The 52,383-nt window shown below is 46.1% G+C and overlaps 2 protein-coding genes across 5 annotated transcripts; one reads left to right on the plus strand and one right to left on the minus strand.

The window, feature by feature from the left end:
- Window positions 1-1,087: 1,087 nt before the first annotated feature.
- On the minus strand, window positions 1,088-40,083 carry PTGES3L (prostaglandin E synthase 3 like). Of its 4 annotated transcripts, XM_079949878.1 has the most exons (17): window positions 37,555-37,584; window positions 37,282-37,395; window positions 36,648-36,714; window positions 35,209-35,307; window positions 34,202-34,291; window positions 30,960-31,013; window positions 18,267-18,395; window positions 17,204-17,363; window positions 17,023-17,080; window positions 12,285-12,441; window positions 11,513-11,629; window positions 8,558-8,688; window positions 6,009-6,075; window positions 4,578-4,669; window positions 3,777-3,831; window positions 2,520-2,614; window positions 1,088-1,319 (listed from the first exon to the last, which is right to left on the minus strand). In XM_079949878.1, exons 1-17 carry the CDS (start codon window positions 37,578-37,580, stop codon window positions 1,184-1,186), a joined length of 1,647 nt encoding a protein of 548 aa, XP_079806004.1. In that variant the 5' UTR covers window positions 37,581-37,584; the 3' UTR covers window positions 1,088-1,183. The 4 variants fall into 4 exon arrangements, with proteins under 4 accessions (XP_079806004.1, XP_079806001.1, XP_079806003.1 ...); XM_079949875.1 differs by lacking the exons at window positions 30,960-31,013; window positions 34,202-34,291; window positions 35,209-35,307; ... (1 more) ...; window positions 37,282-37,395; window positions 37,555-37,584 and adding an exon at window positions 22,947-23,106; XM_079949877.1 differs by lacking the exons at window positions 1,088-1,319; window positions 2,520-2,614; window positions 3,777-3,831; ... (7 more) ...; window positions 18,267-18,395; window positions 37,555-37,584 and adding exons at window positions 28,638-29,000; window positions 30,731-30,760; window positions 39,959-40,083.
- Window positions 40,084-41,507: 1,424 nt separating this feature from the next.
- On the plus strand, window positions 41,508-51,816 carry RUNDC1 (RUN domain containing 1). The gene is made up of 5 exons (XM_079949662.1): window positions 41,508-41,858; window positions 46,168-46,326; window positions 46,452-46,650; window positions 48,360-48,473; window positions 49,220-51,816. Exons 1-5 carry the CDS (start codon window positions 41,523-41,525, stop codon window positions 50,089-50,091), a joined length of 1,680 nt encoding a protein of 559 aa, XP_079805788.1. The 5' UTR covers window positions 41,508-41,522; the 3' UTR covers window positions 50,092-51,816.
- The last annotated feature ends 567 nt before the right edge of the window (window positions 51,817-52,383 follow it).

Consider the following 52,383-nt stretch of genomic DNA (forward strand, 5'->3'; position numbering starts at 1 on the left):
GATGTATTTTACTAGCACCACAACCCTAAGCAAACTTTCTGGGAAATGAATCAGTGCACTGTCATATTGCTCAAGAAACAAAGTCACGTACAGTGGTACCTCGGATTACAGACGCTTCAGGTTACAGACGCTTCAGGTTACAGACTCGGCTAACCCAGAAATAGTACCTTGGGTTAAAAACTTTGCTTCAGGATGAGAACAGAAATTGCGCAGCGGTGGCGGGAGGCCCCATTAGCTAAAGTGGTACCTCAGGTTCAGAACAGTTTCAGGTTAAGAACGGACCTCCGGAACGAATTAAGTACTTAACCCGAGGTACCACTGTATTCAACAACTTCTAGGTTAGCAAGAAAACTCTGGCGGACAGTAGTAAAGGTAAAGGGATCCCTGACCATTAGGTCCAGTCGTGACCGACTCTGGGGTTGCGGTGCTCATCTCGCTTTATTGGCCGAGGGAGCCGGCATACAGCTTCCGGGTCATGTGGCCAGCATGACTAAGCCATTTCTGGCAAACCAGAGCAGCACACGGAAACGCCATTTACCTTCCCGCCGGAGCGGTACCTATTTATCTACTTGCACTCTGACGTGCTTTCAAATTGCTAGGTTGGCAGGAGCAGGGACCGAGCTGTGCATAATGCCCAAACATATCTGACTCCCTCCTGACAGTGGGGCAGTCCTTGGTGAGGCTTACTCCTCCATAAGCACATTTTAAGATACAAACATTTAGCAATATCTGCCTTTGGCGCACCTTGGCTGTAGCGTGTAGGGAGTCTCCAGAGGCCCAGCTTAAGTGGTCAAAAAGAGAGAGAAAAGAAGCAGCAAACACCTGCGGGGCTTGATTTGGGATCGAGACCGATTTGGGGACGTGCAAAAATCAGTGCAAGGGCTCAGAGGGACTCTCTGTGTCTTGCTCCAGCATTAACAGGGGGGAAGTTCCTTCTAGGAAAGACAACATTGGCTTCCAGGAATGCTTTCCCTATCCATCCCTCACTTTTAAGCCCCCCTTGAAATCTCTCAGTTCACTGCTGTTTCCAAATCAGACCACCGGTCTCCTTTGTTGACACTGCCACACTGAAAGGAAGAACCTAAAGGGAGAGGAATCCTTAGTTTATTACTTTACAGTCCTTAAGAACGGTGGCTCAGTTGTCATATTTACAGTGCGCCATTTATTCCCGTTGTCCATCCCATCACTGCTCTGTGCTCCGTTCACTGACAAATGTCCGGAGGAGCGCTTCCACCTCTGGCCGCCGGCTCATCCGCGTGGCTTTGCCCTGGAAGCGCCCCCGCTTCCCAGCCCCTTTTCCTTCCAGCAGTTCAGCCACCCTTGGGGGAAGAACAGCAACAAGGTCAGACTAGCTTCTCCATTTGCTTTGTTGGTCAATGGGCTCTCATAGAGTACAGTGGTACCTCAGGTTACAGACGCTTCAGGTTACATACACTTCAGGTTACAGACTCTGCTAACCCAGAAATAGTGCTTCAGGTTAAGAACTTTGCTTCAGGATGAGAACAGAAATCGTGCAGCAGCAGCATGGCGGCAGTGGGAGGCCCCATTAGCTAAAGCGGTGCTTCAGGTTAAGAATAGTTTCAGGTTAAGAACGGACCTCCAGAACGAATTAAGTTCTTAACCAGAGGTACCACTGTACAGTTGTACCTTGGCTGCCAAAAACGCCTTGGTACTCGTGCATTTTGGCTCCCGAACGCCGCAAACCCAGAAGTGAGTGTTCCGGTTTGCGAACGTTCTTTGGAATCCAAACATCCAACGCGGCTGCCGACTGAGTGCAGGAAGCTCCTGCAGCCAACTGGAAGCCGCACCTTGGTTTTCGAACGTTTTTGGAAGTCAAACAAACTTCTGGAATATACAACTGTATATTCCAAGAGCCACGCCTAAGGCTGGGCGATCTCTGGTTTTCAACACTGCACTATATCACAAGCTCAACATTGCGATATATGAAAAGAACACAATGTTTGAAATAGGGATGGAACTATGTAGAGCAGGCATAGGCAAACTCGGCCCTCCAGATGTTTTGGGACTACAACTCCCATCATCCCTAGCTAACAGGACCAGTGGTCAGGGATGATGGGAAGTGTAGTCTCAAAACATCTAGAGGGCCGAGTTTGCCTATGCCTGATGTGGAGGCATTGGCTAGCTTCATGGTTTTCCCCACACTGTGAATTTTGCATAGCAAACACACACACACACAAAAACACACACACGTGTGATTCATGATATATTGACAGGTCAACAATTATGAAGCCAATATCATGATATGGACTTCAAATTGGTTTTGGATTATATACTGCTATATCGCCCTGCCCTAGCCATGTCCTAGCCTGGCTGATTTGTTTCAGCCCTGCAACTGCTACATGAATTTGCTTCTCTCTCTCTCTCTCTCTTTCAAAGACCCCCCAGAAACCTGTGATTCTTTTCTTCCTGACCGGCCAAAATGAACATCCAACATGCTCCCTCCCCAACACACACACCAATCCAGGCCTGAATTTATCCAGCTGGCTTGAGTGACTCACCTGGGGCCCAGTTTCTCCACAGCGTCTGGGGGTCCCGCGAGCAGAAAAAGCCCAGCTGCTTTTTCATCTCCCACAGATAGGAAAAGGAGGGTTTCCTGCTGGAAGAAGGTTGTTTACAACAACAAAATATTCAACGAAGAACACACACACTTTATAATAATCTGATGCAGAGAGTCAGAATAAAACATAACATATGGAGGTCCACAGGTAAACAGACCGTGCCATAAATGGAAATGTCACCAACCTTTTAATCTTTCGGGGTATAAGCAGTACTCATGGATGCAAGAATCAAACCAAATTTAGCTTATCTGGGGCAGTCAGAATCATGGGAACTGTAGGTCTGTGGAGGTACACTATGGTTCTCAGGATTCTTTGTGAAAAGTCATCAGCTCTAAATGTATGGTGTGGATTCAGTAATATTTTATAAATTTTGCTATGATCTCTTTATTCTTAATTGGTATTTGGTAGCGTCACATTAAATAGCAGTATTTTAACCACAGAAGTTAGAACAAAATTGTTTCTGTTTTCTAATAGCAGGTGCTCATTGAATCAATTCTATCTCCTCTATATCACATTAGATTTTATAGCTACGCTGCACACTGTGAGCTGCTACTTCTGTAACCAGACGTCTTAATTTTAATTCCCTTTTGATTTGTCAGCTGCATAATCTGTAAAAACAATTACCGTATTTTTCGCTCTATAGGACGCACTTTTTCCCCTCCAAAAATGAAGGGCGAATACAGGCTTTCGCTGAAGCTTGGAGAGTGAGAGGGGTCGGTGCGCACCAACCCCTATCGCTCTCCAGGCTTCAGGAAGCTATCAGCAAGCCTGGGGAGCCCGCGGGAGTTCCCGCAGGGCTCCCTAGGCTGTGCATAGCAGCCTGCTGCACGGAGCGTGGGGCGCGCTGAAGCAGAGCGCCCCACGCTTCAGGCAGACATCGGCCAGCCCCACAAGCTCGGGGGACAGCGGGGAGGCGCAGCGCCACCATCCCGCTGTTCCCCGACCTGGTTTTGGGGGGGAAATAAAGGGGGGAAAATTTCCTTTATTTCCCCCCCAAAAAAACTAGGTGTGTTCTATGGGACGGAGCGTCCTATGGGACGAAAAATACGGTAAGTTTTTAAAGGCCTGATTGGATCTGATTTGTGTTGATACGCTGGAGGTGGGAACCTTTCCAGCTCAAAGTGGGGAGCCTTCAACACCTCTCAAAACCCCACTATATCTGGTGCCAAAGCTCAGAGAAACGAGAGAGATACTCACCCCAGCGCCAATCTCATTCGCAATGATGTTCATGAACTCAGAATCACCGTCTTTCCTGCAAGAGAGGGAAAATGAGAACAATCCAGATTGAGGGAGTGAGCCAAGAGGAAGACATCCGTCTCGTGCCTCCATTTAAATGGGTCCCGGCCATGCCCCCACCAGCCAGCTGAAGTGGAGTAGAATTCCCCATCCCCACCCCAAGACCTGAGAAAGCAGGATAGAAAATTTCACCTCTGCCACACCTTTCCCTACAATAGGTCCACCAGCCCCGCGAGAAAGAAAGCAGTAATGACTAGACTGACTTAAGCAAAAAAAAAAAGTATTAATAATTCATTTGGGTTGCATTGATCCACATTGTGTGTGCTTTTTTTTTTTTTAATTAAGAAATATATAACACACAATTTTGCTTTGACGGGCCTCAAAAACCTGTACAGTGGTACCTCGGGTTACATACGCTTCAGGTTACAGACGCTTCAGGTTTCAGACTCCCCTAACCCAGAAACAGTACCTCGGGTTAAGAACTTTGCTTCAGGATGAGAACAGAAATCGTGCTCCAGCAGCAGTGGTGCTTCAGGTTAAGAACAGTTTCAGGTTAAGAATGGACCTCTGGAACGAATTAAGTACTTAACCCGAGGTACCGCTGTAGAGGTAAGGTGAGTGGGAACAGCAGTTTCTAAATGGGGGTTTAAAAATCACCAGTACCTTTCAAGTGGGAAGTAGATAGCATCCAGAATTTTCCTCTTTTTTCTGGGTATTTAAAACAGTCACCCCGTGCAAACCCAACACGACCTTTCCCCTCACCTGTGCAACACCAGAACAGGTTCCTGATCCAGGTTTTTTTTTAAGCTCTGAGCTGTGAGGACGGCTAAATCCCTCAGTAGGTTCAAGTTGCTCTGAAAGAGAAGTAGAGATCGGAAAGGGGACATAGCAGTGGAGCGTGTTTACATGGTGCCGTGGGGAGGGGGAGCTCGTTTGTGCTGGGGTGCGGGGGTGAACAGAGCCTGCCGCATGCTGGCCCGGCCATCGCCGCTGGCAAAACTGGAGCAACACCAGCCCTGAGCCACTTTACAAGGTGGGATCTGTTCAGATCCCAGCCTCACAAAGATTGGGATTATTACAAAAGACGCAGGAGGAAATGATTAACAATAGGAACCCACAAAGGGGAGGAGGGAAGTCCATGAGATTCCTTGGAATCTTGTTTTTATGTTGTATGTTGGACATGTGACTGAAAAATTTTAATCTGAAAAGCCAAATAAATAAATTTATTTTTAAAAAATTAAAAAAATAAAACACAGTAGTATAAAAAACAGAAAACACATAATAAAAATACTGAGCGATCTCCCATTAAAAGCTTGTTGACGGCTCTCTCTGCTCCCACTGAAATAGGAAAAAAAAAAATTCTAACCAATGTCTGCCAAAGTCCCCATGGCCAACCTCCCGGCAGTCACACGCCAATGCTGAGCCTGGACAGAGGCAAAATTGGGTAGGGCAACAGCTGTGGCTGCACAGGCAGGCTGCATTTCAACTACATGAAAGTCAAGACGTTTTGACATACGCCCACCCACGTCTCCCTACTCCAAGCAAGCAAGAGGCTTTCTCACAGTTCGAGGGCACATTCCAGCCAGGCAGAAACTGTCTGAAGGAGAGGGCAGAGAAGGACCATAGCTTGGGGATACTGGGTGTGGCGTCGGAAGACTCCTGATGTTCAGTTAGAAAGATGCCTGTTATGCCTACCGGCGTGGGTTGTTCGACAGCAAACAGGCAAGATCCCCACTGGTCTTTTCAAAGGCTTTATTATTGGTGCAAAAACATTTACAGTGCAGAACGCCTCAATTCCATGCCTTGCTCAGTCACTAGCAGAATCTGAGAGCGGGCGGTCCTTAAACTTTCCGCAGCAGAGCAGTCTCTTGACCCCCAGCCGACGCCTCCCCTCTCTGCGCATAAAGGGGGACCTCCCCCCCCCGCTTTGCTCATGCACGGTGTCTTGGCTCTTTCTTGCATTCTCCGAGCCCTGCATCTCTTCCCCACCAGAGGCGGGGCTTCCCTCCTCCGCGGAGGAAGTGCTGCTTCCCACGATCTTCGGAGGCTCCCTGTAATCCAGCTGCCCTTCCACCTCTCGCCTCTGAGCTGATGGCAGTTCCCTGACACCGCCTTTGACCTTTCGGGACCTGGGATTCCCCGCCACGGCTCCAGAAATGGTCAAGGAGGAAGGTGGCCATTGCTCAACTGTACCTTCTGCAGCAGCTTCAGAGAGTTCTGTAGCCTCTTTACAGCTTCCACATGCTCTTCGGGGCCAGTCCTAAAACGGCAAGGGTAACAAGAGGCCTTCAGGGAGGGTTGGTACATCATCTAATAAGAGTACAAGCTTGAGGATGAGGGAGGAAAAGGTGGGGGGGGGGAGTGAAACAGCTTATGTTCAGTGGAGATGCACAACTGAACTGAGGGCCAATACAACAGCTGTATTGTTTAGAATAGGTAAAGGGACCCCTGACCATTAGGTCCAGTTGTGGCCAACTCTGGGGTTGCGGCGCTCATCTTGCTTTATTGGCCGAGGGAGCCGGCGTACAGCTTCCGGGTCATGTGGCCAGCATGACTAAGCTGTTTCTGGCAAACCAGAGCAGCGCATAGAAATGCCGTTTACCTTCCCGCCAGAACGGTACCTATTTATCTACTTGCACTTTGATGTGCTTTCGAACTGCTAGGTTGGCAGGAGCAGGGACCGAGCAACGGGAGCTCACCCCGTCACGGGGATTCGAACCGCTGACCTTCTGATCGGCAAGGCCTAGCCTCTGTGGTTTAACTCACAGCACCACCCGCATCCCTATAATTGTTTAGAATAGGCATTCCCAAACTCGGCCCTCCAGATGTTTTGGGACTACAGTTCCCACCATCCCTGACCACTGTGTCAGGAACTTGTCCTACACTCGAGTAGGACCCATGCCCGACTGGCATGTGTCTCTCCCTCCTCGTCGATCATTCGGGAGCTTCAAAAGCTTTCTTCAGCCCGAATATCACAGCGACCGATGCCAACAGACATCGGCACACTTAGGGATCTGCAGAGTGTTCACAGTTTGCTTGACAGACCTCCTCAGCAACTCAGTATTTTGGCTAATTACTTTATTTACATATAAACGCGCACGGAGCACTGCAACATGGCTCCCTCTCTCTCTAGCATCAGACAGCAAAGAGAAAGAACAAAGGACAATAGTCCCACTTCATGGAACACAAACATCCAGTCTCCGTCACTTCCCACTCTGTGGAGTCAAAACATACACCGTCAAGTGATAGACAACAATCCTATGATTGCAATCACGGAGCAGGAATTCTAACACACTGGTCCTGTTAGCTAGGGATGATGGGAGTTGTAGTCCTGAAACATCTGGAGGGCCGAGTTTAGGGATGCCTGGTTTAGAACATAAGATAGGCCCACTGGATCTCCTCACAGCGGCCACCCAGATGCCTGTGGGAAGCTCTCATGCAGTAGGTTTCCGAGCACAGTTCAAAGTGTTGGGGCTGACCTTTAAAGCCCTAAACGGCCTCGGTCCTGTATACCTGAAGGAGCGTCTCCACCCTCATCATTCAGCCCGGACACTGAGGTCCAGCTCCGAGGGCCTTTTGGCGGCTCCCTCACTGTGGGACATGAAGCTACAGAGAATGAGGCAGAGGACTTTCTATTATTATTATTATTATTATTATTATTATTACTACAGTGGAACCTCGGTTGTCAAACGCCTTGGAAGCCGAATGTTTTGGCTTTCAAACGCCGACAACCCGGAAGCGAATGCTTCCGTTTTTGAACGCGCCCCCGAGGGCGAACGGCTTTGGAGGTACATTTCTCCATTTTTCCAATGGATTTTGCTGACTGGCCACTGCGCCTCGGTTGTCGAACGTTTCGTAAGTCGAACGGTCTTCCGGAACGGATTACGATCGACAACCAAGGTTCCACTGTAGTATTATTATTATTATTATTATTATTATTATTATTATTATTTGTATACTGCCCTTCATCTGTAGATCTCAGGGCAGTTCCCAACATAAAAACACAATATAAAAAAACAGAAAATGCATAATAAAAATACTGAGTGGTCTCCCGCTCTGTGGAACGTCCTCCCATCAGATGTCAAGGACATAAAAAACTATCTGACTTTTAGAAGACATCTGTAGGCAGCCCTGTATAGAGAGGTTTTAAATTTTTTAAAACATTTAATGTTTTAATGTTTAATGTGTTCTAATGGAAGCTTCCCAGAGCGGCTGGGGCAACCCCGTCAGGTGGGTAGCATATAAATATATTATTATTATTATTATTATTATTATTATTATTATTATTATTGTTATTATGGCCCAAGCATAAGAACATTTTCTCCTCCTGTGGTTTCCAGCAACTGGTATTCAGACACAGTGCTGACTTCAGAATGTGCAGGCAGAGCACAGCCCTTGTGGCTTGTAGCCACTGAAAAACTTATCTTCCATGAACTTGTCCCATCCCCTTTTAAAACCATTGTTTGGGAACAGTTATCTTTAAATCCATTTACGGTATGGCTGTTGAAACCCTTCCGCTACTCATCCCGAGCCCTAAGATCAGACCAGAAATAACTGGCCCAACTTCTATAAACAACCGATTTGCCTATACAACTCACTATTTCTTGCCTTGAGGGAAAATTCCCACCTTTGTGTGCTTTTCCTTTTGAGAGTTCAAATGAAATTTGAAGGCCAGTGGGTTTCCAATTACCCTTCTGGGACTTTTGTTTCATTCCCTGGGACAGGGAAATACAAATACTTGCTTAAGCAGTGATGTGAAGGACTTCTCGGTTGCATGGCTTCGCTCCAAAGTTTTCAGCACTCGGTTCCCAGCGAGGAAAACTAAGTTGGTCTTGTTCTTCTTCCCTTTTTCTGTGCCCAAGAGCTTAACCATCTTCAGAAGACAAACACATTTGTCTTGAGTGGTAAAATACTACATCTGCACGCACCTATTCTGTCCCTTACATTGAAAGTGGGAAAAGGTCCAAGCTCAGTGGTAGAACATCTGCCTTGCAAGGTCCCAGATCCATACCCTGGAATCTACCGTATTTTTCGCTCTATAGGACGCCCTTTTTCCCCTCCAAGAATGAAGGGGAAATGTGTGTGCGTCCTATGGAGTGAATGCAGGGGGGAGGCAGGCAGGAAAAGCCCCCAAAAGCTGTACACAAGCTCCGCGTGGCTCTTGCGGGCTTTTCCTCAGGAGGGAGAAGGGACTGACGCGGCCAGTCAGTCCCTTCTCCCTCCTCGTAGAAAAGCCCACAGGAGCCGTGCGCTCCTTAAAGCCCACAGGCCATAGCCGCGCGCCACCTCTCCCTGCCGGAGAGGTGGCGCGCGGCTATGGCAGCAGCCTCTTTAGCCGCATGCCACTTCTCCAGCCGGGAGAGGGTGCGCGGGGCTAAAGAAGCCATAGCTCCAGGCTTCCCCGGCAGCCTCGAGAAGCTTGCGGAGCAGCGGGAAGGCTTTGTGCCTTTCCGCTGCTCCCCGACCTGCTCTTTGGGGCTGGTGGTGGGCTTCACCCCGGCAGCCCCAAAGAGCAAGTAGAAAGGAACCCAAAGCCTGGAGGCTTCCAAGGTAGCCGCCTGAAGGCGACTGAACGCACCTTGAACGGCACCTTGTTTTAGAGGGGGAGAACAAGGGGGGGGGAAATTCTCCCCCTCTGCGCAGCGCCTCCTGCCGTTTCGCTGAAGGGGAGCTGGGCAGAGAGTGGGAGAAATTTTTTTTCTTGTTCTCCCCCTCTAAAACAAGGTGTGTCCTATGGTCCGGTGCGTCCTATAGAGCGAAAAATACGGTATCTCCAGGTGAAGATTTCCACCAGAAACCCTGCAGAGCCTGTGCTGGGCAGTGAAAATAACCCACTGTTTACACATTGGTCTGATTTGGTGAAGGAAACTTCCTATAGTTCTACGTGTCCAGGCATTCGTTGGAAAAGTATAGGCAGGTAATTTAAAATAAGGTTGGCTCCCCAATTATGTAATTCACTATCCGAAGGAAGGAATCACTTGTAAAATTTCTGGCTGACTACTGACAAGCAGCAGAGAAGCCTTGTCAGAAAAAAATGGTGTCCAAATTAAGAAGGAGATCTGCTTTGCAATCCCTGGTATCGCTGGGTAGGGCCAGGAGAGAGATCCCTGCCTGAAATCCTGAACACTGAGCTAGCTAGACCAATGGCATAGATCACATAGAGAGAATCTTTATTTGCATCAGCCACTAGCCATAGCAATAAAATAGAATGTACTAAAGATAGAGGTAAAAACATAACTGTAATGGTTGTAAGGGGTTACTTGTGCGTAAGTGGCCTTCAGTTTTGGTTAGATTGCCTGGCCAACCATGCTTTGGCTGACAGCCCACACTCCGTGGCCGGTCAGTCACTTGCAGAATCCGTCAGTGGGCGTTTCTTGAACCTCTTCCAGCATAAGAGCTGTTTGACGCCAAGTCTCCTCCTACTCTCCCTGCGCAGAACTCGTCTGCGCAAGTAAGGGGAAGGCAGAAGCGTGTCCGAGCTCTCCCCACTAGTCTTGGGTGAAGGGTCTTGAAGACCTCTCTCCGAATCCTCCATTTCCCTCCCTTCTCTACCGGTGTTACGCTGAATTCCTTCCCCCCTGCTGGTCCCCTCTCCTGCATCGCTGTGGAGCCTTGCCTCCACCTCTCGTTCTGATGTCAGTTCCCTGACAATAACTATACAAAATACATTTTGGGGGGTTTACATCAATAATCAAATAAAAGATCTTATTCTAATTGCCCCCGCTAAAAACCTTGCAGTTTTTGCTGTCACCTGATCATCTTGATCTACTAAAAGGACTCTGTAGCAATGTTTGAGCAACCCGGCATGGACAATATTGGAGGGGTAATAACCTCACTCCTCAAATCTTTATAAAGAGTGCAAGCCAGAAGCACATGAGCCGCTGACTCAATACTATCATCTCCACAGGGACATAACCATTTTTCCAGTGGAATGTTTTGAAATCAACCCTCAAGTACAGCTGAAGGCAGTATAGCCAGTCTTGCAAAAGTGAAGGCGCGTCTGCATTTTGGAATTGTTAATTTTTTCAAATAGGGTGCCAAAGTGTCAAAACGATTAGGTGGAAAATAATCGTACCATGGACAAAATTTCCTTACTGTGGCCAGACTATCCTGTCGCTCAATATCATATAGTAAAGGTAAAGGGACCCCTGACCATTAGGTCCAGTCGTGACCGACTCTGGGGTTGCAGCGCTCATCGCGCTTTATTGGCCGAGGGAGCCGGCGTACAGCTTCCAGGTCATGTGGCCAGCATGACTAAGCCGCTTCTGGCAAGCCAGAGCAGCGCACGGAAATGCCGTTTACCTTCCCGCTGGAGCGGTCCCTATTTATCTACTTGCACTTTGACGTGCTTTCGAACTGCTAGGTTGGCAGGATCAGGGACCAAACAACGGGAGCTCACCCCATCACGGAGATTCGAACCGCCGACCTTCTGATCGGCAAGTCCTAGGCTCTGTGGTTTAACCCACAGCACCACCCGCGTCCCCAATATCATATAAGGCGCTAATTAAATTATTTGCTTTACTGAAGCTCAGAGTTACACCAATGGCAGCTTCTCATGTGTCATGAAGGGGCAGCATGTGTTCCCACAACAGATGTGAGTGGCAAGGCACTCCTGTGTTCATTTGTGAGGGGGTCCAACCTGGCAAAGACCTTGATCCTGGTGCTGCAAGCCACCCCCCCGCCCCCATGACTCTCACCTGCAGGTCACCGAGGTTGGAGATGTGTGTGCCACAACACATATTGGCATCGACACCCTCAATGCTTATAATCCGCACGGGCCCCGTGTGGTCATCCGGCAAGCCACGGCTCCTCACCTGCAATGCAGTACAAGGTTAAGAAAACCGCATGTAGCAGAAACCAGAGGCATTTCTCTTGGGTATGGTCGGCCAGTTGGTGCCGAAGAAGGATAAGAATTTCTTTTTGTACGCTACTACGGCAGCAAGGATTCTTCTAGCAAAGTATTGGAAGACACAAGAGCTACCCACGCTGGAGGAATGGCAGGCGAAAGTGATCGACTTTATGGGACTGGCAGAAATGACCGGCAGAATCCGCGACCAAGAGAAAGAGACTGTGGAAGAAGATTGGAAGAAGTTTAAATTATATCTTAAGAGCTACTATAAAATTGAGGAATGCTAAAATGCTGAGGGAGAGGAAGACGTAGAATTGCAGCGGTAAATTGTGTTTGGTTTAGGGTGAAATTGAAAAGGAGAATGAATTTATATTTAATTGGCTAAAAAGGGTTGCTGAACAATTGTTAAAATAAAGGATGCAAAAAGGGGAAGGCATGGGGAAGTCCGGGAAAAGAGGTTTATGGAAATAAGGTAAAGAAATTATGATTTTTTGTGGTTGTTTTTATGTTATTTTTGTGTTTGTTAAAAATTGGAAATTAATAAAAAATTTATTAAAAAAAGGAAAAAAAAGAAAACCGCATGTAGCAGACCTCTCTCCCTCTTCTTGCCTCTTGCTTACCAGCTCAACTTCAGGGTCGCCCACTGCCACCTCTCGCACCACCACCGGGATCCTGGCTCGGATTCTGTCATTCACGCTCTGCTCAAGGGCTGCCACCTGATCTGCTGTCATCGAGGGGGTGTCCAGCTCTATAGTGCTTCGCTGGCGACCCAGTTCCCTGCCGAGGGTGGGAGAGAACAAACAGCATGTTCCCCAAGTCACACGGGAGACAGCTCTGGGTGCACAAGAGAGCTCCCTATGTCCCCAGCCCTCCAGCATCATCCTCTGAGGAAGGGTTACTGCACAGAAACTAGGCTAAGCCTGCCATCCTCTGTGCGTTTTCCCTGGGAACAAAGCCCTATTCAAGCTATAATAATAATAATAATAATAATAATAATAATAATAATAATAATAATTTATACCCCGCCCTCCCCAGCCAAGGCTGGGCTCAGGGTGGCTAACAAGCAATAATAAAAGCAAGTTGAATGAATACAACTTAAAAACAAGATTAAATACAACATTAAAATATTGAAACATTAAAATGCAGCCTCATCACAGGAGGAGAAAGGAAAAAAGAAAGGGGGGGGAGGGAATCAAATTGGCTGCAAGCCAAAGGCCAGGCGAACAACTCTGTCTTACAAGGCCCTGCGGAAAGAAATCAGATCCTGCAGGGGAGCGTTCCACCAGGCCGGAGCCAGTGTTGAAAAGGCCCTGGCTCTGGTTGAAGCTAATCTAACTTCCTTAGGGCCGGGACCACTAAGGTGTTGCTATTTATGGACCTTGAGGCTCTCCGTGGGGCATACCGGGAGAGGCGGACCCGTAGGTACGAGGGTCCTAGGCTGTGAAGGGCTTTAAAGGTCAAAAGCAGCACCTTAAATCTGACCCTGTACTCCACCGGGAGCCAGTGCAGCTGGAAAAGCACTGGGTGAATATGCTCCCGTGTCAGAGACCCTGTGAGGAGCCTCGCTGCGGCATTCTGCACCCACTGGAGTTTCTGGGACAGCTTCCCAGATGACACATCTTCATGACTACACAATGATTTCATTTCAACCTTTGCTTCTGGGTTAAAGCGACAACATATTCCTTGTCAGTTAACAATACAGCTGTACCTCTGGTTGCGAACAGGATCCATTCCGGAGCCCTGTTCGCAACATGAAAGGAACGCAACCCGCGTCTGCACGTGTCACGATTCGCCACTTCTGCGCATGCACGTGACGTCATTTTGCGCGTCTGCGCATGCGGCGAAACCCGGAAGTAACCCTTTCCGGTACTTCCGGGTCATGGCGGGACGCAACCTGAAAATGTACAACCTGACCTGAAGCAAACATAATGAGAGGTATGACTATATTAAGTCTGTAGGAGATTTTCTGGTGTAGGAAATTGTGGAAATAACTTCTCAATAGGACTCTGTGGGGAAAGGAACAACTTATAATAATAATATAATACAGTGGTGCCTCGCAAGACGAAATTAATCCGTTCCGTGAGTCTCTTCCTCTTGCGGTTTTTTCGTCTTGCGAAGCACAGCTATTAGTGGCTTAGCGGCTATTAGCGGCTTAGCGGCTATTAACGGCTTAGCAGCTATTAACGGCTTAGCGGCTTTAAGAAAAAGGAAACAAACTCGCAAGAACTCGCAAGACGTTTCGTCTTGCGAAGCAAGCCCATAGGGAAATTCGTCTTGCGGAACAACTCAAAAAACGGAAAACTCTTTCGTCTTGCGCGTTTTTCATCTTGCGAGGCATTCGTCTTGCGAGGTACCACTGTAATTTATTATTTATACCCCGCCCATCTGGCTGAGTTTCCCCAGCCACTCTGGGCTGCTCCCAATCAAGTGTTAAAAACAATACAGCATTAAATATTAAAAACTTCCCTAAACAGGGCTGCCTTCAGATGTCTTTTAAAGATAAGATAGCTACTTATTTCCATCACATCTGAAGGGAGGGCGTTCCACAGGGCGGGCGCCACTACCGAGAAGGCCCTCTGTCTGGTTCCCTGTAACCTCACTTCTCGCAATGAGGGAACCGCCAGAAGGCCCTCAGCGCTGGATCTCAGTGTCCGGGCTGAACGATGGGGGTGGAGACGCTCCTTCAGGTATCTCTCCATGCAACCTACAAACTCCACCCAGGAAATGTTAAGCTACAGAAACATGCATGGTGCCCATTCATATTCCAATGGCTACTGCTATTGCTGTGTGGAGTAGTAGTGATTCGTCTGTATCAGTTTCATTACCGATTAATAACCTATTGTTGTCGGCATCAGCCTGTCTCGAGAGACAATGGAGTGCGTCTCTGGGGGGTGAAGTCAAACTGCTACGTTAGCAGCACCAAGTGACCACCCTGGAGCGCAAGCCTGGGAAGTGTGTATGCAGGTCCTTGGCTGCCCAAACGACAAGACCCCCCTCTCGGCCTTGCTGATATGGTCCAAAGGAAAGCAAAGCAAGACATTTGGCGCCAGTTTGGTTGCCGGAGTTGCCAGGAGACAGCCTTCCAACCATCTTAGGAACTTCACTCTGGATTTGAGTAGGGTTTACAGTGGTACCTCGGGTTACATACGCTTAAGGTTACATACGCTTCAGGTTACACACTCCGCTAACCCAGAAATAGTGCTTCAGGTTAAGAACTTTGCTTCAGGATAAGAACAGAAATTGTGCTCTGGCGGCGCGGCAGCAGGAGGAAGCCCCATTAGCTAAAGTGGTGCTTCAGGTTAAGAACAGTCTCTTTTTTTTTTTTCCTGCATAATTTTTATTGTTTTTTAAATCATAACAAACAAGAAAGTAAAACAATTTACGCTTTGTTATCACAGATTTCTTTCTATAAGACTTCCTTCAGCTTCCCCTGAAATCATCCATACGCTAATTTAACAAATTCACACAAATCCTAGCTTATATTGACATTATTTTCTCTTTCCTTCTTTTTCTCTTTAGACAATATTCCAACCTTTTCACAGAGCTTTTTTAAACCCAACTAGCGTTATCTGACCTTCACTTATATTTTCCAGATATTCCACAAATTTCCCCCAATCCTCAATGAACCTTTGGTCTTTTAAATATCTAATTTTCCCCGTCAATCTGTCCATCTCCGCGTATTCTAGTAGTTTTGCTCTCCATTCCTCAAGCGTCGGTATGTTCTGTTGTTTCCAATTTTGGGCCAATAGGACCCTTGCGGCCGTTGTTGCATATTGAAAGAATTTACTATCATTGTTCTTTATATCACTTCCTGCTAGGCCTAGCAGAAAAGCCTCCGGCTTTTTCCCAAAGTTATATCTTAATATACTTTTCATTTCATTATATACACTTTCCCAAAAGCCTTTGACCTTTCTGCAGTCCCACCACATGTGGAAGAAGGATCCCTCTTTTTCCCTGCATTTCCAGCATTTATTACAAGTTTTATATATTTTTGCTAATTTTGCAGGTGTTATATACCAACGGTAAAACATCTTCATGAGGTTCTCTTTTAACGTTATGCAAGCTGTAAATTTAAGATTTTTTTTCCAGAGTTTCTCCCATTCTTCATAGTATATATTATGGCCGATGTCCCTTGCCCAATGAATCATCACAGACTTCACTTCCTCATCTATCAAGTTATACTCTAATAGCATATTATACGTTTTAGAAAGAATTTTGTAATCATTGTTTATTATTTCAGCCTGGAATTTAGATTCTTTATCCGCGAATCCTCTCTCTTTAACGTCTTGTCTAAACATTTCGTTTATTTGGAAATAGTGTAACCAATCATAGACTTTTTCTTTAACCTGGTCATATGGTTTCAGTTTCCATGTCCCCCCTACTTTTGTTAACAATTGTTCATAAGTTATCCAATCACCTCTCATGTTTACTTTTTTCACGCTCATAACTTCCAATGGGGATAGCCAGTGTGGTACTTTAGGTTCTAGTAAAAATCTATTCCTCTCCCAAACTTCCATTAGAGGGCCTTTAAAAATATGCGTTGCGAAACCCTTGTGCTTCCTCTTCCCCTGCCATAAGTACGCATGCCATCCTGCTCTATTGTCGAACCCCTCCAGGTCTAATAGTTCCTTATTTTCCAATTTTATCCACGTAGGTTAAGAACAGTCTCAGGTTAAGTACGGACCTCCGGAACAAATTAAGTACTTAACCCAAGGTACCACTGTACTCCTTAGCCCTTACTTCTTGCCAAGACATCCCGCAAGGCAGTGGAAGTTAAGGATCAGTTTTCCTTTTCCTAGATGGCCAGGTTTACAAGCCCCACGTGCCCCTCACTTCCCTCTGCAGAAACCGCCTTCTTGACCGTTGGACTCACTACTGGCCTTGTAAGTCCACCAGAGCCTGTCTTCACATGCAGGGGGAATCCCTAACTCACCAAGTTAATTCTCACATTAAGTATTAGCAAATAGGAAAGGAACTCTGGTCCAAGGTTGTTTACAAATCTGTCCTCCTTCCAAGCAGTTCATGAAGTTATTACTACCGTATTTTTCCGTCTATAAGACGCCCCCATGTATAAGACGCCCCCTATTTTTAGGGACTCCAATTTAAGAAAATAGGGGGGAGATTGCCCCGTGTATGAGATGACCCACAGTTTTCCACATAATTTTAAAGTAAAAAAAAAAAGTAGTCTTACACACAGAAAAGTACGGTAAATACTCCAATGGTGATCTATGCAGATTCTTGCCACTCTGGATGCCCCAATTTCTCGTGAGGTTTTGTAGCCTCTCTCACTCACTCACTCACTCACACAAATGCTCAAGCAGGGAGAAAAGGAATTAGGCAAAGGTGTGCCTTGCTCACCATGATGTCGTCTTGAATCCAAACATCAGATCCGCAATAGCTGTGATGAGATGCTGCCCTAAAAGAGACGATTATAAGCGACAGTTTCTCACCAGGAGATTTAAATATATATATATTAAAAATGTGTCTTTTTTGATGATCAGTCTGAATCTGTGGGTATCTCGTTCCATCAGTTTCTTACCTGAATGTTGCTGCATGTGGTCAAAGCGCCGGTCCCAATCCAGTACCAGATGCACCTCGCTCCCTGGCTCAATGGGTGTCTGGACGAAGTGTAGAGCATCTGGACCTAGTCGGGTGACCCTTAATACTGGGATGTCATTAATGAGCCCCCGGTCATCGGGCTGGAAAATAGAAGTTAAAGTCACCAGCCCAGCTTTGGGGGAATATTCTCCTGCTGTAGCAGACAAAAGCATGTGTAAAATAGCAATGGCTATGGGTTGTGAAGCTGAGCAAATGCTATACCACCCTCTTTAAAAAAACACACACACACAAATTTGATTAATGAAGCAATTGCTGTGCAGAGGTTCTCTGAATTATCTTCACAATATTAATTAGCCCAAGTAAAAGTTTTGATTGTTATTATAGATTTTTTTTGCATTTTAAATTGCTTTATTGAAATTGTGTACAAAAAACAAGAAAATAAGAAAACAACATGTAACGAAATTATAAAGAATAAAAAATAAAAAATATATATACTTATTACATTGTATCACATTCTTCTCAAAGGTTCGATGACTTCCCATCAACCCCTCGTGCTTCTAAACATTATTTAACCTATCGCTCATTTTACTCATTATGTTCATATATATTCTCTTTCCTGATACTCATTGATACGTTAATTGATTGTTATTATAGAGATTATAGGTATAAGGTAACAATCATACACTGAATAAACCCATTGCAATCAATGCACTTCAGTTACCCAAGTCCACTGATTTCAACTACTCTGAACTTTGACTGAAATAAAAGCCCTGGTAATAAGATTTTATTTGGAAGTAAACTGGCGTTTATTCTCCCAGTGTGTTTAGGATTGCAGGCTTAAACATATAAAAGAAGCACAGACAAGATCTGGATTTAAGAGCAAACAGGAGATCACACATTTCTAGTAATTCCGTGGAACAATTCAAGTCTTAGTTTCAAGAAATAGGACAACAGTAAATCCCTAGTAGCATATTAAGATGTATACAATATGCTAGAACCCCCAAAACAGGTTCCACTTTCTGACCAAGAACCAAGATTCGTACCTGCCCTCCACCCTCTGGGAAAAGAATAGTGTCTTCCAAGATGACATGGAATCCCTGAAGTGTCTCCTTCTTTCCACCATTTTCTGTGGACAGTTTTGCAGGGCAGCAGGAGACCACCTGCGTGGTGAACTGGGGAGGGAAAAGAAAGAGGGGATATGCGTGACTATAGCTTCACTAAAGATCTGGAGGTCTTTAGGTTCAGAGGTAATAAAAGGTATGCACTAAACTTAAGAGATGGAATCTAAAGATGCTGACCAGATGCTTCAGCATATCTAAAGCCAACGATTTCTAGCAACAGTTTTCTTCAGGGCAAATTCCCTTATGTACTGTGAAGCAGAGCATAGTTTACTATCTTCTAACTGGCTTTTGCATGAATTTTGTCACGACAATAGGTGATAACCAAAGTTAGTCACATTCAGAACAGACTCACTGAAATTAGTATATATGACTGACTTAGGTCCACTAATTTCAAGTGTAACGTACAATGAGTACCGGTATTTTCAGTATCTTTAGATTATCTCTTTATTGTATTTATTATTTCTATCTCACCTTATAACATAAATGCTTCCAAATCAACTTAAGCAAAATGAAGTAATTCTTCACTTTTAATACATATCATAAAACATTTTACTAAAGCAATTCAAAAGCGAAACAACTGTAGAAGCATACTTTCAGTTCAATCCCAAAATGCCTCACAGAATACTTTCACTTATCTTCAAAATTAGACAAGGAACAAGAGACAGTCCCTGCAAGGTTTCTGTTGTAGATACCAGAGTCACAACTACAAGGCTGTGTTCTTAGCAGAAGTGGGGTTTTTTTGCAATTCATAATCCCCCTTTGCTGGAGCTTCCTTCCTCTCCTGTTGATTTAAGATATGCTGTACCTGTTTTTTTGTATGATGACTTTATTGCACTCTGCAAGCAGCTTTGAGCATCCATTGTACTGCATCAGATTCTGTGAAGCCACATTGAATGACAGCCAATTGCTTGGTCCACTGATGTGCTATGCGCTAGGCAAAACACAGAAATGCAGCCATTCCAGCCCCAGTGCCATGCACCTAGGCTTAAAACTGCAAAATCATCGGGTTGGAAGGAACAACCACCACAAAAGGTCATCAACTCATGGCTGATGCAGAAAAACCCGGTGCTACACCATCTCTTACTGGCAGGCATTCAGCCTCATAAGTATTTGTCCATGGAAGAACTCTGTGTGGCATGATCAGGGCCGGATTTAGGTTTGATGAGGCCCTAAGCTACTGAAGGTACAGATAGGTAGCCGTGTTGGTCTGCCATAGTCAAAACAAAAAATTCCTTCCAGTAGCACCTTAAAGACCAACTAAGTTAGTTCTAGGTATGAGCTTTCGTGTGCATGCACACTTCTTCAGATACACTGAAACAGAAGTCACCAGACCCTTCTATATAGTGAGAAGGTGGGGAGGGGTATTTCTCAGAAAGGTGGTGGGAATGGGTGATTGGCAGGTAGCTGTGATGAGCCTGTTGACGACTCTTAACGACTGCAATAGGTCTTACAGGAAAAAGCAAGGGGTGAGAAGGTGAAAAATGGCTTTGTCATGTATAATGAGATAAGAATCCAATGTCTTTGTTCAGACAAGGTCTCTCCATGGTTTTAAGTTTGGTAATAAGTTGCAATTCAGCAGCTTCTCTTTCCAGTCTATTTCTGAAATTCCTTTGTAATAGAACAGCTACTTTGAGATCTTGTATAGAATGTCCTGGGAGATTGAAGTGTTCTCCTACTGGTTTCTCTGTCTTGTGATTCAGTGTATCTGAAGAAGTGTGCATGCACACGAAAGCTCATACCTAGAACTAACTTAGTTGGTCTTTAAGGTGCTACTGGAAGGAATTTTTTGTTTCTACTGAAGGTAATGAGGCCCTTTATATGTCCAGCTGTCCTTTGTCAACAAGAAATTGTCACAGGTTTTTTGTGTTGAATATATGCTATATGGTAATTTATGGACCTAATAGATATCTAAAGCCATTTGCACATAACAAAATATGTACTTTATCAGAGTAATTGTTGAACTCAAATACAATTAAGAAGAAGTATATTAATAGTGAAATACAATTAAGAAGAAGTATGTTAATAGTGAAATACAATTAAGAAGAAGTATATTAATAGTGAAATAATTATTAAGCTCTAACTTAAAATGATTTTTTTATTCATTACAAACTTAATAATGCAAACACATTTGCATTTGGCAATAGCAAAAGTTCCTTTAGAAACACAATTTACAAAGACTCATAATCTAGTCTCTAGAAACTTGCTATAACATGAAATAATAATATGTGTACATATATGATGCAAACTACTAATAATTATAAACAGCAGAATATAGGTACCCTATATATAGAAATGAGCAAACTAGTGATATTTTAGGGAGCAGAAGGGCTCCATTACTTACATCATAGGAGGCTACACAACACAAAACACGGTTGCTGTATGTATGTTATTTATCTTATATTTTGGAAATGTACATCCAGTTTTTTTCTTTAATTTTTTTTTTTAGGGGGGCAAGAGAGTGGGGCCCTAAGCTACAGCTTGGTTAGCTTATAACCTGGGAGTCTGGGGTTCAAATCCCCTACTTGGACATGGAGTTCACTGGTCACTCACTGCTTCTCTGTCTAACCTACCTCACAAGGCTGCTGGGGGGGGGGATTAAATGAGTAAGGAGAGAACCATGTACCCCACCATCAGCTCCTTGGAGAAAAAGTGGGGTTATATAAAGATAGTAAATGATAAATAATAATAAACCTCCACCAATGCATGCCTGTTGTTTGTGTATCACAGACTAAAGCCAGTGAGAAGAAGAATGGCTATAATTCTGGACCAGCAGAGTGTTCAGATTTTCATTCAGCCATGAACTTCACTTAGTGATCTTGGGACAGTAACTGCCTCTCAGCCCAACCTAAGGTTACCAGATTTTTTTCAATGAATCTGGGGAAACTTTTCAACTTCAATGGATTTTGTATCGGGACTGATTTGTAAATCCGGGGACTGTCCGCGGGAAATGTGGACATCTGGTAACCTTAGCCCAGGGGTCTGCAACCTTTAAGACAAAAAGAGCCACTTGGACCCGTTTCCGAAGGGGGGGGGGGGGAACTGGGAGCCGCAAAACTCGTCATTATAAAAATAACTTTTTTGTCACTTTTTTATTATTTCTTTGTTTGACCCCTCAGAATTACTCCTCCTGATAGAAATAAACGTTAAATTAACAAGTTACCTTTTTGTGTGTGTGTGTTCTTCACTCCCCTTCAAAACAGTGACCAGCGTACATGCCCCCTTTCAATGCAGTGACCAGCGTACATGCCCCTTACAATGTGGCGGGCGGGCGGGCGGGAAGGTGACGTCGGGACGGTGCGCGACTAACGCACGCACCGCCCCCATGCGACGTCACAGCCAGTACAGCGCCCGCCACAGTGGGGAGTGTCGGGGCGCACAATGCGCCTCCTCCCCTCGCTAGTATCCGCCCCGGAGCCGCAGCAAAGGTGTAAAAGAGCCACATGCGGCTCCGGAGCCGTGGGTTGCAGACCCCTGCCTTAGCCTAACCTACCCCACAGGGTTGCTGCTGAAGAGAAAACAGAGGAAGCGTATGTATGCCCCCTTGGAGCTCCTTGCAGGAAAGGTGGGATATAAATATAATAATAAAAAATAACAATGCTAGGATCTGTAAATAGGGCTACAGAAGAGGAGCGAGAGAGAATCAATTTGATTTGGGCTGGAGGAAAGCACCTTATATGAAGCAAATTTTCTCTTATTATTATTATTAGCAATAGTAGTAGTATTATGGGACGCGGGTGGTGCTGTGGGTTAAACCACAGAGCCTAGGACTTGCCGATCAGAAAGTCGGCGGTTCAAATCCCCGCGACGGGGTGAGCTTCTGTTGCTCGGTCCCTGCTCCTGCCAACCTAGCAGTTCGAAAGCACATCAAAGTGCAAGTAGATAAATAGGTACCGCTCTGGCGGGAAGGTAAATGGTGTTTCTGTGCGCTGCTCTGGTTCGCCAGAAGCGGCTTAGTCATGCTGGCCACGTGACACGGAAGCTGTACGCCGGCTCCCTCGGCCAATAAGGCGAGATGAGCGCCGCAACACCAGAGTCGTCTGCGACTGGACCTAATGGTCAGGGGTCCCTTTACCTAGTACAGTGCTACCTCTGGTTACATAATTCGTTCTGGAGGTCCGTTCTTAACCTGGAACTGTTCTTAATCTGAGGCACCACTTTAGCTAATGGGGCCTCCCGCTGCTGCCGCAGCGCCGCTGTGCAATTTCCGTTCTCATCCTGAAGCAAAGCTCTTAACCCAAGGTACTATTTCTGGGTTAGCGGAGTTTGTAACCTGAAGCGTATGTAACCTGAAGTGTATGTAACCCGAGGCACCACTGTAGTATTATAGATCTCGGGGCGATTCACAACATAAACATGCAATATAAAAAACACAAAATAAAAATACGGATTGATCTCCCATTAAAAGATTGTTGGTGGTTTTCTCTGCTGCCAAAGGCGTAAGGAACCATTTTTTCCAACCAATGTCTGCAAGTCTTCATGGGCAATTTGCGAATTTGCTCTCATCCGCAATGATGCAAATTGGCACGAACTGTAACGGTATATATGCCGTTAACGGAAACGAGCGCCACCCCAAATCCCAAATTCCCTCGGTTCCTTTCACACCTGCCGGACCCAGCTGTCCCGCTGGCACTTGAACGCCATGGAGCCACCAGCAGCGTCGGACCCCAGCGACCCCGGAACACGTTGGTCGTCACTTTTAGGCTTCAGGCGCAGCGAAACAGCAGTGCGACGGATCACTTCCGCCCGGCCTAAGGCGAGCGGTGAAGGACATAACTAGCCCCGAGTTTCCCTTGCGCTTAGCTGACGTAGAGAAAGGGGCGTGGCCTCAGTCTCCTCAGTCTGCCGTTTGCGCTCTTCCGTGAGGGAAAGCGGAGCTCGGGGCGGGGCCTTTGCTGGTGCAGCAGAAAAAGAAGCCCGCCCCCCAATTGGTTCAAATGGGATTGGTTTATATTTCCGTGTCAAACGAGTCCCGAAGCGCCTTACTGGACAATAAAAGAAACAATAGACATAACAAGAGCATAACCAAGTACAGCATAAATCCTGCAATCACAAGCAAAAGCCATTCTTTGTTTATTTCTCAAAATTTAGACACCACTTGCTCATAGCTGTCAACTTTTCCCTTTTTTAAAGGGAAATTCCCTTATTCCGAATAGGATTCCTCGCAAGAAAAGTTGACAGCTACGCATTTGCTTCCTAAAAAAAGAAAAGAACCCTCAAAGCGGTTTACAAAAATATAAAACTGAGAAAAATGCACAAAGCCTACTCTACAAAACATGCAAAAGTTTAAAACCCCCCAAAAGTGGGATAAAATGACCTCAGCTTTCTAAGCATTTGAGCAGGCTGCTTGTCCAAACAATAATGTTTTACGATCTATAAAAACTATTAGCAAAACAGCAACTGTCGGCTTTTTGGCAGCCGTAGAATAACAGAAAATGTGTATTTTCCAAGCCAATGTAGGAGAGTGTTTGGTAGTTGTTAAAATGTTCCATCTGGAGGTACAGAGCAGGGAAGGCCCTTACATGTTTGTGAAAAGGGATTTTCCTCAGCTGATGCTTTTCAAGATGTTCAAACCTTTTCTCTCGGAGCCGGCCCACCCATGGGGGAAGATGATGTGATTGCCTCAGGCAACAGGATCTACAGAAGCAGCAGATCCCAATGTAGGATCTTTATTCCCCTTCCCCCTTGTTCCTGCTGTAGATCTTCATTCGCCCCTATTTCCCTGGCTGGGCGCCATTTTGTTGTTGTTCGCCTCAGGTGCCAAAATATCTTGGGCCGGCCCTGCTCTCTCACCATCACCACACAATACGCACACATAAACATCCCTTGGGCAAACCTTTGATTGACTGGGGAGGGGGGGATTATTACAGTTGCCGCTGCTCCTTGCAATGGGAAGGCGTGGGGAGGGGGAGCGCCAGTGCTAATTTGCACATGCTAATTAACAATGTGGCAGAATTAAAGAACCTTTTAATGAGGGTGAAAGAGGAGAGCGCAAAATATGGTCTGAAGCTCAAGATCAAAAAAATGAAGATTATGGCCACTGGTCCCATCACCTCCTGGCAAACAGAAGGGGAAGAAATGGAGGCAGTGAGAGATTTTACTTTCTTGGGCTCCATGATCACTGCAGATGGTGACAGCAGCCACAAAATTAAAAGACGCCTGCTTCTTGGGAGAAAAGCAATGACAAACCTAGACAGCATCTTAAAAAGCAGAGACATCACCTTGCCAACAAAAGTCCGTATAGTTCAAGCTATGGTTTTCCCAGTAGTGATATATGGAAGTGAGAGCTGAACCATAAAGAAGGCTGATCGCCGAAGAATTGATGCTTTTGAATTATGGTGCTGGTGGAGACTCTTGAGAGTCCCATGGACTGCAAGAAGATCAAACTGATCCATTCTGAAGGAAATCAGCCCTGAGTGCTCACTGGAAGGACAGATCCACTGAGGCTCCAATACTTTGGCCACCTCATGAGAAGAGAAGACTCCCTGGAAAAGACCCTGATGTTGGGAAAGATGGAGGGCACAAGGAGAGGGGACGACAGAGGATGAGATGGCTGGACAGTGTTCTTGAAGCTACCAGCATGAGTTTGACTAAACTGCAGGAGGCAGTGGAAGACAGGAGTGTCTGGTGTGCTCTGGTCCATGGAGTCACAAAGAGTCGGACATGACTAAACGACTCAACAACAACTACAACAACAATTAACAGTGTGACTAAAATTGCTGTTCTTTTGGAAGGAAGCAGGTCTGGAAAAAAGGGGGTAATTGCTGTACAAAGCAGTGTGATCTGAAATTGTTCAGCTGCTGCTGCGAATGAGTGGAGGGATTTGGCGCAAGCAGGACTGCAAAGCGTTTTGTAATGTGAAAAAGCAGCAGTGTTGGACCGTAGGAAAAAAAACCCCATATTTGGGCCGTACTTTTATCAGGCCAACCAAATTAGCGTGCAAGCATGGAAGCCATCAGGCTACAATGGTAAACAAAGCAAGGGAACGGAAGTGAGTTGGAAGAATATATTTGTGTGTGTGTGTATTTGGCTGATAGTAAAGCCATTTAGGTCTACATCTGGCAGGAGTCTGAAGCTGGTTTGGAGGGGAAGTTAGCAGATGTTGAAAGAAGGCTCTGCAGGTTTCAGGTTGCACCAGGGCTTACTGGGGAGTTAGAAGCTGATTGGGAAGAAGAAACATAATGCATTTGTAACAGCTGGTTTTTGTACATTCATTGCTAGGCGTTGCAAGTTCCTTTTTCCTGATAAGCCTTGACTTTAGCACTAGCCAAATATTGCCGTATTTTTCTGTCCCTCCCCCTTGCTTTTATTTTTAACCTCTAGCCTGATGAAGAGAACTCAAAAGCTCTGTGCACTATTTTGTAATATTTTGGTGAGCCTAATCAAGATACAGATTTTGGAGATTTTGTAATATGGAAGATGCCTTAACAATAATATTTCTGTTCGTGATGAAAAACATGATTTTCCTGATGTGTAGCTATTGTTTAAATTAAAGGGAAGGCAGCAAGGTAGGATAGACTTGATTTTTCCAAACCCAACCCAGGACAGCATACTGCCGATCTGTTGAGGCATAGCCCACCTGGCAAGATCTCTCTCTCTCTCTCTCTCTCTCTCTCTCTCTCTCTCTTTATTCTTGATCTGTGTGATCACATTTAGAAACCCCTTTTGAATCAAAAGACTCACCTTAAGATGATGATCAGCTATTCAGTTCAGTGACTAAACTGTTGCTTGGAGAACTTCCGGATTTATTTTTTTTCTTTTTTATGTCTTTCAGTATGTTTTTTTGATGATTTTTTGTTGACTCTTCTGTGTATCTTTTTTGCATTTTTGGTTACGTTTTGGCTATGTTTGTTCTTTCTTTCTTTCTTTGTTGAATGTATGTATGTTTCTATTTGTAAAACCTTAATAAATATTTTATAAAAATAAAAAATAAACTGTTGCTTGGAGACTCTGCACTGTGAGTGGCTCATGGTTTCCTCAAGGAATAAATATTACCAGCTAGCAGGAAGGATACCTAGTGCTGGTAGCTACAGTGGCTTCAGGTTTCTAAAGCTTTGGGTTAACCACACAATGGACCTCCTATGAAATTCTGGACAGAATATAAAGTACCAGTACTTCTTTGACCATTCTCATCGTTAAAACTATGGAACTTGTTTCTGCAGGAGACAATGATGGCCACCAACTTGAGCAACTTTAAAAGAGGGTAAGAAGTTCATCCATTGCGTCTACCAATGGTGGAAGCTATATTCTGCCTTCATGGTCAGAGGCAGTCATGCTTCTGAACACCAGTTGCTGGAAACTGCGTGAGGGGAGACTGCTGTTGAGCTCAAGACAGATTTCCCAAAGGCACCTGGTTGTGGTTGCTGAACTAGATGAGCCATTGGCCTGGTTCTTACATTCTCAGATGAGGTGTTCCATTTTTGCCAGCTTCAGGGTGGTTATGACTCTTACTGAAGCAGATACCAACATATGAAGCAAGAAGCCCATCCTGATTGTTGACATTCTATTTGGCTCATGATGGTCTTTTGAAACAGATTGCCAGTGCAATCCTGCATAGAACTACAGTGGTACCTTGGGTTACAGACGCTTCAGGTTACAGACTCTGCTAACCCAGAAATAGTACCTCGGGTTAAGAACTTTGCTTCACGATGAAAACAGAAATCGTGCGGCAGCAGCGGGAGGCCCCTCAGCTTAAGAGGGAGGTACCTCAGCTTAAGAACAGTTTCAGGTTAAGAACGAACCTCTGGAACGAATTAAGTTCTTAACTTGAGGTACCACTGTACTTACAATTAAGCCCCATTATAGTTCGAATAGGGACGCAGGTGGCGCTGTGGGTTAAAGCCACAGCGCCTAGGGCTTGCCGATCGAAAGGTCGGCGGTTCGAATCCCTGCGGCGGGGTGCGCTCCCGCTGCTCGGTCCCAGCGCATGCCAACCTAGCAGTTCGAAAGCACCTCCGGGTGCAAGTAGATTAATAGGGACCGCTTACCAGCGGGAAGGTAAACGGCGTTTCCGTGTGCGGCTCTGGCTCTGGCTCTGGCCAGAGCAGCGATGTCACGCTGGCCACGTGACCCGGAAGTGTCTCCGGACAGCGCTGGCCCCTGGCCTCTTAAGTGAGATGGGCGCACAACCCCAGAGTCTGTCAAGACTGGCCCATACGGGCAGGGGTACCTTTACCTTTACCTATAGTTCGAATGGGACTTACCTCCAGGTCAGTTGGCATATACACACACACCTTGTTAAGTTATTAGCTGCTTCATTTCCCCAAGGCCATGTTTAGTGAACTCTTGCAAACTTTGGGCGTGTCATGCTAACTGCATACCTCATTAACTTTCAAATATTACAGTCCTTGCATTTAATAAACAGGTACTTTTGAGCTAGTCGGTGTCATTCTACCTGATTAGGCACCTGATCCCTCCTTTTTAGACTGTATAGTATATTTTATTATTGTTTTTCATAGTGGATCATGCTTTGCTTCTCGGTACTTATGGAACAACATGCTTCCAGCTTTCATATGGTGCATAAGAAGTAACCTGGTGGGAGGGGCAAGAGCATGGGAAAACAATCTGACCTGAAACCCAATTCTTCCATAGTGAACTTGCAATCCTAACCCCATTCAAGCCCTAACTGAATTCAATTACACTTACTTCTTAATAGACATGGTTAGGCTTGTGTTGTAGGTTCCAAGTTTTTTGTATGTATGCCTACCCCATTTTGCCCACATTTACCAAATTGACAACATGAAATAAGCCTTGGAAATTTGAAAGCATGACGGGAATTCTTTCTTTACCTCCCTCTCTTGGCCTTTCACTGCAGACTGTCAGCTTGGTAGACCTACTGTGAGTTTAGCAGTGCTTGGTTTATGCTTGTTTCTGGTGGCTGAGATTGGAAGGATCTAGACTCAAATGTTGGGAGACTTTGGTCCTCCAGGCATCCTTGGACTCCAAAACCCATCACCCCTGTCCTCTGGCCACATTTGCTGGGGTTGATGGGAGTTGTAGTTCAGCAACATCTGGCAGACTAAAGGTTCCCCACATTCCATCTAACTTATATTTTTAATCCTTATCTGCAGTCAGGAATTCTGCAGCCACAGTAACCTAGATTTACAGGGAGGAAGAACAAATCAAAAGTAGCCTTCCTATCTGAGGGTGCCAGTGCAGCAACTGGCATCTTTTGAGCTTCTTTGCTGGTGTACCTAGTCAAGCATGTTGGATCTCTCCTTCGCAGCCCGGCAACACTCAAGACTAAACAAAAACCATTCTCTCCGCTGCAGCAATGGGTGACGGCCAACAAAAAGCTCAGAACTGTTACCAGTGTTTATTGGCAGAGATTTGAATAGCTTCGAACCTTTATATACAACATCCTTAAGGAACAATAAACTCTACAGAGAGAAGCTGAGGACATGAGAAAGGGATGGAGGGAGCTGTAGGTCAGAGAGGCTGGAGAGAAAAGCAGAAACAAGGAGGTGTGGTATTGCCCATCTATTAATGAGAGACTTGGAGGAGAGAGTCCCAGTCTACGATTCGCAGCCGTCATGCAATCTCTTGGAGCAAAAGTGAAAAGAATGAAAATCCGGGGGAATGAGAGTCCATCAGTGCAGAGTTGCTCCACAACATTGTCTCTCGCCTACCTCTTGATCAATCCCAGCACTGCTTTTGTACCTGTTGGTGGTGGGGAGAATAATCACAGAATTCATAACGTCTCACAAATGGGATGAAGGCGAAGAAGGGATGAGGAATTGTGCATCACAGCAAACAGCAGGCTCTTCAGAGCCATCTCCACTTCCAGATGTTTGGGGCTCAAGGCCAGTGTGTCAAGGGCTGGCACATTCTCGGGCACCTGCCCAGGCCCACTGCCAGCCTGCAGCTGTGTTCCTCTTCCTCCCTGACCTGTCAGCATGCTCCCTTGCCCTCCCCCAAGGTATAGCTTGAGAAAGGAGCAGGAGGCTATACTTGTCTTGTTCTCTCCTTCTGGGCTGTGGAGTGTGGACACTGACAGGTAGGAGGGAGTCCAACTCAGGGTGGAGGGGCCATCAAAGGTCTTTAGGTCAAGGGCTCCATAAAGCTTGGGAACAGATACTATCAGAGCTGGGTGGAGATTCTTTTGACTGCAAAATGGTAAAGGTAAGGTAAAGGTAAAGGACCCCTGGACAGTTAAGTCCAGTCAAAGGCGACTATGGGGTTGCGGCGCTCATCTCGCTTTCAGGTTGAGGTAGCCAGCGTTTGTCTACAGCTTTCTGGGTCATGTGGCCAGCAGGACTAAACCACTTCTGGCGCAACGGAACACTGTGACGGAAACCAGAGTGCACAGAAACATCGTTTACGTTCCCACCGCAGTGGGACCTATTTATCTACTTGCACTGGTGTGCTTTCGAACTGCTAGGTTGGCAGGAGCTGGGACAGAGCAACGGGAGCTCACCCCATCAAGGGGATTCCCACGGCAGAGCAAAGGATTCTTTGTTAGGATTCTGGCTTAAGATTTCGAATCTAGTACACATTTAAAGCAGTATCATACCGCTTTTAACAGTCACGGCTTCCACCAAAGAATCATGGGAAGTGTAGTTGGTTAGGGCCGCTGAGAGTTGTTAGGAGACCCCTGTTCACCTCACAGAGTGACAATTCCCAGAGTTCCCTGGGAAGAGGGTTGTAACCACTCTTGAGAATTGCAACCCTGCAAGAATCAAGGTCTCCTAGCAACTCCCAACACCCTTTAAAGATAAAAAGGTAAAGGACCCCTGACAGTTAAGTCCAGTTGCAGACGACTCTGGGGTTGCAGCGCTCATCTCGCTTTACTGGCTGCGGGAGCCGGGGTTTGTCCGCAGACAGTTTCCGGGTCATGTGGGCAGCATGACTAAGCTGCTCCTGGCGAACCAGAGCAGCGCACAGAAACATCGTTTACCTTCCCGCCGGAGGGGTACCTATTTATCTACTTGCACTTTGACGTGCTTTCAAACTGCTAGGTTGGCAGGAGCAGGGACCGAGCAACGGGAGCTCACCCCGTCACGGGGATTCAAACTGCCAACCTTCGATCGGCAAGCCCTAGGCTCTGTGGTTTAGACACTGTGTGCCACCTGTGTAATTATAGTTACAAAACTACAATTCCCAGGATTCTTTGGGGGAAGCTGTATGATACTGATTTAAATTATAGAGCAGAAGGGGCCTGCCACTGAGACACTGTCTTGACAGTTTAAGATTGGCCTGGAAGCTCAGAGAAAACTGCAGCAGTCTGACATTCTTTTGTGATAGCTATTTCAAAGTCGCCAAGGCTAGTTTGCTTGTCTGCTTCCATGCCCAACCCCTTAGGCAACACCCCCCTCTCCCCTTTTTTAGGTCCCGCCAGGTGCTTGTCTGCCCACCCCTTCAGACATGGAGAGGGATGCCTTGATGATTACCTTCGTTTCTTGCACTTTTCAGATGTCATCCTAGGAAAGATCAGGACAGACAGGGAAAGATCAGTATCTTTGGTGCCCAAAGCATATCCCCTCCCAAGCTTGTAGAGGTGGCACAGTCTGGCAAGGACGGCCAGTCTGGCATGGACCTGACAGAGCTGAAAGGGGTTATAGAGATGAGATCCGAACTGCATGGCTCTCACTTGCCTGTCATTCCCCCCCAAATACTTACATCAAGGTCATCCATGGCAGGAGGAGGGCCTTTCTTGGTGACCTTCTGCATGAGCTGGACGGAGGGAGAAAAGGAAACATGAAGATTTCAGCACTGATTTCTGAGAACAAGAAGATTTGCATCTTCTCCTCCTTCCCCCACAGTGATGCACCTCAGCCGGGATACAAATAAAAGTTTGTTATTTTTATTATTTATTTTTAAATTTCTATACAGTGGTACCTCGGTGTAATGGTTATAAGGGGTTGCTCGTGCGTAAGTTGCCGCCACTCCTGGCTAGGTAGCCTGGTTAAACCTGTTCTGGCTGGACAGCCCTTCACTCCGTGGCTGTTCAGTCGCTAGCAGAATCCGTCAGTGGGTGTTTCTTGAACTTCTTCCAGCAAAGAAGTTCTTTGACACCAAGTCTACGCCTACTTTCCCTGCACGGAAGTCTTCTGCGCAGGGTGGGTGTGGGTAGCGGAGGACCCGTGCTCTCCCCGCTGGTCTCCAGCGAAGAGTCCTGGAGCCCCCTCGCCGATTCTCCCATCTGCCCCCCTTTATCCCTGGTGTTATGCTGATTTCCTTCCCCAGCCGATGTGCTCCCTCTCTCCCTGCTGGGCCCCTCTCCAGCATCGCTTGAGAGCCTTGCCTCCACCTCTGGCTCCGATGTCAGTTCCCTGACACTCGGGTTAAGTACTTAATTCATTCTGGAGGTCCGTTCTTAACCTGAAACAGTTCTTAACCTGAGGTACCACTTTAGCTAATGGGGCCTCCTGCTGCCGCCGTGCAATTTCTGTTCTCATCCTGAAATAAAGTTCTTAACCCGAGGTACTATTTCTGGGTTAGCGGAGTCTGTAACCTGAAGCATATGTAACCTGAGGTACCACAGTACTGCTTTATATTTTTAATAACACTCTCAAAGTGGTTTACAGCATATTCAGTCAATAAATCAATAAAACAATAGCCGGGCAATGTTCCTCCGGCCTCAGGAGGAGCCTCTTTTGTAGGGCTGGGTGAGTGTGGGCCCAGCCCCCAAGGCCAGGTGGTAAGGGCCTTGCGGAGAGCAGCCTCCATGCCTCACAGCTGGGCAATGTTCCTCTGGCCTCATGAGGAGTCTCTTCAGTAGAGCTGTTGAGCAATGGGGAATGGCTTGGCTTTGTGCTCTGGGCTATTCACCTCTCTGTTGGCATGTTGTATTGAAATATACCTGGAGTGTGGATTTCATGCTCTTTATTCAGCTCATAGTAGTGAGGAATGAAAGTTTCCCCAAAATATCTGCTTTATATACATTATTTACACAATGGGTCGCATGTGATTGGCTAATTCTGGGATTCTCCTGTAGGCCAATCAGCTGCGGATTCACTTCTACCTGGAGCTGGACTGGGTGCCTCCTGCGGACCAATCAGACTGCTGCATTGTTCTAGGACCAATCAGACTGCTGCATTCTGGAACCTATTGTTCTAGGACCAATCAGACTGCTGCTTTTTGGATCCTATTCAACTCAGTAAATAACATGTATCATCATCATCATCATCATCATCATTATGTTTTAACCATTGAAGAGGCAAAATGAAAGGTTGAAAGTACTTGCCCAATGGCTGATTACATCTTGGAAACCAAGAGTTGGTTGGTATGGTTTCTGCTGGTTTGAAAGTGGAGCTTAAGGGCATAAGAAAAGCCTTGCCAAAGCTCCATCTAATTCGGCATCTTACAATGGACAACTAGGTGTCTGTGGAAAGCCCACAAGCATAGTTCAATGCCTTTAATAGCTCCTTGCCTCTTTCTGTAACAGATAATTTCTGCAGACCGTCAAACTGTATGTACATGATAAGCCAGGTGATAGAAAACATTTTGTGCCATGGAATTTTTTTAATGCAACTTATCCAGCATTTGTTCCCCTCCCTCAGCCTGCCTCTTAGCAATTAATCTGAGGATAAATAAGCATTGCGAAAGTCCAAAGATGAATATGAAATGTGAATTTTGGAAAAGATTGTGTTATTACCTATGTATTTTATTGTTAAACTAAAATTTAATAAATATTATAAAAAAAAAAAGCATTGCGAAACATTTCACTCCCTGAGAAGGAACGGCTATATGTGATGCCTAATAATAATAATAATAATACTTTATTATTTATACGCCAGCCATCTGGCTGGGTTTCCTCAGCCACTCTGGGCGGCTTCCAACAAAATATTAAAATACAATAGTCTGTTAAACATTAAAAGCATCCCTAAACAGGGCTGCCTTCAGATGGCTTCTAAAAGCCTACGTAATTGTAGCATGATTGTAATGGCAGGAGGTGCATTGGCTATAAAATTGCCAGCCACATTAACTGCGCTTTGCAGTCCACATCATGGGCTGCCTGGGTGAAAGGGTCTTGTTGTTCCTGCTTTCGTTGCTGGTCAAGGAATCCAAACTTGCCACTGCCCTGCTGCTTGCCCCCTGGGGAAACCCAATCTTTACCACTAAATTGGACAAACCAGGTTTTCTCTGGATTGACATTTGCCCTGCATTGCAGGGGTTGGACTAGATGACCCTGGGGTCCCTTCCAATTCTACAGTTCCATGAATCTAATTTTATCACGAAAGATCAAGTTTTCCTGGGGAAAGCAGTGGGGCAAGGACAAAACTGCTCAGACCCGTGCTTTTGAGGCATGTGACAAAAGTGGAAGTGTGAGAGAGCCCTAAAATCATGGGGAACACAGCCAGCCACTATTGTCTCCTCGGGCTATAGGACGGTATATAAAATCAATAAATAATACAGTGGTGCCTTGCAAGACGAAAAGAATCCGTTCCGCGAGTCTCTTCGTCTTGCGGTTTTTTCATCTTGTGAAGCAAGCCCATTGATGGCTTAGCAGATTAGCGCTATTAGCGGCTTAGGGGCTTAGTGGATCAGCTGATAAGCGGCTTAGCGGATCAGCTGATAAGCGGCTTAGCGGATCAGCTGATAAGCGGCTTAGCGGATCAGCTGATAAGCGGCTTAGCGGCTTAGTGGATCAGCTGATAAGCGGCTTAGAAAAAGGGGGGAGGGGGAAAAAACCGCAGGAACTCACAAGACATTTTCGTCTTGCGAAGCAAGCCCATAGGAAATTCGTTTTGCGAAGCACCTCCAAAAGGGAAACCCTTTCGTCTAGCGGGTTTTCCGTCTTGCGAGACATTCGTCTTGCGGGGCACCACTGTAATAATAATCCTTTAAGCCGCACCACTGCTGATCTGATTTGAAGACAGATCAAGACTCTGCCTTGGTCCATAGCTGGACAGACTCACCTCCGCATAGTGCTCAACCATGGCCGCCTCCACTTCCTCGTCCCCTTCCCAGTCACGCCAGTTATCGAAGTCCACTGAGAGCCATGCTGGCTGCAAGTAAGATGAAGATTCACAGATTAACCCAGACTCCCTGCTTCTGCTTTTTCGCCTGGCTGGAGGAGAAGCTTTTGGGGGAACAGCTGGTCACTGAGCCAATCTGACTTCTGGATTTTATCCCTTTTCAACAATAAGACAGAATTGGCCTCTGCCAGAGTCTATTTTGTCCCCAGGTATTTCTTTTTCCAGGGACGCGGGTGGCGCTGTGGGTTAAACCACAGAGCCTAGGGCTTGCCGATCAGTAGGTCGGCGGTTCGAATCCCTGCAACAGGGTGAGCTTCCGTTGCTCGGTCCCTGCTCCTGCCAACCTAGCAGTTCATAGGCACATCAAAGTGCAAGTAGATAAATAGGTACCACTCTGGCGGGAAGGTAAATGGCGTTTCCGTGCGCTGCTCTGGTTCGCCAGAAGTGGTTTAGTCATGCTGGCCACATGACCTGGAAGCTGTACACCGGCTCCCTCGGCCAATAAAGCGAGATGAGTGGTGCAACCCCAGAGTCAGCCACAACTGGACCTAATGGTCAGGGGGCCCTTTACCTTTACCTTTATTTCTTTTTCCAATGTTTCGATAGCATAATAGGGCCAGATACTAGCCACAGCTGAGAATTCTGGTTTTTCTGACCCCTTTCCAGCAACTCAGTATCTAACAACTGCTTGGGGGTGGCTGTTACGGGAATCCCTATTAACCAAAAGCTCACTCTGTTTGTGTGTGTGTGTGTGTGTATCCACAAACCCTTTTCAGCATGTGGCAAATGCAACTCAGCCTTATTGAGTTCCCTTCTTGAGCTCAGAGAATAGATAGCACTGCACCAAAGATTTCACTCAAAAAAAGACACCCCAAGTGAGTCCTCTACAGTTTTATGATCTATGACCTCAGCTCTGTATGGAAAAGAGAACAAGCCACGGGCCTTACCTTAAAGTCCTCTTTCGTGAGACGTGGCCAAGCCACTTTTTCCTTCCACTTGCGTGCAAAGAGGGTGATGGACCTGCCCGACCGCTTGTTCTGGGAATCCTGAAAGCGATCATGTTGGGAGAGAAATATCAGGCGGCCAAAAAGGCTAATCTGAACCAGAACCAAGCTTGGGAGAATGTTCTGTACGTTTTATGAAGCAATGAGGGCCGAGCCCAGGAGCACTGGTCTGCAGCAATGACTAGATTATGGGTTTTGGAAACACATATTCCATTTTTTCATGTAATTCCAGGTCAACCAGCAACAAAAATAAGCAGGTAATTAGAACTGATTGCCTTAATCAATTATCTTCATACCAGCCAGACCCCTCCAAGCCAGAATAACTAACACTCAGAACCTAGGGTGGGGCTACTCAATAACATGTTCAGTCCTCTGTGGTTGTGGTCATTTGCAACCTGCAAATTTTCCCACCTTGCCACCACTGACTTAATCATGGACACCAATAAAGAATTATTAATAATTGGACAAACAGATCAAAAATTAATTGAAGAATGGGATTGTGTAAAGGAGTACATGAAAAAACATTGTTCCGGGACAAATATATCGATATGCAATGAATAAAGTTCACAGGGTAGAAATATTGAGGAAACAGATGGAAGTGGAACAAAAACAATGTAATATTAATAACACAACGAATAAAAGAAGTTTAAGGGAAGGAGGTCAAACATGGGTGGAGGGAAGTCTATGTTTTTATGTATTTTTTGGTGTGTTCTTTTTATTTTTTTCTTTTGTGTAATTTGTTTTTTTTTTTTTCTTTTGATATTGTTTCGTTTTTGTTACTGCAATTCAATAAAGTTAAATAATTTTTTTGGAAAAATTAATAACCCTTGGGGATACAAAGTGTGGCTATTCCACAATAACTGCCCAGTGCGGAAGCATCCCAATTTGTTGCCACCGCAAATACGCTACAAATAGGCAGGCACAGAATGAATGAAGATGATAGGTATGCAAGGTCTGTGATATGTAAGGAACAAGCCATGTGCCAACCTTTCTGTTGCCTCCACTTGCTGGAAGCCTCTAAAATTCGGAAGATGGAGTGAGGAGAAGGTCCTGCACAGCTTTTTGGACCTTGCCCTTGATAAGAGCTAAAGCAGTGGCAGCAGAAACTGCTCCCTGAACAACTCAGTCCTTGGTCATTTTTCAAAAGCGTGCACCATTTAGTCTCGGTGCAGAAGCAGCAACTTTTAATTGATGGCAGAAGTTCCAACAGCAACCATCCAAGGGCTCTATATCTACCAGCTGGATGAGACAAAACTTTGCATTATTGTTCATTCTGCTAGTGAAGAGTTTCGTGGCAAGGAGTAAAGATTGAGGGCAGTTTTGCCCCTGGCAGTTCCAGGACACTCCTTCCAAAAATGGCATACCTTTGTTTTGCTGCTCACCTTAGAATTAACCCGGGCATAAAAGGTAATCTCGTTGTACAACTCCACACCATCTGCGTTCTTGCAACTGTGGAAAGACAAAAAGATTATGGTGGGGTTCCTGAGGAGCTACGAAAAACAACTTCTGAATAAGGTCCTGTGTGGTTTTATCAGCGATGAAGCTGCAACCATGATTAATCAGCACTGCAGTTGGCCCAAAAAGAAGTCCAAGGCCAGGCCTTGCTTGCGATCTTCACAGCAATTGATTGCACAAAATTTGCTCACAGCTAAACGTTTGAAATTATGAAACACGTTTTACCTAAAATGCTCTCTTCACCACAGCAGCTGACCAAGAGATTTCAAAATAATTGCCCTGTCTGTTGGATCTTCATATTGTTTAGGGCAGGGATGGGAAGCTTGTGGCTTTCCAGATGTTGCAGGACCAAAACTCCCATCATCTCTGAACAATGGCTTTGCAGGTTGGGATGAATGGGATTAAAATCCAACAGCATCTGGAAGGCCACAGGTTTCTCGATTCCCCCACTCTTCACCAAATGGTCCAGGGTGAGTTATATAAAATTAAAATAACAACAACCAGCGGCAAAGTAACAAAACAGCACGACAGAGCAGCCGTGCTAGAAAGGCAACCCCTTACCTGAACACAACTTTGTAATCGTCAAGATCTACTTTCACGTCTGTGCTGTCCTCCACACAGAACTCCAGGAATATCCATCGTGGGCGGTCGTACCACAGAGTTTTGGCTGGTTGCCTTAGGAAACATGCAGAAGATATGAGGATGGCGAAGACGCAAGTGCCATTGCCAGTGGAATGAAGGGGGCAGGAGTGATCTCAGCCTACAGTGAGGACCCATTAGCAGCGCTACACATTTTAAACAGGGTTGACACTTTAAATGTTTGTGGCTTCTTACCCATAATTAGAACAGCATGCATCCATCTTCCCTCTCAGGACCTTGGGAGGACCTTGGCATGGCAAACCATAACTCTGTGATTATTAGTGAACGTACTTTAAAGCAGTGTGATACGTGGTTTCGGAGACAGAGCAACATTTTGGGTAGCCAGATGCAAAAGAAGACAGGCTCCCAAACTTCTTCTTTTTTTGGTATATAATTTTTATAAAGTTTTCTGTTTTACAATTAAAAATACTCATTTTAAATCCTCAAGATATCAATGACTTCCCTTCTTCTCTCTCTTTCCATGGTTCATTTTACATATCATAAATCCCTGAATATTTTACAGAAACTATACCATTCAGTATTCCGTTATTCCAGCCATCAAAACTTATTTACACTGTTGAATTTATCTTAATGCCGCCAGCGTTTTCAGCTGTACACAATTATTTCCCATATATTCAATAAATGTTTTCCAGTCTTCTTTAAACGTATATTCTTCTCATTCTCTTATTGTAGATGTTAAGTCTGCGAGTTGTACGTATTCCGTCAGCTTAAGTTGACATTCTTCTTTGGTTGGGACCTCGCTCGTTTTCCATTTGGGGGCTAACAAAACACGGGCCGCAGTGGTAGCATACATAAATAACCTTTTTTGACACCTGGGAATTTCAGTCTGGATTATCCCCAACAGAAAGGACACTAGTTTTTTGGGGGGAAGTACTTTTGAACATTTTTTTCAATTCATTATGAATCATATCCCAATACTCTTTTACAAGTCCACCACATATGAAAGAACATTCTCAGGCTCCCAAACTTTTAATAGTTGGGTAGAAGCAACACAAACCTACGCTGGGCGAATTTTCCTCTTGTGCACAATTGATTAGAGGTCCCCTTTTCCATCTGGCTTTCCAATCAAAAGTGGCCCTGCTTGGTGTGTGGGTGTTTGTGCAGCGCTAGGCCAAGACATTTTGCTGCCTGTGGAAAGGGACACAGGAGAAAGCTGCCTTCTGCTGAGTCCGACCATTGGTCCATTTAGTGCAGCATCATCTAAACTGACTGGCATCAGCTCTTGAGGGTTTCAGACAGTCCCTGAAGGTGATGAATCTGGTGCTGCACTGCTGAGCTATGACCCTTCCCTTTCCCTGACCCATGTACAGAATCTGGCAGGTCTGCCAGTTGACTCTCTTCACATGGGATGAGATAGCATCATCTCCTGCAACTTGAGGCCAGCAGGCTAGTTTAGTACATCTCTTTCATTGGACAACCTTTCTAAGATCAGCTGTATTTCTGAGACCCCACAGTTGCCTTTGACTGGACTTAAACATCCAGGGATCCTTTACCATTAGCTATTTCTGAGAGATTTCCTGTGTTGAGCAAGGATTCCCCATATTTAAGGAGAAGTAAGGACTGTGCTAGGGACGCGGGTGGCACTGTGGGTTAAAGCACAGAGCCTAGGACTTGCCGATCAGAAGGTCAGCGGTTCGAATCCCCGCGACGGGGTGAGCTCCCGTTGCTCGGTCCCAGCTCCTGCCAACCTAGCAGTTCAAAAGCATGTCAAAGTGCAAGTAGATAAATAGGTACTGCTCCTACGGGAAGGTAAACAGCGTTTCCGTGCGCTGCTCTGGTTTGCCAGAAGCGGCTTAGTCCTGCTGGCCACATGAGCCGGAAGCTGTACACTGGCTCTCTTGGCCAATAAAGCGAGATGAGCACCGCAACCCCAGAGTCGGCCATGACTGGACCTAATGGTCAGGGGTCCCTTTACCTTTACCTTTTAAGGACTGTGCTAGGGATGCGGGTGGTGCTGTGGGTTAAACCACAGAGTCTAGGACTTGCCGATCAGAAGGTCGGCGGTTCGAAACCCCGTGACAAGGTGAGCTCCCGTTACTCGGTCCCTGCTCCTGCCAACCTAGCAGTTCGAAAGCACGTCAAAGTGCAAGTAGATAAATAGGTACCGCTCCGGCGGGAAGGTAAACGGCGTTTCTGTGCGCTGCTCTGGTTCGCCAGAAGTGGCTTAGTCATGCTGGCCACATGACCCAGAAGCTCCCTTGGCCAATAAAGCGAGATGAGCACCGCAACCCCACAATCCTTTAAGGATTGTGCTTCTTTCCTGAAAAGATGGGGTGGGGGTTGTTGCTGGATTTCTAGACCAATCTGGAAGCCACCATCCTTCAAACGGGGGAGGGGGCAGGGAGAGACTGCCCCTAATCCCAATTTTAGGAGAGCTATTTGTGGCTGTTCATATGCAGCCACACAACATTAAAACCGACGAGTTGTTGAGCTCTGAGCCTGACACACAGCATGGCTTTTTTCTAAGGGGGGGGGGCGGCGGCGGTGAGGACCTCTGGTCAGGAAGGGATATTCTTGTTCTATTTCCAGGGAATCCCAGGAATCAAACGATCGTTAGCAGTTGTAGAGGGACACCCACCTTGCCATGGCTCTCTTCCTGATTGTGTCTCAATCCCCGCAGCGTCCAGCCGGGCAGCCTTATTTTGAGCCCCCCTCCGGCCAGGCGGAGCCAAACCCCGAGCCTCCCCCTGCCCAGCTGCCGCTGTCCATCACTCTTCGCCTCTTCCCCCATGGGACTGGAAACCAGAACTTTCCCGGTGAGCATTCCCAGGAAAGTCTCTGCAAAAGGTAATCGGCTAAAACTCTGGAACAAACCCGATTTCGCTGGTTAGCCACTTTGAACGTTACTACCACATTTGCAAAAAATATTAGGCCTCCTGCGGGGTTTTAAAAGTCTGCTTGCTTTGTGGGAAGAACATTAAGTCCAACCGTTGATCTAATTGATTATTGGACCACAATTAGCTAAATACACACTGTTGTCCTAAAAACACTCGCCAGGGGGTTAAGGCTCACCGAGCACCGTGACTTTACTTCCGAGTAAACCTGCTTTAACTCTAACTTCTCTTTTAAGTTACACGGTATTTCTTGCCTGTTAATTTACCGTCGATCTGGCTGTTGCGTTTCAGATTCTCCTATATTGATCTTCTCATGAGTTTTTCTTCTAGATCGACCTCCCAGGGGTTTGGATAAGGGATAATAATTGTGAAGCGATACTGTCTAGCAAGGAACAACTTTAAGGTCCGGACGGTTGTGTTCAGACGACCCACTGGACGCTTGGATCTTAACAAGTTATTTGTTCAAGTGTGTTGCAATATGGGCACATAACCCCCAGCCCTTCCCTATTCTGCCGCGCGTTAGAGGGATGTCGAGTTCTTTGGAGCAAACGCATTAAATGCTGCCATTCGATGCTTTTCTTTTCTGCATTGTCAAAATCTCAAATTAGATTTTCTAGTGGCATGGCCACGCCCCTTCCATTTCCACACCCACCCTATGGATTTATTAAAAAGGTTATGCATAACATCACATCGCCCAGATTCCGGGTTGTCTCTTGAGATTTTCGTTCACTGCTTACTGAGGGCAAGAGCGTTAACTTCACACCTTAAACGGCCGGCACTGCAAGTGGCAGGAGTCCAGGAAGTATTTCCCGCATGCAACCCGGCACCGATTGGAGGAATAGCTGTCAACGTTTCCCTTTTTTTAAGGGAAATTCCCTTATTCCGAATAGGATTCCTCGCAAGAAAAGGGAAAAGTTGACAGCTATGCTAGGAAGGGACCTGGAGGGTCATCTAGTCCAACCCCGTGCAATACAAGAATTTGATTCCCATGTGCAACCAATTTAGGAAAGTTCCCAGCGTCCAGTATTAACTGCAATTCGAGAAAGCGCCCGCTCCCTAATGTTCCAGGCTGGAGGCGGAGCCGCAGGAGTAGAACGTTCCATAGCTCTGCAACTATTGGCTGCCTGCAGGGGGCTGGGGCAGCCTGCTTAATTAGCATACGTGACGTCGCACCGCCGCCGTGCCGGAAGTGACGCGCAAACCTTGCCGGTGCGGCCGCTCCTGACAGGAGCTTCCGGTGCGGCTTTGTCAAGCGTTTTTGACCGTTGGCGGCGGCGGCGGCGGCGGCGGCGGCCTCTCGCTGCTGGGATGGAGGCGACGGGGCCCGGCGAGCGCTGGGCGCCGGTGGGAGCGGTGGCCGAGGCCCAGCCCGGGGAGGAGGAGCCCGCGGAGGGGGAAGAGGACGCCACGGCGGAGGCCGAGCCGGGGTCTCCGCGGTCGCTGAGGGCGGAGCGGCGGCGCCTCCACTCGGCGCTCTTGGCGCTGGCCTCGCACTTCGCCCAGGTCCAGTTCCGGCTCCGGCAGGTGGCCCGCGCCGGCCCGGCCCAGCAGCAGCGCCTCCTCCGCGAGCTCGAGGAGTTCGCCTTCCGAGGCTGCCCGGGCTTCGGCTTCGCGGCGGCGGACGGGGTGGGCGGCGACGCCAAGGTAAGCAGGAGCCCCTTCCTTCCTTCCTTCCTTCCTTCCTTCCTTCCTTCCTTCCTCCTTTCCTTCCTTCTTTCCTTCCTTCCTTCCTTCCTTCCTTCCTTCCTTCCTCCTTTCCTTCCTTCCTTCTTTCCTTCCCTCCTTCCTTCCTTCCTTCTTTCCTTCCTTCCTTCCTTCCTTCCTTCCTCCTTTCCTTCCTTCCTTCTTTCCTTCCCTCCTTCCTTCCTTCTTTCTTTCTTTCCTTCCTTCCCTCCTTCCTTCCTTCCTTCCTTCTTTCCTTCCCTCCTTCCTTCCTTCCTTCCTCCTTTCCTTCCTTCCTTCTTTCCTTCCCTCCTTCCCTCCTTCCTTCCTTCCTTCTTTCTTTCCTTCCTTCCTTCCTTCCTTCCTTCCCTCCTTCCCTCCTTCCCTCCTTCCTTCCCTCCTTCCTTCCTTCCTTCCTTCCTTCCTTCTTCCTTCCTTCCTTCCTTCCTTCCTTCCTTCCTTCCTTCCTCCTTTCCTTCCTTCCTTCTTTCCTTCCTTCCTTCCTTCCTTCCTTCCTTCCTTCCTTCCTCCTTTCCTTCCTTCCTTCTTTCCTTCCCTCCTTCCTTCCTTCTTTCCTTCCTTCCTTCCTTCCTTCCTTCCTTCCTTCTTTCCTTCCCTCCTTCCCTCCTTCCTTCCTTCCTTCCCTCCTTCCTTCCTTCCTTCCTTCCTTCCTTCCTTCTTTCTTTCTTTCTTTCTTTCCTTCCCTCCTTCCTTCCTTCCTTCCTTCCTTCCTTCTTTCCTTCCCTCCTTCCTTCCTTCTTTCTTTCCTTCCTTCCTTCCTTCCTTCCTTCCTTCCTTCCTTCCTTCTTTCCTTCCCTCCTTCCTTCCTTCTTTCCTTCCTTCTCGCTTGCACCTACGTGGCTCAGGTGCCGGTGGCGAGGCTGAGAGGCGGACCCGCGAGGCGGGCGACCCCGAAGCCCCTTCTCCTGCGTCCACAATTCACGGCGCGGGGGACAACGCCAGACCTGTTCTCAAGCACCGTTCCTATTATTATTATTATTATTATTATTATTATTATTATTGCAATCGTCCGCTTGTTTGCAGATAGGTCTTGTATATTATTATTATTAGTAATACCTGAAGGAGTATACCTGAAGGAGTGTCTCCACTCCCATCGTTCTGCCCAGACACTGAGGTCCAGCGCCGAGGGCCTTCTGGTGCTTCCCTCACTGCGAGAAGCCAAGTTACAGGGAACCAGGCAGAGGGTCTTCTCGGTAGTGGTGCCCTCCCTGTGGAACGCCCTCCCTCCAGATGTCAAAGAGAAGAACAACTACCAGACTTTTAGAAGACATCTGAAGGCAGCCCTGTTTAGGGATGCTTTTAATGTTTGATGTATCACAGTATTTTAATATTCTTTTGGAAGCAGCCCAGAGTGGCTGGGGAGGCCCAGCCAGATGGGCGGGGTATAAATAATAAATTATTATTATTATTAGTAGTAGTAGTAGTATTTATTGAATTTATATAGCGCCCTATACCCGGAGGTCTCGGGGCGTTTCATAGAAAAGTTCAACATAAAAACCACAATATATATAGATATATGTACCTTGATTCTCAAACGCCTTGGTATTCAAACAAGTTGGAACCCAAACACTGCAAACCCGGAAGTGTTCCAGGTTACGAACTTTTATCGGAAGTCGGAGGTGCTCAGTTTTGAGTGCCACACTTCCGTTTTGAGTGTTAAACTGAGGTTGGTCTGTTTTTGCGGCTCTTTTTGTGTGTGTGACACTGTGGAACCCAGTTCAGCTACTGATTGACATAGCTGTCAACTTTTCCCTTTTCTTGTGAGAAATCCTATTCAGAATAAGGGAATTTCCTTTAAAAAAAGGAAAACATTGACAGCTATGCTGATCGACTGATTATTTGACTGCAGTACATTGGTTATTACTTTCATTTTATGGATCAATGGTCTCGTTAGCAAAATTCATGTTAAATTGATGTTTTAGGGGTTGTTTTTAAAAGTCTGGAACAGATTAATCCATTTTGCATTACTTTCTAAGGGAAAGCGCACCTCGGTTTTCGAACGGACTTATGGAACAGATTAAGTTCGAGAACCAAGGTACCACTGAAACAACCCCCCCCCCAAAAAAAGAGCCACATTTTAAAAGGGCATAGGATGTCAAACAGATCAACCAAAGGCCTGGTTAAAAAGAAACATTTTTGCCTGGCGCCTAAAGATGTATAATGAATGTGCTAGGCGAACTTCCCTTTGTGGACAGCATTCCACAAACGGGGAGCCACTGCAGAGAAGGTCCTGTTCTCATGTTGCCGCCCTCTGGACCTCTCATGGAGGAGGCACACAAAGAAGGGCCTCAGAAGATGATCTCAGGGTCCGGGTAGGTTCATTTGGAAAGAGGCAATCCTTGAGGTATTGCGGTCCTAAGCCATATTACATTACATTATTTATATACTGAATTTGTATGTGGCCCTTCATCCACAGGGGTGCCAACTTGAATAAAATATTGGGGGGGCGTGCAGGTAAGTCCCACCCCGCATAATTGATCACATGACATGGCGCGCACACACCATTTGAATGGCAATGCTGATCAACTTTTTTGAGGGGGCCCAACCCCCTCAAATACTTTGCCAGGCCCTTCGGCTCCTAAGAGCTGGTTCCTATCCAAAGATCACAAGGCTGTTTGCAACATAAAAATACAAAATGCAAAATACACATGCGCAGAAGCAAAACAAACACATAATCTCCCCCCACCCATTTTAAAAGGCAATAGAATGTGAATTAGCCAAGCGTCTGGTTGATGAGAAACGATTTCACTTGACGCCTAAAAATAGGTGTGTATGCAGTTGTATGCTTAATTGATTTTTAAAAAAATGATTGTTTCACCCCAGTGCTTTTGGTGATCATTGTTTTTTCCCCTTGTAAGACTTCCTGTAAATGAAAAATATGGGGTATAAATAAGTATATAATAATAATAATAATGCATGTGAAGCAGATTTGACCACTTAAAACTGCTACACAAAATGCTCCTAGCTTTTGAAACTGTCAAAGGCCAGGTAAGAGGGCTGGGGATGAAGTAAATCCAGAGAAGCTATTTTGAAATACACAAATTTTGGATAGCTTTATACCTGCATAAAGGACTCAATCTTTTAAACGGAGCAGATCTTTTTAGAATCATGTATGATAATTAGAAAGGGAGAAGATGGTGGGGCCTCAGATGTGTGGGTGCACCCAGTGAGTACCTTTGTACCCCTGGATGCCATTGATAAGGGTGATATTGTGGCATCAGTCTTTTTAAGTGCTTTGATCAGATGGTGTTCCTGTGAATTACCAGGGCACACTGTTTTTTGCCCAGTGTTAAATAGCACCCATGTCCCGCTCCATGTTCAAAATGTTGCTATCAACCTTGATTGCATGTAAACAATATTTGAATACACCCAGTTGGTTGGTTGTAGATTGTTATCCCATACACACTTATCCAGGAGTAAACCTCATTTTGGCAAGTGAGACTTCTGGGGTCCACATGAGTTGAATTAGGCTATGTGAGATGTAAACATACCCCAGAATGTCAAAGTAATATCAGCCGGACTTACCCTGTATTTTGAGGTACGGTATCTTAAATGATCTGAGTGGCTTCCATTTGTGGTTTGTTTTCAGAGAAACTATGAGTGCTGCACTTAATGCAAAGCAAGCCTTTGGTTTGTTTCCTTCCCAGTGTGGTAACAGCAGGCGTGGAGGATGAGAAAATTTGGGTTTGGGTTTTTTTGCATTATGTGCTAGTATGATGCTTGCTCACATTAAGCAGTAGTTTTATTTTTAACCATAGTTTAATCTGCCATTCAAACCCTACCACTGTGGCTGTCCTTTTATCCCTTTGGGTTACAAAACATACACAAGCTGAGTGAGTTTGCGCACCTGAGCAATACCTCCATATCTGTCATGCATACCTTTGCACACCCTTACTTCAGCGATTAGAGCCTGCTGTACAAGAGAGGTTTGTATTTTTAAACTGATAAGCAGGATACGATGTGGTTGTTTTGAGACACGTGGTTCTGAGGAATGTTTCAAAATTTGTGTGTGAGTGAGTACAGTATATGTAATTTTCATTTATTTGATTTCTTTCCTGTCCATAAGGTCCCAGTGTAGCTTACAGTAAAAGAATATATGTTTATAAAAACAGCTTAAACCATGACAAAAACACACACAGAACTGTTCCACATGTTTTTTTCCGCAGCAACTGGAAACTTGCTGTCTGTGGGGTGAAAATGACATTTCTCTTTGAGGCCTTGCTCTCTTTTCCAAAGGGGTGCAAGGTAAGATATTATCTCCTTGTTTCAGAGTGAGCACGAGAAGCAGGAACAGCTAGAGGCACGGAAGGAGAAGCAGCGGGAACTCATACTGCAACTCAAGGCCCAACTGGATGACTTGGAAACTTTTGCCTACCAGGAGGGAAGCTATGATGCACTTCCACAGTCCATGGTTGTGGAGAGACAACGGGTGAGGCCTAGCTTCCCTGTGGAGGGACTCTTTTAGCTGAACCAGCTGGTGTTTTGCTCTTTGGAGTGATCTTCAGAGAGGGAGGGGGAAATACCTCTCAACTTCCTTCCTGTGTGGTTTTACAGGTGATTATTGAGGAGCTGATCAAGAAGCTGGACATGAACTTGAGTGAGGACATTGCCTCCCTGTCCCCAGAGGAGTTGCGTCAGCAGGTGGATGCTGCTGTGGCACAAATTGTCAATCCGGCACGTGTGAAGGAGCAGCTGGTAGAGCAGCTGAAAACCCAGATCCGAGACCTCGAGATGTTTATCAGTTTCATTCAAGGTCAGCAGGCACATATCTTGCATAATTTGGGCAGTACATGGGGGCACTTGACCTTGGGTATTTAGAGGTCCAAGGTACATATGAAATGTGTGCAGATAACTTGAGAGTAGAGGCATGGGGTAGTTTGTGGCAGACCATGATGCTAAATTCACATTAGCATTAATTCACTTTGACAAGTTAAGACATCTTCTGTCTTATAATTGGGATCTGAGTAAAAGGAAGGAGTAAGCAATAGGAGGATATTTACTAACAAGTTCTAGAGGGATAGTCTTGTTCTCTAAGTGCCACAAAAATGAGTCTAGCAGCACCTTTTAATACATTTATTATGTCTTAAGCCTTCCTAGATCACTAGTTCACTGAATACGTTAAGCGTCATCCCAAGTTGACAGTTAGATACTGTAATAGTGTTGTTTGAAAAGATTGACATCTGAGTTTGTTGCAGGGTCCTATCCCTGTGTTTGTGTCTTTTTATGCAGCTTGTCACTGGCAAGTAGATGTTTTAGGTTAGGGGGCCGTTTGTAAACAAAGACTGGCCTATTACATAAGAATTGGCTTTAGATCCTGATATACTGGAGTGATTTTAGCTGTGAGGTGTTAAAGGACCTAACAGTGTAAACCACAGCATCAAATCATTGGGCTTGAATTGCAACCATTCAAAGATTAAATTATATAACCTGTGATATTCAATCACAATAATTTGTTTTATTCTACTAGAGGTGTCAGTTAGCTTTTCAGTGCTAGGATCCTGGTGTCATTACCCGTGGTGAATAGTTACTAATTATTTTTTGTATATTTAAGATTTAACACAATCCTCAGTCTGCATTTTTTTTTATTTTCTCTGGTTTCATTGCTTGAACCTTTTCTCTACATCCCATATGTATATATACTTGCTAAGTGAAGATAATGCTTCATGCATCTCTAAAAACACTTGCACATCCCTGATGAAGTGGACTCTAATCTGTAAGAGCGTATGTCATAGTGAATTTGTGAATCATTAAATTGCCACATTTTTGTCCCCCCCCCCCCCTTTCTTTAACAATGGCACTCCTGGACTAGTTGTTCATATAACCATTATTAAGGTAAAGGTAAAGGTACCCCTGCCCGTACGGGCCAGTCTTGACAGACTCTGGGGTTGTGCGCCCATCTCACTTAAGAGGCCAGGGGCCAGCGCTGTCCGGAGACACTTCCGGGTCACGTGGCCAGCGTGACATCGCTGCTCTGGCGAGCCAGAGCCGCACACGGAAACGCCGTTTACCTTCCCGCTGGTAAGCGGTCCCTATTTATCTACTTGCACCCGGAGGTGCTTTCGAACTGCTAGGTTGGCAGGCGCTGGGACCGAGCAGCGGGAGCGCACCCCGCCGCAGGGATTCGAACCGCCGACCTTTCGATCGGCAAGCCCTAGGCGCTGAGGCTTTAACCCACAGCGCCACCTGCATCCCATAACCATTATTATTGTACCTCTTTTCAGGATGCCTGTTGTCTAAAGAATGGCTTCTCTGAATCTGGATTTGGTTTGGTGTGAGAGGGTAGCACAGAAACAAAGTGTGTCTGTACCTTGGAAATATTTGTCTTCAAATGAAAACGAAGCTGAGGAGGAAGATTCTTTGCTGGGATAGAGCTGGGGTTTAGAGCATATTGTACATGGATATGAATCAAAGTTGTTCTAGGTTTTACAATACTTAATAAAATATACTTTCCTGGCTTTACAGAAGAAGTCAGCAGCCCAGGTAATGCAGAGAAGGGGCATTGTGACTGTTCAGGTGGAAAAGCTGGAAGTGGCAACTGCAAACCGAACATGCGGCAGCCTCATGGAAAACACCGAGGTGGGTACCTGGAGAGCCTTCAACAGATGGCTTTTTAATTTCATTTTGTTTCATTGTTTTATTTAAGTTATATGCCATCATTTATCAATAATTTATTCCAGAGCAGTTCACAATATTACAAAAAGTACGTCCCCATTAACACTATAAAATACAGATTAAAGCTTACAGAAGCACCGCAACGTAAAATGTTTATTGCTTGGCACCTCTAAAACTATGGGGAGATCTGTGTGTGTTGCAGAGACACTTTGAGTAGCGAATTGGGTCTCTGCCACCTTGTAATTCTTTTCTCCCTGCTAGCCCCATAGAGTAGCTTCCTTCACTAATATAGACCATCCCCTGGTGTCTGTACCAATGCCAGCTATTCTCTTACTCTTCTTACCAATTACCAACCTAAGATGAGGCCAAAGTGGGGCTTACTCCACCACTGTAACACTCACTTTTTGTTGCCACTTGTGTGTCCCTGTCCCAGATAATCTGAGTGAAACCGGTCTCCCATAAGATGACCCAAGGATACTTAGACCTGCAGTACAAAATCTTCCCCTTCCCACACAGCTTGGCAGGGTTTAATGGAGTGTGGGGCCCACACCTGCAGTTGTGCTACCCATAGGAGGAGATGGACAGGTGGAGTGAGCTTTGTGTGACTGCCAGTCAAAACCACAACAAGTGTTTGCTTTAACAGAGTAGAAACCACTCCAGTCCGTCTGCTCCTCTAAGGAATGTTTCCTTTCCTCTCTCTGATTTTGTAGTGAATCCTGAAGATGCACAGAGGATGCGAGAGACGGGATTACATCTCATGCGCCGAATGCTCGCTGTGCTGCAGATCTTCGCAGTGAGCCAGTTTGGCTGTACAACTGGACAAATACCACACCATCTATGGCAGAAGGACCAGTCCGACAGGGACTATTCGCCCTTGGTGAAGAAGTTAGAGGTGGCTGTGGCCCATGTGAGGCAGCTGGCTCAGAAGTACCAGCTGACAGAGCCTGAACATGTCATCAGCTGCTCGGGCTTCCAGGATGCCTCCTTGGGCGGGCGGGATGAGCTGACGCTGGCTGTGCGTAAGGAGCTGACAATAGCTGTGCGGGACTTGTTGGCCCACGGTCTCTACACCCCATCGCCAGGCATGAGCTTGGTTCTAGCCCCTATTGCTTGCTTGCTGCCAGTACTGAGCTCCTCTCCTCAGGCCATGCACCCATGGGAGCTCTTTGTGAAGTATTACAACTCTAAGAACGGCCGTGCCTTTGTGGAATCGCCAGCACGCAAACTTTCTGAGTCTTTTGCCCTCCCAGTGATGGGTGGAGTGCCCGCCACCCCGAAGCAGAGCCTGCTGTCTGCCATCCACACTGTGCTGTCGGAGCATGACCCATTCAAGCGTAGTGCAGACTCGGAGCTGAAGGCGCTGGTGTGCCTGGCCCTCAACGAGCAGCGCCTGGTTTCCTGGCTCAACCTAATCTGCAAGTCAGGGGCCCTGATCCAAGCCCACTACCAGCCCTGGAGTTACATGGCCCAGACAGGCTTTGAGGGGGCCCTCAATCTCCTTAGCCGCCTTAGTAACCTTCGATTCAGCCTCCCTGTGGACCTGGCAGTGCGGCAGCTGAAGAACATCAAGGATGCTTTTTGAGTGGCTGAGGAGTCTGGAGTCCATCCTCAGCCACTTTGAGGAAACACTTCTGGCACAGTCCAGCAGGCCACTTCTGTGTGTTCACAAGAGGGGGGAATGCTGCTAGTTGGTGATGGTCTTGTGTTGCTGAGTTGCTACTGGCTGCCTCCATTGCATGCACCAGACCACATGGAGCTCCTGTTAATTTGCAGGGTCTTTATTGTGGTAGCCTCCTTGGTGCTGTGCAGAAAATGTCAGTGTGCACAGTTCTTAGCTATTAAGGATAGGCTGTAGTGGAACCAGTCAGTAGGCTTGGCAGGAGGGCATCTCTCCTACCAGAGGAAATTTCTACAGGGCCAATAGGAAGTTATTTATATCCTGAGTCCCATGGAGTCAGGGCTAATCCACAACAGTATAGACAATATTTTGGCTACATCACAGAAGACTCCTTTCTTTCCCAAGGAGGTGTATGTGCCAGGCACACCATTCCAGACCTATAGTTTCATATTATCATATCATATATAAAATGCACTGGCTGAATTACCAAATCTGAGCAGGGTCCTTCCCTGTGTTTGATGGCCTTAAGCTATTTGACCCTCATGCTGCAAGGGACCAGTCACTTGCAGGGAGCTTTTCCTCCCAGTCAGATTATTATGTGTTGGAAATGGATCCCTCATGTGCTTATTTGTCAGCAAATGGCCACAACATGCACCCAGTATTTACAACTGGCAAGGTATTGTGATGGACAGGTGAACTCTTTACAACTTTCCCCTACTAAGTATTCAGGTGGTATGAGAGGTGATTTCAAGGGAAGTCAGGGAAGAGAAGTGAAGAAAGACAATGCTTTGATCATGGAGAGAGGGTTTGGTCTGGGATCAAGCATCTTGGAGAGTGGGTAGATGTACCTATTTTTATCTCTAGTGGGAAAGGTGTTGAGCTTACCTGTTCAAATAGCAGTTGCCGCAACTCCCACTTGAAGGAGCAAGCCATCAGTTATGTGTTCTTTACTGGCACACAAAGTCACCTCTAATTTGTTTTTGGATGGCCAACCCTCAGCTGTTCTTTTGCGAATTAGAACTGCATGACCTTGAACCTTCGGGTTCCCATGTCTGATCTGTGGCAGTAGTAAGGCTAGGTAGAATCCTCACGTGCTGTTCTTTAGTGGAGCAGAACGGTGGTGGAAGATGCATCTGGAAATATTGAGACCAGGAGTAACTTTTCAGCTTGTGGCTCACCCCTTTGGACTTGGGGCACTGTCCTGAGTGTTCAGAAAGGCTGGGTGCGCATGGTTTGTGAACAATTCCTAGACCCAGATTTGCAACATCTATAACTCTTACCTGGCGTCTTGTAGACATCCTGCATTTGTGAGATCTGAAGGTGATTAAGGCAAACTGCGCTGTCTTCAAAGCCAAATCTGACATCCTCGGAGTGTGCAAAGGAGGTTCAGTGGCAAACAGCACTCTTTTGTGTTAGGTGAAGTCTGTGTATTTTTTGCAAGTAAGTTGGCTTGTGACGTGTGTATACTAAATTGTCCTGCTGAAACTCCTCCGTTTAATGTAGGAGCTCTTCTGTTTTTACTTGTTGATTTATGCGTTGATGCACTTAAGAAAATTCTGTCCTTGGTTCCTGGGTACATCTATTTAATGCTGTGTGTTTTTGTTTTGACTACATTTCAGTGCAAAAGGAAGAATGTATTTATGCAGAATTGTATCTGTTGTTAATAAATTCAGTCTGTCATCTTTCTTATTTTTGTTTTCTGTGTTTTTTTATTTTCCCTGCCGTTTTTGACAGTTGTGGGGTCTTCCTTCTTGTACCACATGTGTTTCCAATATGTGCAGAAGCAACTTGGCTCTCTGTGAAATTTCTCTTTAGGACAGAATGAAATTAATTTATGGCACATCTTAGCTTCTCAAATATTTAGTAAGCAAAAATGTTACAGTCCTGTGTGGAGGATAGTTATTTGGGGGCATACCTATAGTTATCATGAGAAAGCTTCATACTTGACCCAGTATATCTGAAGGAGCGTCTCCACCCTCATCATCCAGCCCAGACACTGAGGTCCTCCTCCAAGGGCCTTCTGCTGGTTCCTTCACCTCGAGAAGCAAAGTTACAGGGAACCAGGCAGAGGGCCTTTTCGAAGTGGTGCCCTCCCTTCAGATGTCAAGGAAATAAACAACTATTTGACTTTCAGAAGACATCTGAAGGCAGCCCTGTTTAGGGAAGTTTTTAAGGATTGATGTTTTTATCTAAAAACATAATACATCAATCCTTAAAATGTTGTAAGCTGCCCCGAGTGGCTGGGGTAACCCAGCC

Source organism: Podarcis cretensis, assembly GCF_951804945.1.
Source record: "Podarcis cretensis genome assembly, chromosome: 13".
Classification (NCBI taxonomy): domain Eukaryota; kingdom Metazoa; phylum Chordata; class Lepidosauria; order Squamata; family Lacertidae; genus Podarcis; species Podarcis cretensis.

Bases quoted from the DNA above. Each gene is read 5' to 3' on its own strand.
- PTGES3L (XM_079949878.1), bottom strand. From the start codon at position 37,580: ATGGATGCATGCTGTTCTAATTATGG. The intron at 18,396-30,959 runs GTAAGTATTTGG...TTCCCTCCCCAG, and splicing joins CTGCCATGGATGACCTTGAT to TTCACCACGCAGGTGGTCTC. The intron at 3,832-4,577 runs GTGAGGGGAAAG...CCTCTCTTGCAG, and splicing joins CCTGTTCTGGTGTTGCACAG to GAAAGACGGTGATTCTGAGT.
- RUNDC1 (XM_079949662.1), top strand. From the start codon at position 41,523: ATGGAGGCGACGGGGCCCGGCGAGCGCTGGGCGCCGGTGGGAGCGGTG. The intron at 41,859-46,167 runs GTAAGCAGGAGC...TCCTTGTTTCAG, and splicing joins GGGTGGGCGGCGACGCCAAG to AGTGAGCACGAGAAGCAGGA. The intron at 46,651-48,359 runs GTCAGCAGGCAC...CTGGCTTTACAG, and splicing joins GTTTATCAGTTTCATTCAAG to AAGAAGTCAGCAGCCCAGGT.